The 72,089-nt window shown below is 46.1% G+C and overlaps 1 protein-coding gene and 1 pseudogene across 1 annotated transcript; both read left to right on the plus strand.

The window, feature by feature from the left end:
• Positions 1 to 28,426: 28,426 nt before the first annotated feature.
• On the plus strand, positions 28,427 to 34,072 carry LOC123955561 (spermatogenesis-associated protein 31E1-like). The gene is made up of 5 exons (XM_046027741.1): positions 28,427 to 28,612; positions 28,993 to 29,050; positions 29,595 to 29,655; positions 29,902 to 31,126; positions 31,520 to 34,072. Exons 1-5 carry the CDS (start codon positions 28,427 to 28,429, stop codon positions 34,070 to 34,072), a joined length of 4,083 nt encoding a protein of 1,360 aa, XP_045883697.1.
• A 29,539-nt stretch (positions 34,073 to 63,611) lies between these two features.
• On the plus strand, positions 63,612 to 65,031 carry LOC123955468 (annotated as a pseudogene).
• The last annotated feature ends 7,058 nt before the right edge of the window (positions 65,032 to 72,089 follow it).

Raw genomic sequence — 72,089 nt, forward strand, 5'->3', positions numbered from 1 at the left:
TCATTGTCCACATATTTATAGGAATATTATTAAAGAGACTTTAAACCATCCCATTTATCTAGAATCCTTTTGCACTGTGATGTGTATTTTCCTAAATCATGCTCCCAGGTGTCCCCCTTGGCCCAACAGTCCTTCCCCAAGTCCTGCAAGTCTTGCAAATTATCATGGTGAGTTGGGAGACTTTTATCCAAAGGGACCTCTGGCCCATGGTACTATGTCTCTTGCTCTGCCCTTTTGTTTGTTTGTTTTTTTTTTTTTTGCCCTTTTGTTTTGATGGAACACATCTTTGGGGACCCTCCAGGGTCAGGAACAGGGGCTTCACTGCACTGCATCCCATTCCAGAAGGCCAGTCATTTATCACAGCCATTGAGCCCTTTACTGATGCAGGACTTTGATGTGATCTCCTTCTGTCACCAACACACAGTACTGCATCCTACATCCTCCGTGCCCTAATATTCTAAACCCTCTCACCTAAAACATCTCTGTGTTCTCGGCTCAAGAATGGGATATGTTATCAGAAATCACAGGATCCATGCCATTCATGCAGGGAGGTGCTATCAATACTCAGCTCACAAACATCATTTCCTTCCATTGTTTTTATAGATGCCAAGAACATTTTTTTTCTTTTTCCTTAAAGGTTTACTAATTGATTGGTTGATTGACGGATTTGAGAGAGAGGCAGGGGGAGAGTGGGGAGAAGCAGAGGGAGAGACAAAATCCTCAAGCAGACACTGCCCCATGTACACAGCCATATGAGGAGCTCAGTCTCAGGACACTGAGACCATGACCTGAACCAAAACCAAGAGCCTTATGTTTAACCCAATGAAGCACTGAGTCACCTTATTCTTTTTAGGACTGTGGGCCCTCTTGTCCCACCTCTTGCCACAAGTCACAGAGATATGGGGGTTCAGTCTTCCCTCCAATCCCCAGCTCTCCTGGTGGCTATAGCACTGACTCATGTCTCTTCTCATTCACCTCAGGGTAAAAATGGATCAAACAGGAAGAGGAATGAGACCTCCGTGCTATGGACCAACCGGGCCAACACGCTGGAGACAGAAATAAAACACCTGGTTCCTGCCTTTCTAAGAAGAGGTCTTAAGTATGTCTGCATGTTCCTGGGTACATACCGAGCCTTTGCTACCCCCCAAGAGATGCTGGACCTCCTATTTGCAAGATGAGCACCCTGCCCCTAACTGCCAAGTGCGATTTGGCCAATGCTTGGTTGTGATACTTTGGCATGTCCCCAAACTTCACAAAGCCTCAATTTGCTCCTACCTGGGGCAGAGTTATTATCGGGACTCAGTGGGGTCTTGTAGGGAAAGCACACCTGGGTGTCTGCTCCTGTGGAAAAGTCTGCTAGAGGGCCTGTGGTCAGGCGATTTTAGCATTCTCCTGCTACTCGGGATGAAGCCTCTGCCTCATCCTTCACTATCACTATGGTCTTGCACTGGGCTGTTTTTCCATTCAAAGGGATATCTAAGACTCCATCTGGGGATCCTGGGTGTGAGTAAGGGACCAGGACCACTCACATATCTGTGATGGGCTGGTTGGGGCCCTTTCATTCATCATTCAGGAAGCCCCACTCAGTAGAGGCATTTATCTTGGAGCTGAATGGGATCCCTACAGAGAACAGGCAGCACCCCAGGTCTGCAGACTAGTTGGGGCTCAGATGATGAGATGTAGCATCCACAGGACATTTCATGTGGTGTCCCCTGGCCTCCTCTAGATATGGGTGCATTTTCTCCAGCTCTGATGAGGTTGGCAGAGCCCAGGAGAAGCGGAACATGTGAGTGATCTTTAGCTGATAAAGGAGGGCCTTCCCTCTCCACCAGGCAAGCGAGGTACTGTAAATTAGAGGGGCTGTTGGGCCTTCAACCACACATCTGTTAGGAGTGCTTTAGGGTAAAGGTCTGAGAGCTTCTTTTGGAAAATGGGAAGTTGTCCTGGGGAGATGTGGTTGGTGTGTGAGCACTGTGGGAGAGCATAAGGGAATGGAGGACATCTTGAACCCCTAAGAGGGTCATTCTCCATCCCTGCTCCCTCCCAACCCTATCTCTACCCCAATTCTGGGACCCTGAACTGAGGATTTAGGAACCATCGCACAGCATTCTGTTGGAACCTGGACACTGGGTTCTCAGATGGCTCTCAGGAGACCCAGTGAGAGCTAAGGGAGCAGACATCCCACACTCTGGGGGATATTAGTGTCAGTGGAAGGAGACCCACTCATGGCCCCTAGTGAATAAGGCAGCACATGCGTACAGGAGGTAACGTCTGAGGCATTGGGAGGGTCCTGGGAAGGCCTGGCTAGAGTCAAAGTCCCTTAGTTCCCTCCTTGATTGCATCTTCACCGAACAGTGGCATGTGCAGTGAGGGTAATTAGGAGGCCAGACACCACCCCTCCTTGGCACATGCAGTTGAATGTGGCAAGTGAGCAAGGAGACAGACCGAGGAATGTGTCCAGCTCCCCTGATAAGGACAGAAATGGTCGCCATTAATCAAGGACTCCCACTCACAGTGCCTTTTTGCCAGCCTGCTGTCTGTGACCAGGCCTGTCTCAGGCAGGACTGCCAGATCACAGGTGGACCAGGACTAGGACTGGACTCTGACAGGAGCTGGAAACCCACGGGCCCAGTTTCCCACAGGGGTTCCCTGGAATATTGGCTAGGACGGGTGCCCTGTCCTCTGACTTCTCTGCCTACCTGTCTGTCCCTAGGGCAATCTATTCCATCTTGAGCACATGGCTAGAACAATATCCGAGGGATTTTTTCCAGCCCCCAGAATTTCCCAGCCTGAATATGCTGCGGGCATACCTGGGGCTCAGTATGCCAGACTCAGACCTGGAGGACCGTGCCCAGCTTCTGCTCTCACAGCTGCAACAGCTTGAGCCCACGGAGCCAGAGCCCGGCGGTGAGGAGGACTGAGGGTGGCTCATGTGAGCCCGAGGAATAGACAGTGTGGGCCACAGGTTGGGCCGAGTGGAGTGAGTAGTCTCAGATCCGAGTCACCATGGGCTTCGGTTGGGGAGACCTTCCAGGGATTGGGTCTTGAACGCAGACCACACTGAGTGGTGGGAAAACTTTCTTTTATTTATAAGGCAAAAGGGAAGTCAGTCATGCTGATGATACTTTCTCTTCTTAGAGCTACAGCGCCAGCCCCAGAGCAAGGTCCTGATCCGCCTCGGGAACTCGTCCCAGCACCCACTCTGGCACCTGCGGCATCTTTGGAGCCTGAGCTGGCCCACCCCATCCCTGCTGCTGTGGCTCACCCGCCAGGAAAAGCAGCGACACCACTTGCCCTGTTGGGGCCAGGGCAGGTGGTAGTCAGGGCTCTAATTCACTCTTCTGAGATGGAAGAGCCATCGGCCCTTTTGCCTGACCTGGAGGTCCAGCAGGGTCCTGCCCCTGCTCCTGGGGTTCCCGAAGAGCCTAAACCACCACCTGCCTCAGTGGAGGAACCAGGCTTAGACCCTGAGCATTAGCTGGTGCAGGCTGCAGCCCCAAACAATGCCTCCCCCTCCCCTGTCATTGCCTTCTTTATAGTATTTGTGTTTTGTATACACCTGTGTAATGCCTTAATAGATTTTGCTCATTAAGTAAAGTAGAATTTGAGTTTACATAAAATTTTACTCAGATCCTTTTCAATGGTATATCGAGGTCTCATTAGGTGCATTCAGAGTTTGGCACAACCATTTACTTCTACAACATTTTTTATCACAGAGACACCTGTGCTACCAATCACTCACTGCTCATCCCCTCACCCCAGTCCCTGAAACCACTGCCCTTCTGTCTGTCTCTGGTACTTTACCTCGTCTTGGATTTTCATGTGCCTGGAATCCTACAATATGGGCATCTGTGTCTGTCTGCAGATCATAAGAGTGATTCACATTTTTTAAATTTTTTATACAAATAACATTTTATTACATAGAAATGTTCCTGAAAGAACAAAGATCACGGGAAGCCCCCAAATGAAGTATTTTCATTATCCGTGATAGGGTTCCCTTTTACAAGGATGCCTTGAAAAGCAGAAAGCACAAGAGAAATGTCTGGGTCCATGAGCCACTTTCAATTCTTTCATTTTCCTGGATAGTCTACATTTAAACTATTCTAATGGGCATATTATAAAATATTAAAATCATATCTTAAATATTCTCATAATAAGTTATAACAAGTATAATATAATATACATTATATATATAATATATAATAAATAATAATAAGCTAGGTAATAAGGTAAATAGTTCTTTAGGTTTTATCCAGACTATTTAGTAAATAATGATTAAATATGAAAAAAAGGAGGCACGTTCCTTCTACCAGGAAATAACCGCCCATAAGACACAGTGTCCTTCTTCTCTGCCTTTCCCTCTAAGTGTAGTGTGTGTGTGTGTGTGTGTGTGTGTGGCAGAGTGGGTCAGGGAAGCTTCCAGAGCTGAGCTCTTGTTCTACCGTATGTCCCCACAGTGGACAGGCACTGTCGCTGCTGTCCCCTTGGGCATTCTCAGTGACAGCACTCAGCAGCCCCATCACTGAATGACTAAGCCATTTCCAATTATTTGGCTCTCATAATGTAAGTGAGAAGCATGTCTGTGCCATAAATCTCTGTTTCTTTAGGAATGATTCCTATAAACACCAATACTGGAACACACTTTAACCACATTTTGGGGGGGACTGGCTGCTGGCTCCTCTATGCCCTCTTTATTAAGGAGAAGCCTTGTTTTGGAAAGGAAGGATCCCAGTTCTATAAATGAAAACTGAAATCATGAGGAGGACAAGCCACCAGTGATGCTATCGGGGTATTGGGAGTGACCATAGAGCATGGACGAGCCTGCGCACAACACCCCTCATATGTCTTCTCCCACAAGCTTCCTTGCCTTGTGTCCTGGAACACACCTCACCCATGCCCTGCCTGGTGACATGCTCCAGCCACTCCAGACCCTCGTGCTTCATAACTCAGATTCTAACTAGAGCAAACAGACCCTGATCCAGGCCAGCAGAGGTGTGCAGGCCAGGCCACTCCTCTCAGCTTGCTCTCTGTCCTTCCTGGATGAACCCTATCCTCTCAGGGAGGAACTTTTAAGGACAGTGCAGGTCAGTGGGTTACAGACAAGTGTTCATCCAGATGTAGTTTTAGTGGCAACAGCAAGAACCACTTGAACTTGCGTGAGCAAGAGAGACCTCTACAAAACACACTGGCTGCTCATGGAAGCTGCAGGATGGACAGAGGCTTAACGAGGGGCTTTGGCACTGGACATAGTGCGTCAACACCCCTCAGGATCCTCTAGCTGTGACCCCCAACCCTTCCAACCCCAAACTTGGCATCCCTCAAGTTGAGCTTGTCTGAGAGAGGGGGCTGTGCTTCCTGCTGCGACCCCTTTCCTCCCACAAAATCGGGTAAAGGGGAGTCCACTTGATCTGATGCTGTAATAGAGACCATCGTCAGTAATTCCTGTCTTCTCTGCCATAACATAGGGCTAACCAGGCACAGAAGGTACATCTTCAGAGAGAGGACATTTGGGGCTCTCTCTGCAGGAAGAGAGAGAAACACCAGTGAGTGGGACTCAGTGAGAAAGGAGAGCTCTGAGCACTAGGGGAAGGGCTGCCATGGGCTGGGCACTGCCATATTGGTCCGTGGCACAGGCTTTGTGTTGGCTGTTAGGAAGTGGCCAGGCTTCATCCTACTAATAGGTCTAACAAAAACCAAAATGACGTCCATAAAATACTTTCAACTCCAACTACAAAAAAGCTCTGGGACCCAGGCAGCCAAGGAGGCCCAAGATGCTATGTACCAATGATTACACAGTGGGGGGAAAGTGGGACAGTCATGATAGACTGAGGGCAGCTCATTTCCCTGCTTTGGGGAGAAAGAGCCCCATCACGAGGCACCCCAATATTCCAAAAACAGGTGACAGCTCAGGGGGCTCCTGCCTGCCAGTCTCCACAATGAGGATTGTCCATGCTCTGGACACAAGCTCTGGGTGACATCCGGTCCCAGGGCTAGCCTGGGTCTGATGGATGAACAGCAGTGTAGTGGGATCCCATACTGGAGGGGATGAAGGCTTTCTGGAAGGACAACTGAGTCAGGGGAGCCTGGATTGGCAGGCTGAAGGGACACAGTAAGGCAGAAGCCCAGAGCCCGTGACAGCAATGTGCTCCCAGTGGGCTAATTTTAACAGGTAAAGCTAAGGATTACTGAGAATCTTTTGAAAGAATGAATCATGTCAGTCAATCCCCCTAACAATTCCATGAGGAAGGTAGAAATGCTGTCTCTGTTTGATGAAGAAGGAAACCAAGATTTTAAGAAACTGCCCCTTTCCATGCTCCACATTGAGTCACAGGCAGGATTTGAACCCAGGGCTTGCCAGCGTTGTGGGCCTGACCACTCACAAGAAGGTTGCATCCAGATGCTTCAGAAGGGACTTCTCAACTCTGAGGTTACATGAGCCTTTGTACCCAGAGAGAAACCTCCTCCTACCCAGACAAAGGCTGGCTGGTACTGGGAGAGTCCTCAATGCCAAGGCACAGCATTGTCAGACAACAGAACCAGGACAAGCCCAAGTCAGAGGTGGCACCATTGCCCCCTTGAATTCAGTAAGGACTCCAGGCCTGTGGATCTTTCTGCACCTCTGAGTTCCAGGACTGAGTTGTGGATGAAACACAGAGTCCAATGGCAGAGAGACAGCAGTTCTAGCCCCCCACTCAGCCTCTTTGTCACTGGATGACCCGAAGCAGGGCTCAGAAGCTACAGACCCCATCCCTAAATTGGAGAATGTAATGGGTACTGCTAAGTGAGATGTAGAAAGAAATGATTTCTACGGTTCCTGCCTGGTGCCTGGGAGCACGTGTGGAGCCCAGAGGGAAGGCATTCGTGTCAGTGACCAATTTACCCATGCACCTGTTCTTCCACTTGCTGATTCTGGTGTCGTCGTAAGAAACAGATGCCAAAGCTAAGGTCAGGACGATTTCTTCTTAGGCGTTCTTCTCTGAGGTTTATAGTTTTAGCTCTTAAATTTAGATTGTGACCCATTTGGGGTTTCATTTTGTGTCTCCTCTGAGGACAGGGTCCATGGATCTTCATTCAGTCATTTATAATTTTATGTATTTGTATGTGTAATAAGGGACTGGTCAATAGATCCACAAGAATTGGTAGAATAATATTTATTCTATCTTTGAAAAAATTCACTGAGACTTCACCTGTCACCTGTCAGAATGTCTAGTATCCAGAAGACAAAACAAGAAGGTTTGCCAAAATGTGGAGGAAAGGGACCTGTGCTCTTTTGGTGGGACTGTAAACAGGCTCTGTTGGTAGGACTGTAAGTGGGTGCAGCCACTATGGAAAACAGTATCAATTTTTCTAAAAAAAAAAAAAATTCAAAATAGGGGCACCTGGCTGACATAGTCAGAAGAGTGAGAGACTCTTTTTTTTTCATTCATTTATTTATTTTTTCAGCGTAACAGTATTCATTGTTTTTGCACAACACCCAGTGCTCCATGCAATACGTGCCCTCCCCATTACCCACCACCTGGTTCCCCCAACATCCCACCCCCGCCCCTTCAAAACCCTCAGGTTGTTTTTCAGAGTCCATAGTCTCTCATGGTTCATCTCCCCTTCCAGTTTCCCTCAACTCCCTTCTCCTCTCCATCTCCCCATGTCCTCCATGCTATTCCTTATGCTCCACAAGTAAGTGAGACCATATGACACTTGACTCTCTCTGCTTGACTTAGTTCACTCAACATAATCTCTTCCAGTCCCGTCCATGTTGCTACAAAAGTTGGGTATTCATACTTTCTTTCTTTTTTTTTTATAAACATATAATGTATTTTTATCCCCAGGGGTACAGGTCTGTGAATCACCAGGTTTACACACTTCACAGCAGAGTGAGAGACTCTTGATGTCAGGGTCATGAGGTTGAGTTCCACATTGGGATAGAGAATACTTTAAAAATGGATATAGAACAACCATATCATCCAGCAATTTTCTTACATATTAGAATGAATCCAAGTCTTCTCTCCTCTAAAATGAAAATGTATACGGGTGCCTGGGTGGCTCAGTTGTTAAGCGTCTGCCCTCAGCCCAATTTATAATCCTAGGGTCCTAGGATCAAGTCCAACATCGGGCTCCCTCCTCAGTGGAGAGTCGGCTTCTCCCTCTCCCACTCACCCTGCTTGTGCGCCCGCTCTCTCTCTCTCTCTCGCTGTGTCTCTCTCTCTCTGTCAAATAAATAAATAAAATCTTTAAAAAAATAAATATAAAATATAAATAAAAATATAAATATAAAATATAAAATATAAAAATATAAAATATAAAAAATAAATATAAAATATAAAAAAAATAAAATAAAATGAAGGCATTTTATTATATATATATTATATTATATATATGTATATATATATTATATATATATATATTATATATATTATTATATATAGTTTTATGTGCTCTGCTGTTTCATTCCAGCACTGAGAGTCTCTGTTCCTTTGAAATAGACTGTGAAGGGCCCTGGCCACCAAGGCTCAGGTAAACTGCCCTCCAGAGCTCTACTCAAATCCTGAGAAGTTAGCTCTCAGTCTATTCCCCTTGGACCCACAGCTCTGTCCTCCCCAGTCTTTCAAGACCTAGCCCACCACCCCCTGGGAACTTGACATAGGTTTGTGGTTTGGCTGACCCAGGACTTCCTGAGTTAGTACTGCCCCAAAACTATGTCCTGAGCTGCCCCCTACAAACATGCCTGGGTCACAGGAACTTACTAACTACTTAGCAGAATGCTCTCACAAGCACAGGTCCCCAACCTGTATACTTGCTGATCAGGGAGCATGTCCCGGCGATTGCTGTCCCACTGTATCCAACGAGTCATCAAGTGTTCTGTGAACATTCCTTCCACACTTGTCCCTCAAGCAGCCGAGTCAATGCACATGATCACCAAAATCTTGCTGGCTTTAAGTCTTCTGCTACTCATGCAGATATTTCTTTCCCACCTCAGCAGTATCTGGAAGTGAGGACACTCTACCAAGTCTTCTGATCTTGAAACCTTAGATCCTTCATCTGTCTCATGGTCTGATGTGCCTGGTGTCTTCCTTCTGCTCTCAGGAATCTTTTTCTTCATAAGGTCCAGCCCTTGGCTCTGAGTGCTGCATTCAGCCATGGAGTCCACCAGGTAACCTTCTTGATCCTTAGAGTCTCCCCGTTGGTGGCTTGGGAGCAATAATCTGGAGTTTATAGATTTCTAGGAGTTTCTGGAGTGAATAAGTGAAATATATCAGTCCAGCTGTCTCAGATTTTGTTTTGTGGAGGGAAACATTGATGCTGACAGGGCAAACAAAGTGCATTCAAATGCAACATATTTCATACATATACAGGATCAAAAAGGAAAATTCAAACCATAATTTGTCTCATTTTATATTTATATTTATTCAAAAATGATGGCCTCATTTTCTTTCCTTTAAAAGGTCCACATAAGACAGCAAGAGCCTATTTTAAGTGGTCACTTTGACAGAAATCTAGGTGCTGTTTTTCCTCTCCCATCGCTGAGCTTTTCTTCCTCCAACTTGCAACACATAACCTATTCTTTCTTCCTCTTTGGAAGGAAGCCAGGTGCCCACCTTAATGCTCAATCCCTGAAGAATATATATATATATATATATATATATATATATATATATATATATGAATATATGATAGGGTCTTCTGATAATCACACAGAAACAATGGCTGGCCCAGGTAAAGAAGACAGATTACCCACAAGGGAACTGCATTTCCACTTTTGGCAACATTATCTGAGGTGAAATGCTAGATCCCAATTGGGGAAATTTGGAGTGAATTTTCCTCAAGTCCTTCCAGAGGTGAATGTGGGATATGCCTGCCCAGGGCCTGACTGCTACAGCAAGGAACACTGCTCCAGAACTCCAAACTTTGAATACTATAGGAGGATTAACTCTGAAATTGCCTGTAATCAAAAGAGTTTGTGAGTGAGGGAAGGAGAAACAGTGAAGCATCAGTGTGGGAAATACCCACTGGATGCTAAAAGTACTTGAATGTTGAGCAAGGACTGGACCTGATGTCTTGCACCTGGCATGTGTCCCCACAGGAGGCTCTCTCGAGCAAGGACTAAAGCCACAGTTGATGCCAAACTCAGAGTAGAAATTTACAGTCCCTTCAGGCAGTGGAGATGTGAGAGAAAGTGCTTGGGCTTTGGAACCAAGGCACCAAATCTTCAGTGCCCAGTTTTTCATATCCCGGCTGTGGGCCTACATAGTCCTCAAGTCTCTGTTCCCTCACACAGCACACAAAAGACCATAATGGTGCCTTTTCTTTTCTCATGCTTGATCAAATGCCATGAGGGAAATCTAAAGCCTGCTCAGAGGTGAGGTTTATTGTTAGATGAAGTTATTACTGACTCATTAACAGAGATTCTGAAGTGTGGTTTTTGTTCATATACAACCCTGTGAACATGTTTTTCAGTGGTGATGACATTTCTCCCCAGGTTTATTGAGGTGCTACTTGGTGTACAATAGACTGAGGCCCAAGCATCAGCAGACTTCCCTCAAGAGAAGGCAGAGGGTCCAAGTGGATGCTCATTACTCACAATCCTTGCCTTGACTTCTGGGCATTACCTGTAAGACTGGCCATTGGGGAAGTACAGTCAACATGAGTTAAAAATTTGCCACACTAGCATTTGTAGGAACTTTCACATGATGACCCTGTGCCAGTGCTTAAGTGGTTCTTTAGATAAACAGAAAACAGAATGAAAATAAATAGAAGAAGAGAGAAATATAAAGAGAATGAAAACTTCCCATCTCTGTCTATAAAGCCAGCATTAACCTGGTCCTCAAACTAGGCAAAGATCCCATGACAAAGAAGAATTTCAGACCAATATCCCAATGAATATGGACACCAAGATTCTCAACAAGATCCTAGCTAATAGGATCCAACAGTACATTAAAAGGATTATCCTCCATGACCAGGTGGGTTTGATCTCTGGGATGCAAGGGTGGTTCAATATTTGCAAATCAATCAACATGATAGAACAAATTAATAAGAGAAGAGAGAACCACATGGTCCTCTCAATTGAAGCAAAAAAAACACACCACATTTGACAAAATATAGCATCTGTTCCTGATTAAAATGCTTCAAAGTATAGGGATAGAGGGAACATTCCTCAACTTCATCAAATCTATCTATGCAAAACTCACAGCAAATATCATCCTCAATGGGAAAAACCTGACAGCCTTCCCTTTGAGATCAGGAACACGACAAGGATGTCCACTCTCACCACTCCTGTTCAACATAGTACTAGAAGTCCTAGAAACAGCAGATAGCAAAAAGAAATAAAATGTACTCAATTCGGGAAAGAAGTCAAACTCTCTCTCTCTGCAGATGACATGATACTTTATACCCAAAAGACTCCACCCCCAAACTACTAGAACTCACATAACAATTCAGTAATGTGGCAAGATAAAAAAAATCAATGCACAGAAATAACTTGCTTTCTTATTCACTAACCATGAAAATACAGAAAGGGAAATTAGAGAATTTATTCCATTTACTATAGCACCAAGAACCACAAAATACCTTGGAATAAACCTAACTAAAGAGGTAAAGCATCCGTACTTGAGGAACTAAAGAATACTCATGAAAGAGATTGAAAAAGACACAAAAAGTTGGAAAAGCATTCCATGCTCGTGGAATGGAAAAATAAACATTGTTAAAATGTCTATACTGCACAGAACTTTGAATTCCATCCCGGTTCCATGGAACTTTCAATTCCATCCTGGTCAAAATTCCACCAGCATTGTTCCAAGTGCTGGAACAAACAATCCTAAAATTTGTATGGAACCAGAAAAGACCCCAAATTGCTAAGGAAATGTTCAAAAAGAAAAACAAAACCAGCACCATTATGTTGCCCGATTTCAAGCTTTACTACAAAGCTGTGATCACCAAGACAGCATGGTACTGGCACAAAAACAGACACATAGACCAGTGGAACAGAGGAGAGAGCCCAGATATGGATGTAAAACTCTATCGTCAAATAATCTTTGACAAAACATGAAAAAATATCTAAGTCTCTTGGAAGACTGAAGATAGTCTCTTCAATAAATGGTACTGGGAAAATTGGACAGCTATATATAGAAGAATGAAGCTTGACCATCCTCTTACACCATTTACAAAGATAAACTCAAAATGGATAAAAGACCTCAGTGTGAGGCAGGAATCTATCAGAATCCTAGAGGAGAACATAGGCAGTAACCTCTTCGACATCATCCACAGCAACATCTTTCAAGATATGTCTCCAAAGGCAAAGGAAATGAAAGCAAAAATGAACTTTTGGGACTTCATCAAGATCAAAAGCTTCTGCACAGCAAAGGAAACAGTCAACACAACAAAGAGGTAACCCACGGAATGGGAGAAGATATTTGCAAATGACAGTAACAAAGGGCTGTTATCCAAGATCTATAAAGAACTCCTCAAACTCAACACCAAAAAAGCAGATAATCTCATCAAAAAATGAGCAGTAGACAGGAACAGATACTTCTCCAAAGAAGACTTACAAATGGCTAACAGACACATGAAAAAATGTTCATCATCATTACCATCAGGAAGATTCAAATCAAAACCACTTTGAGAACCTTATACCAGTTAGAATGGCCAAAATTAACATCACAGGAAATAAGTGTTGGAGAGGATATGGAGAAAGGGGAATCATTTTCCAGGGTCCTGTCCCTCGAGCTCTCCAACTGGGGAACCCTGAGTCACACCCCACAAGTCCACTTGCCACCCAGGTGGAAACGGTGCCTTTAGGAGCTGCAGAAAGCCCCAGAGTGAGAGAAACCTTTGTGACCCAACAGGGCAATATCCAAACTTTGGCACCACAGTGGGTCAAAAGTTGGAGGCTGATGCCTGGCCACAACCCCTCCCTCAACTCTGCTCTGGGAAAGCTCCCTTGCGCCAGGTCCCCTGGGTGGGACCCGTTGTCTCTGTGTGTTTTCTAGATGGCGAGACTGCCCCGAGCAAGAAAGCACTCTAGGCCACAGGGGACAGGGAAGTCTGAAGGGCCGCCCAATGTTGGCCAATTCTCAGGACCTTTCTGCCCAAATCGATATCAATTTGGGCAGAAAGGTCCTGAGAATTGGCCAGAAAATCCCCGGCAAACTCGCTTCTTGCAACGCATGTCTGCCTGGCCTGGGATCCCGAGTTATCCCAGCTCAAATCCTGCCAGAAAGCCCTCAGTGAGTCAGATGCAGGTGAGGCCAATGCCTCCAGCTCCTCAGCCTCCATGGGTCCCCTCCCTGGTGCTGGCAGATGGGGCATGCCATGCCCCTAGGCCCTAGGCTGAACACTCACCTGCTTTTTCAGTCTTCCTTTTCCAGGGTCCTGTCCCTCAAGCCCTCCAATTGGGGATCCCCGAGTCCCATGCCATGAGTCCACCTGCCACCGAGGGAGAAATGGTGACTTTCAGAGCTGTGGAAAACCCTCAGAGAAGAGAAGACTTTTTGCCCCCACAAAGGCCATCACCAAACTACAGTGCCACAGCGGACTAAAAAGTTGGAGGCTGACACCCTGCCAAAACCCCTCTGACAACTCTACTGGGAAAGCTCCACTGCACCAGGGTTCCCAGGTGGACCACATTTTCTCAGTGCATTTTCCCAATGGCTGAGACATGCACTGAGTGAGAAAGCACTCTGGGCCACAGGGAACAGGGCGGTCCAAAAGGCCACCCAACCGGCCAATGCTCACGAGCTTTCTGCCCAAATTAATTGGGCAGAACTGGGCAGAAAGCTCGTGAGGATTGGCCAGCATTGGGCGGCCCTTTGGACCGCCTTGTCCTCCACTGATCTGGGCAGAAAGCTCGTGAGAACTGGCTGGTGTTAGGCGGCCATTGGGACTGCACTGTCCCCCATGGCCTAGAGCGATTTCTCACTTGGTGCATGTCACAGCCATCTGGAAAATGCGCTGAGATGATCCTGCCCACCCGAGGGCCCCTATGCAGGGGAGCTTTCTAGGAGCAGAGTTAAGGGAGGGTTTGGGGCCAGGCATCAGCTTCCAACTTTTCGTTGCGGTTTGGCATCAGGTTTTCCAGCCAATTCTCATGAGCTTTCTGCCCAAATTGATATCAATTTGGGCAGAAAGCTCATGAGAATTAGCCGGCATTGGGCGACTATTCAAACCACACTTTCATGGCCTAGAGCACTTTCTCCCTCGGTGCATGTTGTGGCCATCTGGAAAACTCGCCAAGAACACGCTGCCCACCCCAGGTCCCCTGCACAGGGGAGCTTTCTGGGAGCACAGTTGAGGGAAGGAGTGTGGCCGGGCGTCAGCCTCTGACTTTTCAGCCCAGTGTGGCGCCGATGGTTGGGGATGGCCTCAGTGGGAACATGAAAGTTTCTGAGGGTATTCCCGAGATCTGAAAGGAACCATTTCCTTCTGGTTGACATGTGGACCCATGGGGTGTGACTCAGGGTTCCTCAATTGGAGGGCTCGATGGAGAGGACCCTGGAAAAAGGCTGAAGGCTGAAAATCTAAGTGAGGGTGAGGGTCCAGGCCCCATCTGCCTGCATCAGGGAGGGGACCCCAAGAGGCTGAGTAGCAGGAGGCATTGGCCTCACCTGCATCTGACTCACTGAGGGCTTTCTGGCAGGGTTTGAGCTGCTGGAACTCGGGCCCCCGGGGCCAGGCCCAGGGGGTGGCGCTGTAGACTTGCGGCACATGGAGCATGTTTGCCGGGTGTTTTCTGGCCAATTCACAGGAGCCTTCTGCCCAAATCCTTATCTCTTCCCAGATGACATGATGAGAGGTAAGGTGTTTAACGATCCTGACTGTGCAGAAAAATTAGACTGTTAATCCACTGTGGAGGAAATGGAGGGCATGTCTGTAGTATAAGAGATTCCTTTGAACCAGCAAGCCCTGGTAGGTAAGTCAGTGAAAAATGACAACTGCCCAGTCCAGGCAGAACTACTGGTAGTCCAGAAAGCTCAGGAATGAAGGGTTGGGTCACTCCACCAGATAAAGAATCATGACCAGCTGAGGGGCTTGTTCACAGCAAATGTAATGTAGAACGAGCAGCCGAAGTAGCAGGTAGAATACCAGCTATGACCATGTGACCAGTTACAGAAATAAGGACTCTAATTCTTTTTTTCATAAGATTTTGTTCATTTGTTTCTTTGTTCAGAGTGCAAATGGGGGGCGGGACAGAGGCAGATGGAGAGAGAATCTCCAGCGATTCCATGCTGAGCACGAGCCCCATGTGGGGCTCAATCTCATGACCTGGGCCAAAACCAAGAGTTGGATGCTTAACCAACTCAGCCACCCGGGCATTCCACGACTCTAATTCTTATGAGTATTTCTTCCTTATTTTGTTATGAGTATTTTTGTGTTGATCCATCTGTTTTCTTCCTTCTCTTGGTCCCTTATCAGAGAACATACGATGCATAGAGTTTGCACTATATCAAAGTTACAGGTTATAAGGGAGAAGAGGACTTTGTATCCTCTGCTAGGGAATGTATTAGTGCATTTTAAGTTGTATGTAAGATAGTTGCGTCATGATAGACAGAAGTATAACCTTGTCATTGTTTTTATTTTGAGATTAAGCATGACTTGAACAGCCGTGTATAGGTCCTAAATTGACAAGGGTTAATTGTGATGGTTAATTCTATGTGACAACTTGTGTAAGCCAGAGGATCCAGATAGTTGATCAAATACATGTCTGGATGTAACTGCAAAGGTATTTTTTTATATGTGATTTTCACTGAAATTTTGAAAAAAGCAGATTATGCTCCATAATGAGGGTGGGCCTCATCTAGTCAGTTGAAGGTCTTAAAAGGAAAGATTGGGGTCCCCAAGTGTGAAGGAGTTCTGCCTCCAGGCAGGAATCAGACTCAAATTGGCACATCAGCTTGGTCTGCCACCAATCTGCAGAATTCAAACATGCCAGCTTTCACAGTCAGCAAATTCTTTAAAATAAATCTCTTTCTCTGTCTGTGATCTCTCTCTGTCAAATAAATAAATAAAATCTTTTTTTTTAAAAAAAGGAATGGAAGATAGGCATCATATTTACTCAGAAATTATTGGCATGTGCCTTGGTTATTAATTATAAAAATTCTAACAGAAGTTTCTAGTAAATTCTCAACAAGCACCTTCAAAGAAAGTATAGAAAGGACTAAGCTATTTACCAAAACCCAGAAAAAAAACAAAAAACAAAATGAAAATCCAGTAACTGCATGAAGTAGGCAAAGTGATCGTAAGAATAAAATTAATCAAATAAGAAACATACACAACTGCAACTAAAAAGGGACATATAACCAGATATCAATGAAACATGAGCATGGGATTTGCTTCTCCTGGAGGCAATGGAGCCAGGATGCTGGGTTTCTCCAAACTCTGAGCAGGCGAGTCTGGGTTTGATCCTCTGGCAGAGAGCTCCCGGCTGAAGAACTCAGCCATGTTTTTTTTCCTTCGGGGAATTGCTGATAGACCATCTGTCACACACTCAGCCTGAGCCTGAGCATAAAGAATAGCAGCATCAGCCACAATTGTGATTCTTAAGAATGACTCTCACCCCCAAGCTAGTGCAGTATTCTCTCACAGAGAAGAGCCTGGTTAGGAAGCTCAGAAGCTTCACACTGGGCCAGGGTGCATGGCTCTGGGGTCAGCTGTCCCCAGGACGGATTGGGAGATCTGACTAGCTCCCTGATCGGTATTAAGAAGTGGGTTAGATTGAGCAGGGTGGAGATGCATAACAAAGAAATAAGCGTGGACACCCATGGCTGGCTGATACTCAACCTGGATGGCTCAGAGGGTTAAGGGCCTGACTCCTGATATCAGCTCAGGTCAGGATCTCAGGGTTAGCTTGGCTAACCAGCACTTCGCAGGGAGTCGGCTGGAGATTCTCTCTCTCTCTCTCTGCTCCTCCCCCTGTTGTGCTATCACTCTCTCCCAAATAAATATATAAATCTTTTTTTAAAATTTCTTTTCAGCATAACAGTGTTCATTGTTTTTGCACCACACCCAGTGCTCCATGCAATACATGCCCTCACTAATATCCACCACCTGGTTCCCCCAACCTCCCACCCCCCACCCCTTCTAAACCCTCAGGTTCTTTTTCAGGGTCCATAGTCTCTCATGGTTCATCTCCCCTTCCAGTTTCCCTCAACTCCCTTCTCCTCTCCATCTCCCCATGTCCTCCATGTTCTTTGTTATGCTCCACAAATAAGTGAGACCATATGATACTTGACTGTCTCTGCTTGACTTATTTCACTCAGCATAATCTCTTCCAGTCCCTTCCATGTTGCTACAAAAGTTGGGTATTCATCCTTTCTGATGGAGGCATAATACTCCATCGTGTATATGGACCACATCTTCCTTATCCATTCGTCCGTTGAAGGGCATCTTGGTTCATTCCACAGTGTGGCGAGCATGGCCATTGGTGCTATAAACATTGGGGTACAGATGGCCCTTCTTTTCACTACATCTGTATCTTTGGGGTAAATACCCAGTAGTGCAATTGCAGGGTCAGACGGAAGCTCTATTTTTAATTTCTTGAAGAATCTCCACACTGTTCTCCAAAGTGGCTGCACCAACTTGTATTCCAACCAACAGTGTAAGAGGGTTCCCCTTTCTCCACATCCTCTCCAACACACGTTGTTTCCTGTCTTGCTAATTTTGGCCATTCTAACTGGTGTAAGGTGATATCTCAATGTGGTTTTAATTTGAATCTCCCTGATGGCTAGTGATGATGAACATTTTTTCATGTGTCTGAAAGCCATTTGTATGTCTTCATTGAAAAAATGCCCGCTCTCACCACTCTTGTTCAACATAATACTAGAAGTCAAAGGCCCGTATTTTGTTCTTTTAGGTTTGGGAACCATCAGAAAGTGATCTTAGTTGGATTCAGCTTGTCATAAACAGGGCAGTGGGGAGGTTTCAAAACTGAAGTCACACTAGGATCTTTAAGGTCTTGGCAACAAAGACCCCTGCAGGGCACAAAGCACCTTACAATCGGTTTTTCTCCTCCCTTCCTGTTGGCTGTTTAATTTTTGCTATGTCTAATTTTATTTCCAAAGAGGTTGTTTCATTATAGTGTATCTTAGTGTTTAAAAGCTACAAGCTGACATTTATGAATTTATAGAAGATACAAGGAATAAGGAAAAGAAACCCATATACATCCCAACCGTTCTAAGAAAAGCGGTATAATCCACATATTTGTAGTTGTCTGTACAACCCTCCCCCTGTCCATCAGTCCTGTTCACTATTCTGTGTGTTTTCTTTATAATTTTACCAAAGTAAATGCATTGCTTTTTTTTGATTTTGTATTTGATTTTGTATAGTTTTGAAACTAGAACAAATGCAAGCATCCTGCACAATTTTTCTGCAAGTCGCTTTTATCTCTTCCTCGGTAGCATGTCTAAGTAATTTACACTTACGATGTTGCACTGTAGTTCACTGTAACTTGAGCGTGATACTGCAGAGCACATACCTGTAGGGGCGGGCCAGGCCAGCTAGAGGAGACGGCCAATCAGTGGGGCAGGCATAAATTTACTGAGGTGAGTTGCAATCTCATTGGCCACCTGTGTGTGGGCCGGGCTCAACCACCTCTATAAAGGCTGGTCTGTGAGGCTGCAAGGGGTGGGGGATGGTAGTAGCAGGAGGAGTTAGGGTAGCTAGTAGCAGGAGCCATTGGGAGTAGTGGTAGTGTCAGGGTTGTGGAGAGTGACAGCGCCCTTTTCATCCCCGGTAGCAGCTTTGCCGCCCGCCCGAGCAGCGGTGCTGTCACTAGATGGCTGGGGAGCGGCCTCGTCGCCGGAGCCGGGAGCGGCTTTGACAGGAGCGGTATTGCTGGGGGCCTCGCCACCCGGAGCAGTGGTGCCACCGGGAGCGGACCCGTTGCGAGCGGCCTCATCACCAGCGGCCTCACCTGCAGCGGTGCCGCTGCGAGCGGCCTCCTCAGGAGCGGCCTCATCTGCAGTGGTGCCACCTTGAGCAGCGGCGCCGCTGGAGCAGCCTCGTCAGGAGCCGGCAGCGCAGCCTTGTCTGGAGCGGCATTGCTGGGAGCCTCATCGGCAGCGGCCTCGCCACCCCGAGCAGTGGCGCCGCTGGGAGTGGCCTCATTGGGAGCGGCCTGTGGTACAGCGAGGGTGAGGCAGGGAGCCTCCAGGAGGGACCCCAGAGCAAGGAAGTGGTGGCCCCCAGCAAGACTCAGGCACCTACCGGTCAGTTTGATTTCTAGTGCATGGAGCTCGGGCACCTACCGGTCAGTTTCGTTTCTGATGCATGGTGCGAAATAACGCTTTGCTTGATTTTCGCTTTGTGTCAGTCTCATTCCTTTGATCACGGACCCTAACACTGGGGGCTTGATCCAGGATCAAACAACGAGAACTGAGCCAGCATCCGAATTTCTGGAAAAAACCTCTATTGAGATCTTGTCTGTCTGTCTGGTTGTGGAGCTCCAGGGTATAGCCCACCGGGGAGAAGCTGGACGTGGCCATGCTCCCCAGGGCTGGAGTGGATGCGGGGATCTCCCATTCCTCTGCTGGTAGGTCGACAAGGGGTTCTAGTCCCCCTCGGCTGTCGGGGGATTCGAGTCCCCCTAGGTGTATGGGGGTTTCGAGTCCCCCTAGACAGTTGGGGGGTTTGAGTCCCCCTAGATGGTCAGGGGGTTTGAGTCCCCCTAGACGGTTGGGGGGTAAAGAAATCCCCCACCAGTGGCAGGTTCTGGGTAAGAATCTTTGGGCCTGCAGTTGTCTTTGCCTGGTTCTTTTGTTGTCTGTAGCGTGGTTTGTTGTGTTTGCAGGGGACCAAGAAAATCCCCACCAGCAGCAGGATCTGGATGGGGATCGCTGGGCCTGTGGTTGTCTCTGCCTTGTTTTTTTATTGTCTGTTGTGTTGTTTGTTGTATTTGGAGAAATGGGACAAGCAGGGAGTAAGGAACCTGTGACACCCCTAGGTCTTGTTCTCGAACATTTCAAGGATTTCCAAGGTAAAGCCACTCAGTCAGGTGACAAGGTTGACCTGGGAAAACTAAAAACACTCTGTCAATTAGAGTGGCCCACTTTCTCCACAGGGTGGCCGCTGGAAGGAACATTTGCCTTGGCTCAGATCTATTCTACGCTGAGTGAGATCTTTGATCTACATCGAGACCAAATACCATACATTGTGGCCTGGTGATATCTGATAGAAGAGCCACCATCATGGCTCAAGTCCCACCTTCCCCCTGCTAATGAAACCATCTCTCTCCCTCTAAGGCAGGTCCGAGCACCAAAACCAGAACAGACAGATGAGGGGGATCCAGGGAAGAAGACTGTCCTACCTCCATCGGATGTGGAATTTCCCCCCCTTTATCTGTCCCCTAAATCTGACTCTCGGTTCCGAGATGTCTTTACCAGTCCATCTCATACGCGGTCGGGGTCCACCTATGGGACCACCAAGCAGAGAGACCGCCCTGATCCTTCCCTTTTCCTTTATCCCCCTCATCCTCCCTTTACCTCACCGGTACTGTCGGCACCAATGCTGCCTCTCTGTGGGGTTGCTCTACTGGATGGGAGAGGGCGCCCCCACCTAAGCTATATCCCTTTCTCCTCTTCCGACATCTATAACTGGAAGATCCAACACAAATCCTTTTCTGTCTACCCTCAGGATTTAATTAGTCTCTTGGAGACTGTTTTTCTTACCCACCATCATACCTGGGTGGATATTCAACAGCTCCTTATGGCTCTCTTTAATGTGGAAGAGAGGGATATCATCATGCGAGAAACCCATATGGTGATAAGCAAGAGACTTGGCAGGGACCTCGATCCCTGCTGAATGGAAGACTACTGCCCAAGGGAACCCCCTGACTGGGATCCAAATTCCGATGAAGGTAGGAGAACTTATGTTTCTACCGCCAGGCTCTACGCTGCAAGGAGACCCATAAATTTATCCAAAATTAGTATGGTGACTCAAGGTAAGAATGAGTCTCCAGGAGCTTTCCTAGAAAAGCTAATTGAAGCCTATAAAATGTATACCCCGATCGACCCTGAGGCACCCGAAAATCAGAGGGCCATGAATCTTGCATTTGTTAGTCAGTCAGCCCCAGATATAAGGAGGAAACCAGAAAATCGAAGAATTTGAGGGGAAGAATCTGACTGAGTTAGTGGGAATAGCAGAAAAGGTGTTTAACAACAGGGATGTACAAGAGGATGAAAAACAGACAAAAAAACTGGTTAAGGTTTTGGCATTACATGAGGTGGGAAGGAAACAGGTTGGGGATTGTAAATGGAAGGAAAAGCCTAAGCGCAGAGAAGGCAGGCAGGAAGACTTCGATTCAGATCAGTGCGCTTACTGTAAGGGAAAAGGACATTGGGCCAGGGAGTGCCCCAAAAGGAAGACAGCAATGCTTGCCACCAGAGACTGAAGGGACCATGGTTCGGAGCCCCTCCCCGAACCTCGGGTAAAAATTGAAGTGGAGGGGAAATCAGTTGATTTTTTGGTGGACACGGGAGCCCAAACTTCATCATTACTTAAACCTATGGGAAAACTATCTGGAGAAGAAGTCTGGGTACAAGGAGCTAATGGCACAGAGAGACATAAATGGACAACAGAAAGGACTTTAAATTTGGCCTCAGGAGTAGTGAAACATCGATTTTTGGTCCTCTCTAATGCCCCATATAACTTGATGGGAAGAGATCTCCTCCATAAGTTACGAGCTGGCATTCAGTTCTCGGAAGGAGACATGACTGTAACCTTGAGACAACCCACCGTACAGGTGCTTATGGCAGCAGTAGATGAATACCTCCTTTACGAGCCAGTCTCAAATCCAGAGGAGACAAAAGGGGGGAACCTTCTCCAAATGCTACATGTCGTGTTTCCCGAGGTCTGGGCAGAAGGGAAGCCTCCTGGCTTGGCCAAGGAACAACCTCCTGTGGTGGTACAATTAAAGGCGACAGCTATGGCTATTCGTGTTCAGCACACCCCCTTCCCCAAGAAGCAAAGGAAGGATCAGAAAACACATTAACCGCCTCTGAGGAGATGGGATCCTAGTTCCTTGCAAATCTCCATGGAACACACCTTTGCTGCCCATCAAAAAGGCCGAGACAGGGGAGTACCAACCTGTTCAGGACTTGTGGGAAGTTAATAAACGGGTTGAAGATATCCACCCGACAGTGCCTAATCCCTATATCCTACTCTCCCTCCTGGGCCCCAAAAGAACTGTGTATACCATCTTAGATCTCAAGGATGCATTTTTCTGCATATCTTTAGCAAAGGAATCTTAGCCCCTTTTTGCTTTTGAGTGGTCTGACCCACTGAAAGGGTTTCGAGGCCAACTCACCTGGACAAGACTTCCCCAAAGAATCAAGAATTCACCCACCATTTTTGACGAGGCCCTACATGAGGACTTGCGTGAGTACAGAACCTCCAACCCAGGAGTCACTCTGTTACAGTATGTTGATGACTTGCTGATGGCCGCTGAGGACTATGAGTCATGCTTGCGGGGGACAAGAACTCTCCTACAGACTCTGCAGGAAAAAAGGTATCGGGTGTCAGCAAAGAAAGCACAGCTCTGTCAGAGCCACACCACTTTTCTAGGCTTTGATCTCCACGAGGGAGTGGGTCCACTGTCTGAGTCCAGGAAACAGGTGATCACCCGATACCCCCACCCCACCATGCCCCGACAAGTGAGGGAGTTTCTTGGGACAGTGGGCTACTGTAGGCTGTGGATACCGCGGTTTGCAGAGATTGCCTGACCTCTCTACAAACTGGCAAAAGAGGGGGAGTCACTATGATAGAGTGGACAGCTGAGGCCGAAGTAGCCTTTCGGGAATTACAAGCAGCCTTACTGTGTGCCCCAGCATTGGCCATCCCAGATGTTACCAAGCCCTTCCACTTGTATGTGGATGAAAAAGCAGGGGTGGCCAAAGGAGTTTTAACTCAGACCCTGGGGCCTTGGCAAAGGCCAGTAGCTAATCTTAGCAAGAAACTAGATCCAGTAGCAGCTGGGTTCCCCCGCTTGCCTCCGCATAATTGCTGCCACGGCCCTCCTGGTCAAGAATGCAAGTAAATTGACCTTGGGTCAAAATCTCATCTTGACCACCACACACGCTATCGAGGGCCTTCTCCGGACTCCACCAGGCCGATGGATGCCAAATGCCCGAGTGACAGGGTATCAGGCCCTCCTCTTCAATGAACCAAGAGTGACATTCCAGCCCCCGGTGGTGCTAAATCCAGTCACGCTGCTGTCAGAGGAGCTGGCTGACCACCCACATGACTGTGGGGAGGTCCTAACACAAGTTGCAGGAATAAGGCCAGATCTCAGAGACATTCCCCTCCCGGATGCCAAGATGACTCTGTTCACAGATGGGAGTAGCTACATGATCAATGGAAAGAGGTATGCGGGGGCTGTGGTGGTTTCTCCTGAGCAGAAACTCTAGACAGCAGCCCTGCCACATGAAACTTCGGCACAAAAAGCGGAACTGATTGCACTCACCAAGGCACTGCAGATGGCCAAAGGTAAAACCGCCAACATCTATACGGACAGCAGGTACGCCTTTGCTACTCTCCATATACATGGGGCTATTTATAAAGAAAGGGGCCTATTAACAGCAGAAGGAAAAGGAATTAAAAACAGAGGAGAAATATTGGCTCTCCTCCAGGCTATTTGGGACCCAAAATTGGTGGCCGTTATGCATTGCCTGGGACACCAAAAGGGGACTGATCTGATTTCAAAAGGAAACCAATTAGCAGATCAAGCCACAAAGCAAGCAGCCCGAGAAACAGTGCAAGAACTGGTTTCACTCCCGGCTCCAGCCCTACCAGAAAAACCGAACTCTTCAGAAGAAGATTTAAAGTATTTACAGGAATGGGTTAAATTGGACTATGAAGGGGACTGGGCTAAGACTGAAGCAGGAAAAATAATTCTTCCTCGAAGACTGGGCAAAAAGTTAGTAGACCAAATACATCAGGGTACTCATTTGGGGATACGCGAACTCAAGGAGCTTATAGGCAAGCAGTTCCAGGTTTCTAAATTAGGGCATATGGTTCAGGATGTAGTTGATAGATGTGCTCAAAGCCAGGCAGTTAATGTGGGAAGACCTAAAATGGGAAGAGGGAAAAGAGAAAGAGGTAAGGAACCAGGAATTTGTTGGGAAATAGATTTTACAGAAATGAAACCTGGAAAATAGGGGCACAAGTACATGTTAGATTTTGTAGATACCTTTTCAGGCTGGGTAGAGGCTTTTCCCACCAAACATGAAATGGCAGGAGTGGTAGCCAAAAAGCTACTAGAAGAAATAATTCCTAGGTTTGGGTTGCCTCTCCCAATTGGGTCAGACAATGGCCCTGCATTTGTGAGTTCAGTCTCACAGGCATTGGCCAAGGCCATGGGCACTAATTGGAAACTACATTGTGCCTACTGGCCCCAGAGTTCCGGGCAAGTAGAGAGAATGAACCGGACTCTTAAAGAGACCTTGACAAAACTAATTTTGGAGACTGGCGGTGGATGGGTGGATCTCCTTCCTTTTGCCCTCCTCAGGGCACGATGTACACTCTATTTAAGCAAGGAGACCCCATTTGAAATAAAGTTTGGGACACACACCCCCACCCATCCTCGACTACAAGAGGTTGCCCTAGCAGAAATGACTGATCAGTCTGTACTCCTGTCACTGCAGGCATTACAGTCTGTCTTAAAAAAAGCCCACTCAGGGATCCGGACTGTCCACACTGGGACAGAGATGGAGGTGGAACCACATCCTTACCAACCCGGGGACTTGGTTTGGATACGTTGCTATCAAGTGGGAAACTTGGAGCCTCACTGGAAGGGACCATTTACTGTTATCTTGACCACCCCCATGGCAGTAAAAGTAGAAGGCATTAGGGCCTGGATTCATGCGGGTCATGTCAAACGAGCTGAGGACAAGGACGCCCCCCAGAGATGGAAGCTGCAGCCGACAAACCACGCTGACCATGGACTAAAGCTACGACTAAAAAAACTGTGAGTTTATTGTTGCTCTTATTGTTACCTGTTTATGAAAAGTATAGGTGGGAAATTAGATGAACGGAATTAGGACAAAATGGAACAGGTTATACAGTGTTGAATGGCTAAATCATCAGCTGACTGTGCACTACTGTTACTTTTTGGCCCCAGTAGTACATGCTCAATGTAGCCCCCTAACAACAGGAGAGCACAGAACTGGCTGAAAGGTCAAGGATTTGACTAATTTCCAAAGAAAAGGGGGGAATGTAGGGGCGGGCCAGGCCAGCTAGAGGAGACGGCCAATCAGTGGGGCAGGCATAAATTTACTGAGGTGAGTTGCAATCCCATTGGCCACCTGTGTGTGGGCCGGGCTCAACCACCTCTATAAAGGCTGGTCTGTGAGGCTGCAAGGGGTGGGGGATAGTAGTAGCAGGAGGAGTTAGGGTAGCTAGTAGCAGGAGCCATTGGGAGTAGTGGTAGTGTCAGGGTTGTGGAGAGTGACAGCGCCCTTTTCATCGCGGTACCTGCTTCGCCTCAGGAGCAGCGGTGCTGTCACTAGACGCCTGGGCCTCGCTGCCCAAGCCAGGAGCGGCTTTGACAGGAGCGGCATTGCTAGGGGCCTCGCCGACCTGAGCAGCGGTGCCGCCGGGAGCGGCCCCGACGCAAGCGGCCTCATCACCAGCGGCCTCACCTGCAGCAGCGCCGCTGCGAGCAGCCTCGCCGCCGGGGAGTGGCTTTGTCAGAAGCGGCATTGCTGGGGGCCTCGCCGCCCCAAGCAGCAGTGCCCCTGTGAGCGGCCTCTTCAGGAGCGGCCTCATCTGCCGCGGGGCCACCGCGAGCAGCAGCGCGCCGCTGGAGCAGCCTCGTCAGGAGCCGGCAGCGCAGCCTTGTCTGGAGCGGCATTGCTGGGAGCCTCATCGGCAGCGGCCTCGCCACCCCGAGCAGTGGCGCCGCTGGGAGTGGTCTCATCGGAGAGGCCTGTGGTACAGCGAGGGTGAGGCAGGGAGCCTCCAGGAGGGACCCCAGGGCAAGGAGGCGGTGGCCCCCAGCAAGGCTCAGGCACCTACCGGTCAGTTTGATTTCTAGTGCATGGGGCTCGGGCACCTACCGGTCAGTTTCATTTCTGATGCATGGTGCGAAATGAAGCTTTGCTTGATTTTCGCTTTGTGTCAGTCTCATTCCTTTGATCACTGACCCTAACAATACCTTCCACTTGATGGGACTGGGTTGGTCCCCGTTTTCTATTACTACAAAATGGCGGCTTTTCTCTAGCTCTAGCAGCAGAATCACTCTTTCAAAAGGCCTGTTCTCTTCAGCCTGGCCCAGGTCATGGTGAAGCGTTTTCAAAAGAGATCACTAGCCATCAGGGAGATTCAAATTAAAATCACATTGACTCTGAAAAACAACCAGAGGGTTTTGAAGGGCCGGGGGTGGGGGGGGTGGGGGGTGGGAGGTTGAGGAACCAGGTGGTGGGTAATAGGGAGGGCGGATACTGCATGGAGCACTGGGTGTGATGCCAAAACAATGAACACTGTTATGCTGTAAATAAACAAATAAAAAAAATCACATTGAGATACCACCTTACACCAGTTAGAACGGCCAAAATTAGCAAGACAGGAAACAACATGTGTTGGAGAGGATGTGGAGAAAGGGGAACCCTCTTACACTGTTGGTGGGAATGCAAGTTGGTGCAGACGCTTTGGAGAACAGTGTGGAGATTCCTGAAGAAATTAAGAATAGAGCTTCCCTATGACCCTGCAATTGCCCTGCTGGGTATTCACCCCAAAGATACAGATGTAGTGAAAAGAAGGGCCATCTGTACCCCAATGTTTATTGCAGCAATGGCCACGGTCGCCAAACTGTGGAAAGAACCAAGATGCCCTTCAACGGATGAATGGATAAGGAAGATGTGGTCCATATACACGATGGAGTATTATGCCTCCATCAGAAAGGATGAATACCCAACGTTTGTAGCAACATGGACGGGACTGGAAGAGATTATGCTGAGCGAAATAAGTCAAGCAGAGAGAGTCAAGTATCCTATGGTTTCACTTATTTGTGGAGCATAACAAAGAACACGGAGGACATGGGGAGATGGAGAGGAGAAGGGAGTTGAGGGAAACTGGAAGGGGAGATGAACCATGAGAGACTATGGACCCTGAAAAAGAACCTGACGGTTTTAAAGGGGTGGGGGGTGGGAGGTTGGGGGAACAGGTGGTGGGTAATAGGGAGGGCACGTACTGCATGGAGCACTGGGTGTGATGCCAAAACAATGAACACTGTTACCCTGAAAAGAAATTAAAAAAAAATTAAAAAAAAGCGATGGCTCTAACAACCCCACCATAGTCAGAGCCCATGGACACAGGCGTGACATCATCATAATCATACATCATACATCCATGTATGTATGACATCCACGGATGCCATGGTCCATGGATGACCATGACATCCATGAGGTCAGTAAAACACTCAATACCCAAAATATTCTCAGAACTGAGACTACTTTCTAGACACCAACGGAAATGTTGAGAAACTTGGGTTCTCAGGTAGCAATTCGCTGCAAGCCTGGGAGAAAAGTGGACTCATTTGGAAGTCCTTACCTATTTCCTTAGCTTTGTAAATTTTGAATAATCATCAATTTTCTAGGTCCTTCTAACTGAAGTTGGTGGATATTAATTGAAATAAAACATTTTAAGATGTTTTGAAAATGCACATGGCTAAAGAATCACAAAATAAATTTGAGTTTCTTTTGTACTAGGGTGATGCAAGGCAAGAACATATTATGTGGGGAGACTGGAGCTGCAGACAGAGGACAAAAGTTCCTGGGAATTAACCAAAATTCCAAGGACAACTCCAGATTTATTTATTTATTTATTTATTTATTTTTAAAAGCTTTTATTTTTTATTTTTTATTTGTTTATTTGACAGAGAGAGATCACAAGTAGAGAGGCAGACAGAGAGAGAGAGAGAGGGAAGCAGGCTCCCTGCTGAGCAGAGAGCCCGATGCGGGACTCAATCCCAGGACTCCGAGATCATGACCTGAGCCGAAGGCAGCAGCCCAACCCACTGAGCCACCCAGGTGCCCCGCCAACTCCAGATTTTAAAAGCCATGAAACTAATGGAGCACAACTGAAGATCTCAAGGGGAACAGGTATTCTCTGAGCTCCATGCAGGATGAAAGGCAAAATGACAATGGTCTGCCTCTAGCACGGTGAGTGGGTAGGAGTGTCAGGCCTGGGAGGGTGGAGGGATGACGGAGCTACAGGGTAGCGGTGGAGAGGGTATGTGGTCCAGCTACTTGTGTCACTTACCTGACATCAAGGGCCCTTTGTGACCAGACCACAGCTCTGTGATGTGGGTGTGGGGCTTGTGTCTGCATGTACATACCCAGGGCTCAGTTGCCTGAGGGCAGCAGTGCGATCGGTCACTAACTCTCAGGGCTCAGTTACCTGAGGGCAGCAGTGCGATCGGACACTTTCCAGTTTTCAGAGGAAAGAGATGGAGAATTCTCTCTTCCCTCAAGAGTTCTTTATTGATGGTTGGCTGAGCTCCAGTCCCACAATCTGGGCAGTTAATGCCTTCCTTGCCTTTGTGTGTGGACTGGGGCTCTGCATCTTCTTACTTTCCTATTTCCAGTCTGATCCATCCTCACCACCAGACAAGAAACAAAGGAAGAGCAGGAAGGTAAGGAACCCTCGGCCCAGACCCAGCAGAGTGTGATTCTGTCATCTTTTCTATTATTCTTTCCACTTTCCCGAGTCACTGGAGAGACTGCTGAAATGGGAAAGAATAGAACGGGTATTCTCAGGAGAGAGTAGACCACTATCCATCCAGGACAAGCCAGACCAGACAAGGGTTAGAGGGACATGAGGATTTCTCCCCAAAGATATCGGGCCGGAGTCCAGGTGTGGTGGAGGCGTCCAGGACAGTGTCCCAAACACAGTGACCAGTGGCTGAGGACCAGAGGTTAAGAGCTGCCTCTCTAGCAGAGGTTAGGACCCTGAGCACTGGGTCACCTGCTGCTGGGGCGGGGGTCTCAGTCTCCCCGTGTTCTCTTATCTCAGTACAAAGTGGAGCCACGGAGAAGGAGCAATGGAAGCAAGAAACAACAAACTCTGAAAGGTAAGTGTCCTCCAGGGGTCTGCATGTCCCAGTTACACTGTGGCCCCCTCTGTGAGGGCCCAGCCCCCAGTCTCCAGGACACCAGGGCCTGAGCCCATCCCTCAGGAAACAGAGCCCTGGGTGAGGGTTTGGGGGCTCCGAGGAGGGAGAGCGGAACCCGGAGGCTTCCCAGATTCTGCGCCAGAACGAAGCCCTGAGGGGCTGGAAACCGGTGTCGCCCAGCAGGGGCCCCGGAGCCTGGACGGGGGGCAGGACCTCCCGCTCCCGCTGTGGACAGGCTGTTCAACTCCGTTCAGAGTCCTCTGGAGGCCATGCGGTCCTTCCTCCCCCAGCAAGGTCATGAACGAGGAAGCACTTTGGAAAAGACAAAGCGATCCCCATCATGAATCCTGTAATCGCCGTGTGGGCACATGGCATTGGACAGTGCTGTTTGGGGCTCCCAAGTCCAATCCCCCAAAGGTCTCCCCTAAAGGGACATTGTACCCATCCTCCCGTAAGATCCCTGGACCCCACCTTCTGCTGTGACCTGGTCTCCTGTTTCCAGGTTACAGAGAATTTCTGAACAATCTGGAAGAGTTCCAGGACCTGTTCTCCCTTCTGCAAAGGTAAAGAATCTGCCCCCTTCTCCCCTGGCCTCCCCGAGTCTATGGTGTGACCCCTGGGCTGAAGGGAAGAGCCTCTGGGGCTGTTTGGCGGGAGCTGGGAGGAGCTGTGGGGACACACTGTGACCAAAGGCCCGGGCTGAGGGACAGCAGGAGCATTGTGATGTGGGTGTGGGGCGTGGAGGGCCATGGGGACTGCTCCCGGCCCCAACTGCTACAGCGGCAGCTCACGCCTCCTGTCTCCCACAGCCACCTGGCGAGGCTCTCTTACCAGGGGGGCTTTCACCAGTTCTTACGTCAAGCAGCCCCTGGGCAGGTGCACCATGGGGTGCCATCTGGAGGTCGTCAGCCATGCAGGGAGACTATGGAAGACGCTGCTCCCGCCATGGCCTCTTCACCTGCCCTAACTCCACTGATGGGCTCCCCTCGGCCTCTGGCCTCCACCCTGCCAGCAGGACCAACGACCTCCTCAATTTATGTCAGTTCACACTCCTCCCTGAGTGTTTCCTGGCTAGCAGAGCCTTTCCGCCCCCCGGATGGCTTTTCACACCAGCCCCTTGCTCTTCCCCCTTCCCCGCCATGTCTCCCTCCTTCAGAGGCCTCTCCTGGGCCTCTGACTGCCTCCTTGGCCCCAGAGCGGCTGGACTCCCCTTTGACTCTCCCTCAGTGTGACTCAAGGGCACCCCCGCCGTGCCCCATCCCACAGAGCTCACACATGCCTTGGTCAGCTGACAGGTCAACTTCTCCTGTCCCAGTCATCTCTGGCCTGGGCCGCTCACACTGCCCCATTTCGGCCCTGTCCTGGTGGCAGGCGGCTGCCAATGCCTGGAACCTATCCACCTCAACACGCTTGGAGTCTCATCAAGCACCTCTGTCCCATGGCCCACCAGAGGCCTTGTTCTGGGGAGACCCCACACAAAGACAGGGAGAGACTAGGATCCCCCCTTCCAACAACCCGGACGTCCAGAAGCTTCTGGAGCTACTCATTGCCAAGAGAAAAGAACTGAAGTTTTGGAGGGAGAAGGAAAAGAAGGAAAGGTCAAAATACCAGCTGACCTCTTTTGGGAGAATGTTCAAGTCTCCAGGTGACGGGCAGGACACCATGGGCTGCCCGTCCTCCTGGAGAATGAGGGGCAAAACAAAACAGGTGCTCGGACCTGAGAAGCCCCCACATCCCAAGATTCCAAGGGACGATTTGGAGCAGAAATGCAGCCAGCTCTTCTGGGGTCTCCCCTTTCTGCACAGCGAGTCCCTGGTGGCCACTGTCAGGGTGACTGATCCCCCACTGGAGTTCCCGTCTGTCATATTCAATGAGCTCTCTCATGCCTTGCCACTCCAGATTCAAGGCAATGTGGCTCCACGCCTCTCCCTGATCCAGGACTTTCGTGACCCTTCAGCCCTGCCCCAAACCTTGGCCCTGAGATTGTCCCAGTCCCTGCTCCAGCCTCTGGCTCAGCCCCAGCCCCTGCCTCTGGCTCCGCCCCCGCCCCTCCCCGCTCTGACTGAGCCCAACCACCTCCCTCTGACTCAGCCCCAGCCCCTCCCTCTAGATCAGCCCCTCCCTCTGACTCAGCCCAAGCACCTCCCTCTGACTCAGCCCCAGCCCCTCCCTCTAGATCAGCCCCTCCCTCTGACTCAGCCCAAGCACCTCCCTCTGACTCAGCCCCAGCCCCTCCCTCTGGATGAACCCCTGCCCCAGCCCCTCCCTCTGACTCAGCCCCAGCCCCTGCCTCTGGCTCAGCCCCTGCCCCTCCCTCTGACTCAGCCCAAGCACCTCCCTCTGACTCAGCCCCAGCCCCTCCCTTTGGATCAGCCCCTGCCCCAGCCCCTCCCTCTGACTCCGCCCCAGCCCCTCCCTCTAACTCAGGATAAGCCCCAGCTCCCACATCTAACTCAGCCCCAGACCCAGGCAGGCCTTGCACCCTCTGTCCCAGTGGGACCCCCTACTCTGCCACCCAAGATGGGGAGCTGCGAGGCATCTTGTCCTGTAGCCAAGAAGACACCGTCTTACATGTCAACTGCTGTTCAAAACCTGGAATGTCACTTTCTGGAGAAGCAACTACAAAGGGGCAAGGTACCCGCTGTGGTGAAAAGATCTCAGGAAGTCTTTAGCCAAGGTCCTCCTGACCTCCTGCAGGGTGGCCAGGCCCCCGAGGGCCATGGGTCAGTCTCTGTCCTTCCTGGAAAACTGATCGACTCTGAGCTCTGGGAGCAACCGGATTGGCACCTTTGGAAGAGGCTCATGAAGGAAGGAAGGGGTTCAGACTTGAAGCCCTCCACAAGCAGCACAGACGAAAAGCACCCAGAGAAGGACCTGAGAGCCCATTTCAGGAAGTTGGGGCAGTTCAGAGAGGGTCAGATGCCTTTGGATATTCATCCTTCCAGGCTCGCTGCCCACCATGCCTCGGACCTTCCCGAAAAGTCAAGCCCTCATGGGAAACCTGGAAAGCCAGTGCTTTCCAAGTGTTGGGAACCCTGCATGACCACCTCCCACAATTTTTCCATCCTCAGTCCGTACGCTCAGCGGATGCTAGAAGAACATATCACAAGGCTCAGGGTGAAGCACCGGTGGGGCCTCCCCCTCAAGGTTCTCAAGCCTATAAACCTCTTCAGGTTGAAGAAGGGCTTCCTCCTCTCCCAGTCCTTCCCTCCCTGCTCAGCCACCTGCATATCCAATGCCAGCTCGGGCACCAAGTTCGTGGGAAATCCTCCTCAGCCCTATGAAGAAGGAGAGGTGATGAAAGAGTCTTACCCGACCTGGGGGGCTTCCCTCGGTGCTCCCCAGCCTACGTGTGAGGAAATCCAGCAGGCTCTGGAAGGGACCTCACCTGGGGGTGGCTCTCCGGCTGGACAGGGGGCCAAGCCACCTTCTCGGACCTTCACATACAGCTTTGTGGGCAACATCTGGCACAATGAGACTGCCTCGAGGACTCTTATGAACAGCAACTTGGAATCAAGTCCAAGTCCAGCAATGGTCACGAAGGAGCCAAGGAGGGTGAATGGGGGTCGGGCCTCACGGGACATGACCATGCTAGAGCTCAACTTAGAGCTCCAGGGTTTGAGGTCCAAAGAGCCTGGGGATGTGAGGGAGGTCAAGGAGGCCCCTGCCTGGAGAGTCACCTTAGAACCCCGTGTACTGGCCAACAACCAAGGCCTCTGTGGCGAGCTGAGAAGAACAGGGTCTTCAGGGAAAAGCGACAGCCCCCTGCAACCTACAAAGTTGATCGCCCAAGACCCAGAAGAGCTACTTCTTGAGGCACGGTGCAGGGGATCGGAACCCCGGAAGTTGATGGAGTCAAAGAAGCGGCCTCGGGCCGCCACCCACACTGTGCTCCTTCGAGACTGTGAAACTGGGGCCCTCCTTCAAAACTGTGCGACTGAGAGTCTCCTTCAAGACTGTCAGTCCAACATGTTCCTCGCTGCTGACATCTTGGCTTCTCAGGGATCTCTGTCTGGCTTCCAGAGCAGGTCCAGTGAAGACACATTCACTTCCCAGGTGCTGCATGGCCAAAGATCCCGTGGCCAGAGCCCCCACAGGCAGCCAGGACCCCTGGGACTGTGGCACCAATGTAAGAGCCTGGGCAAGTCATGTGTGCCCCCCAAGGAGAGGGAGAGCTCCAGGGGGTCCCCCTCGAGAGAGCCTGCCAAAGAGTTGTCAGAACTGAAGCTCCTCCATAGCAGTGAGGGGAGACGTCCAGTCCACAGCCAGGAGTCAGCAGAGGACTCAAGAAGGAAGGCCTGTGAGATCTCGCTGAAGAAGGAGGAGGCGCCTCCTGAAAACTACAGGAGAAGGAAGACCCACTTGCTCCAGTGGTTCTTTCCCAGTAGAGGCAAAGGAAAGGAAGATTCCCTTCAAAAGGGCAAGGCTTCATCATCCCAGGGCCGGGGAGAAGTCATGGGCAGGTCAGCCATGGACAGGGCTTCTGCCGAGGCTCAGGTGGTCGTGACGGCTGTGGGGCGGATCCTAGAGGAGAAAATGGTGCCTCAGGGACTCAGGGTCCCGGAGGTCAGCCGGTGCCAAAAGGATCTCCAGGCTTCGGCAGACCCCAATGTCTGCTACCACAGGGTTCTCTCCTACCAAGAGCAGAGGAGAGTGATGAGGGAGACAGCCAGCCCACAGGGCATCCCCAGGGGCCACAACTATGCCAAGACTGAGTGGATCGGGTGGCCCTTCCCCACCAGGGTGCCAGAGTCCACAAGCAGACCCTGCCAGTACCGGTCCCTGGTGCCGGGCCCTTCAGGCCGCACCCTGCAGCCCCACTGCACCAGGCACTACCTCTTTCAAACAGACATCTCACCCGGCCAGCAACTGTGTGCTTCTGATGCCTTTCCTGGGAGTATAACTTTCCTCCAAGAAAAAAACAAATGGTGCAGAGGAAAAAATTTTTTTTCTCACATTAGCCCATCTTCTATGGGCTAATGGCTTCTCCGTGCCACAGTTTTTTTGCTTCCCCAAAATAAATGTGTTTTTTTTTTTTTTTTCCCTCATGAGTGGTGCTGGTCTCTGCGTGTGCCCTGCTGTGGTGGGAGGGAAGGATCAGGGTCCGTTCTCCCCGAGGACCTGCTTTGGCTTCCAGAATGAATGGGGCCTTGGAGGACGCGTGACCACGGGGTCCGCCCCTGCCCCCTTCCTCGCTCTCCTTCAGTTTCCATGACAAGGTGAACAAGACCCAGACCGGGATCTCGCTCTTCCCAACCTCTCCTGCTTTCCCTGAGCCTGGAGCTTGTGTGGCTAGGGAGGGTTTGCCGAGGCAGAAATCCTACTCAGCCTTCAGGAAGATGGAATCCTAGGTCAGAGTGGGGCCCACAGTTGGGAGACACAAGGCTGGCCTTGAGGGCAGAGGTGAGAAACCCTGCCTCCCCACCCCATGCAGTCTCCTGCGGGGAGTAGAGGACGGCCACCCCAGGAGCCTTCTCACCCCAGGGAATCCCATCTTAGCTCCATCACCCCTCTTCTCACACTCAGAGCTGCAAGGGACGAGCTCGCTCCAGGCGCTGAGGGTGTATGGGGGGGTGCCACAGATATCCCCAAGGACCCACCTGCCAAGGCCCAGGGCACTGAAGGGGCCTGCCCACCAGCGTCCCCTTCCCCTTTTGGGGGATAGAGGGGGTGTGGCTGTGGGTGGGGGGACCCTGCACTTAGGGTGGGATGCCAGGAAGGAGGCCAAGTGACAGAGTGTGCTCATGCCTGGTGAGTGAGGACTGCAGACCCTTGGTGTCCCACTGCCACCTACGGGCCCAGCGGAGAGAAGTTAGAGGCCCTGGGGCTGTCCCCGCAGGGTCTGCGCCCCATTCCAGCTGCCAATTCCAGGGGTGGGGTTTGGAGGGTGTGGGGTGGGGGTTGTACAGAAGCCACCTGAGCTCCTACACATATGGCCAGATGCCCAGAGGCAGCAAGGCCTTCAGGCAGAGAAGTTAATTTCTGCACAATTTGATAAGCTTGTAGGACGGGGCCCCAGACGGACTTGTGGTCTGTGACCTTTATATACACGTGTGGCCCAAGGATGGCTCCCAGGGTACTGGTGGGGACTCGGAGGCCAAGAGACTGGCCTGGCTCCTGGTCTCAGTTACCCCAGAGCCCGGAGGGGCAGGAGGCCCTCAGATGGGGCTTCTCCCACCCCTGGCTAGAAGGGATGTGTCCAGAAGGAGGGTGGAGTCTAGGAGGGCCCCCCTGCGTGTCCCGCTCCCAGCCCAACATTGTCCTCCGGGACCCCCACACATCACTCTGATGGAGACCCACACAAAGACACCACACGTAGACCTCCGACAGAGACCACCTGCAGAGACCTCTGATAGAGACCCACACAGAGACAGTACACAGAGAAATCTAACAGAGACCTCTGACAGAGACCCACACAGAGACTCCACAGAGACCTCTCCGCATGACCCTACACAGACATCTCTGCCAGAGACTCACAGGGCAGGGGCTAAGTTTCTGCTTATCATGTTACCATTATTATTATCATCCACGTTGCAGACAGCAAGGCCTTCTCAGAAACATCCAGAGACCAAGCCCATCCCGTACTGAGAGACGCCCTGCAGCTGTTGCTGTTGGGCTGTGCCAAACACCATGGCAGGGGTATGAACGCTCCGGTGTGAACAGGGGAGTGGGGAGGGCGCCCTGAGGGCAGGCATCCTGCACTGCCAACTATCAGAAGGATCACCTCTGGCAGCTTGTGTACACACCACCAGGACCACGCCTCCCCCCAGGACAGAGGAGCTTTGCTCCACATCCTCGTAATCCATTTCTGATGGTGTTTGGCCACTATTGTAACGGAAGACCATCAGTTTCCTAAATTCCGTGAAATTTACATGAACTAAAAATTTAGCTTTTTTAGACTCTGTCTATTGGGGGGGAGGGGCAGAAGGGGAGGATCAAAGGAGAGAGGGAGAAGGACAAGCAGACTCCCCACTGAGTGGAGAGCCGGGGCCCACTGGTTCTCATGACCTGAGTTGAAACCGAGAGTTGGTGCCTTACTTGACTGAGCCAGCCGGGTGCTCCTGAGATTTTTGAACTTTCAAAGTACACAGGAGAGGAGAAAATACATTTCCAAAGTATTCACAAAATGGTAATGACGGTGATGTTCTGTGCTTATGGAGGGTTTCCTCCTCATGAAGCCCTGAGTCAGGACCATGGCTTAGAGCACCTGGCTCACAACCCTAACCCCCTCCTCTCACCCCTCCCCTAACTGCTGCTCTAACCACTCCAACTAACCCCTCCCCTAACCCCTCTTCTAGCCACTCCCGTAACCCCTCCCAACTTCCGAGGAATCAGTCCCTGTAACTGATGAAGAGCAGGAATGTTTGTTGCTGTTGTCTGCTTTGTAAAGCAAGGTTGCTTGTTGCCACCTCTCCTCTGGATTATTTCACAGACATTAGACAAAGCCTTAGAAGAAAGTTCTCCCTCATCTAGGAGAGTGGATCTTCCCACGTTTTATCACAAAACTTTCCTACAAACATTTCAGAAATGCCAATGTAATACATAATATTTTCGACAAATGAATAAAAACAAAGATTTATCTCATTCATGTAAATGCTAAGAAAGCAAGACAGCGAATTAGTGATTGAAGCCTCACACCTGAGGCTTACGCAGAGGAGCAGAGACCTGCAATGGATCAGCTACAGAGAAGGACGAGACACGTAAGCGACGTCGACTTTGCAATCACGGGGAAAACTATGATGTGGGATTTGAAAAGTCCTAGAAATGGTCAATGCCTTTCAAAACATCCCTCCTATTCTTCCCCACAGAGTCCGAGGGGTTGGCAAGGCCTCAAACTTTTGATTTACCATGAGCCATAAAAGCTTTTCAAACTGGAGAAGACCCTTTCTGAAGTGGAACCACCCTTTTGTGGCATTCTTTTAAGTCAGGTTCTCTCCTTCGTTTCTTCATTCAATTTGTCGAACAGCCGGGGTCGGCATGGAGCCTGGAAGAGGACCCCCCATCAGCCTCTTTGCTGGCTTGAACCACACAGACAGACATCTGAAGAAAAGGGCTCACACGTGCTGAGATCTGACTGTTTCCAGGGCACTAAATGTGATTTTTTTCATAAGCAGGATCTCAATACATCCGTGCTGTGTGTTAAGGTTAACCACGCTGTTTTTTATGGAAAGAAAGAAAAACGGAGGTTGAGGTCGGGGAAGTTTCTTGGCCAAGGGTCATCCCCTGAGAGACCTGCCCCTGAGACTGAGGGTGGGAGGTTTCTGGAATAACGTCCCCCACACTAGGGCACGTGCTGGGAGGAATCCACTTACTAACAGGAGGTATTATCTACACATACTCCTCGGTTTTCCTACCAAATAGGACTGCTGAGTCATGGAAACACTAAGTGGGAATTCTCAGGGGAAACGACAAGAAAGAAACATCCAGACTAGGGTGCTGAGTGATTGTCTGTCCTACGTCAATCCTTCATCTGTCTCATGCCTTCAACTACCCCCTCAGGACGTGCAGCGTTCGCATGGATGGGCTCAGAGGACCTACAAACTCTGACTAAAACAAAGACCCATGACAAGACTTCACCATCGCCCAGGTATTTTTTTTTTCCCTTTTTATTTATTTATTTTTTTTTTCAGCGTAACAGTATTCATTCTTTTTGCACAACACCCAGTGCTCCATGCAAAACGTGCCCTCCCCATCACCCACCACCTGTTCCCCCAACCTCCCACCCCTGACCCTTCAAAACCCTCAGGTTGTTTTTCAGAGTCCATAGTCTCTTATGGTTCGCCTCCCCTCCCCAATGTCCATAGCCCGCTCCCCCTCTCCCAATCCCACCTCCCCCCAGCAACCCCCAGTTTGTTTTGTGAGATTAAGAGTCATTTATGGTTTGTCTCCCTCCCAATCCCATCTTGTTTCATTTATTCTTCTCCTATCCCCCTACCCCCCCCATGTTGCTTCTCCATGTCCTCATATCAGGGAGATCATATGATAGTTGTCTTTCTCCGATTGACTTATTTCACTAAGCATGATACGCTCTAGTTCCATCCACGTCGTCGCAAATGGCAAGATTTCATTTCTTTTGATGGCTGCATAGTATTCCATTGTGTATATATACCACGTCTTCTTTATCCATTCATCTGTTGATGGACATCTAGGTTCTTTCCATAGTCTGGCTATTGTAGACATTGCTGCTATAAACATTCGGGTACACGTGCCCCTTCGGATCACTATGTTTGTATCTTTAGGGTAAATACCCAGTAGTGCAATTGCTGGGTCATAGGGTAGTTCTATTTTCAACATTTTGAGGAACCTCCATGCTGTTTTCCAGAGTGGTTGGACCAGCTTGCATTCCCACCAACAGTGGAGGAGGGTTCCCCTTTCTCCACATCCTCTCCAGCATCTGTCATTTCCTGACTTGTTAATTTTAGCCATTCTGACTGGTGTGAGGTGGTATCTCATTGTGGTTTTGATTTGTATTTCCCTGATGCCGAGTGACGTGGAGCACTTTTTCATGTGTCTGTTGGCCATCTGGATGTCTTCTTTGCAGAAATGTCTGTTCATGTCCTCTGCCCATTTCTTGATTGGATTGTTTGTTCTTTGGGTGTTGAGTTTGCTAAGTTCCTTATAGATTTTGGATACTAGCCCTTTATCTGATATGTCGTTTGCAAATATCTTCTCCCATTCTGTCAGCTGTCTTTTGGTTTTGTTAACTGTTTCCTTTGCTGTGCAAAAGCTTTTGATCTTGATGAAATCCCAATAGTTCATTTTCACCCTTGCTTCCCTTGCCTTTGCCGTTGTTCCTAGGAAAATGTTGCTGCGGCTGAGGTCGAAGAGGTTGCTGCCTGCGTTCTCCTCAAGGATTTTGATGGATTCCTTTCTCACATTGAGGTCCTTCATCCATTTGGAGTCTATTTTCGTGTGTGGTGTAAGGAAGTGGTCCAATTTCATTTTTCTGCATGTGGCTGTCCAATTTTCCCAGCACCATTTATTGAAGAGGCTGTCTTTTTTCCATTGGACATTCTTTCCTGCTTTGTCGAAGATGAGTTGGCCATAGAGTTGAGGGTCGATTTCTGGGCTCTCTATTCTGTTCCACTGGTCTATGTGTCTGTTTTTGTGCCAGTACCATGCTGTCTTGATGATGACAGCTTTGTAATAGAGCTTGAAGTCCGGAATTGTGATGCCACCAACTTTGACTTTGTTCTTCAATATTCCTTTGGCTATTCGAGGTCTTTTCTGGTTCCATATAAATTTTAGGATTATTTGTTCCATTTCTTTGAAAAAAATGGATGGTATTTTGATAGGGATTGCATTAAATGTGTAGATTGCTTTAGGTAGCATAGACATTTTCACAATATTTATTCTTCCAATCCAGGAGCATGGAACATTTTTCCATTTTTTTGTGTCTTCCTCAATTTCTTTCATGAGTACTTTATAATTTTCTGTGTATAGATTCTTAGTCTCTTTGGTTAGGTTTATTCCTAGGTATCTTATAGTTTTGGGTACAATTGTGAATGGGATTGACTCCTTAATTTCTCTTTCTTCAGTCTTGTTGTTGGTGTACAGAAATGCAACTGATTTCTGTGCATTGATTTTATATCCTGACACTTTACTGAATTCCTGTACAAGTTCTAGCAGTTTTGGAGTGGAGTCTTTTGGGTTTTCCACATATAGTATCATATCATCTGCGAAGAGTGATAGTTTGACTTCTTCTTTACCAATTTGGATGCCTTTAATTTCTTTTTGTTGTCTCATTGCTGAGGCTAGGACTTCTAGTACTATGTTGAATAGCAGTGGTGATAATGGACATCCCTGCCGTGTTCCTGACCTTAATGGAAAAGCTTTCAGTTTTTCTCCATTGAGAATGATATTTGCGGTGGGTTTTTCATAGATGGCTTTGATAATATTGAGGTATGTGCCCTCTATCCCTACACTTTGAAGAGTTTTGATCAGGAAGGGATGCTGTACTTTGTCAAATGCTTTTTCAGCATCTATGGAGAGTATCATATGGTTCTTGTTCTTTCTTTTATTAATGTGTTCTATCACACTGATTGATTTGCGGATGTTGAACCAACCCTGCAGCCCTGGAATAAATCCCACTTGATCGTGGTGAATAATCCTTTTAATGTACTGTTGAATCCTATTGGCTAGTATTTTGGCGAGAATTTTTGCGTCTGTGTTCATCAAGGATATTGGTCTGTAGTTCTCTTTTTTGGTGGGATCCTTGTCTGGTTTTGGGATCAAGGTCTTGCTGGCCTCATAGAATGAGTTTGGAAGTTTTCCTTCCACTTCTATTTTTTGGAACAGTTTCAGGAGAATAGGAATGAGTTCTTCTTTAAATGTTTGGTAGAATTCCCCTGGGAAGCCGTCTGGCCCTGGGCTTTTGTTTGTTTGGAGATTTTGGATGACTGTTTCAATCTCCTTACTGGTTATGGGCCTGTTCAGGTTTTCTATTTCTTCCTGGTTCAGTTGTGGTAGTTTATATGTCTCTAGGAATGCATCCATTTCTTCCAGATTGGCCAATTTGTTGGCGTAGAGTTGCTCATAGTATGTTCTTATAATTGTCTGTATTTCTTTGGTGTTAGTTGTGATCTCTCCTCTTTCATTCATGATTTTATTGATTTGGGTCCTTTCTCTTTTCTTTTTGATGAGTCTGGCCAGGGGTTTATCAATACTATTGATTCTTTCAAAGAACCAGCTCCTAGTTTCATTGATTTTTTATTGTTTTTTTGGTTTCTATTTCATTGATTTCTGCTCTGATCTTTATGATTTCTCTTCTCCTGCTGGGTTTAGGGTTTCTTTCTTGTTCTTTCTCCAGCTCCTTTATGCGTAGGGTTAGGTTGTATACTTGAGACCTTTCTTGTTTCTTGAGAAAGGCTTGTACCGCTATATATTTTCCTCTCAGGACTGCCTTTGCTGTGTCCCACAGATTTTGAACTGTTGTGTTTTCATTATCATTTGTTTCCATGAATTTTTTCAATTCTTCTTTAATTTCCTGGTTGACCCATTCATTCTTTAGAAGGATGCTGTTTAGTCTCCATGTATTTGGGTTCTTTCCAGCTTTCGTCTTGTGATTGAGTTCTAGCTTCAGAGCATTGTGGTCTGAAAATATGCAGGGAATAATCCTAATCTTTTGATACCGGTTGAGACCTGATTTGTGACCCAGGATGTGATCTATTCTGGAGAAGGTTCCATGTGCACTAGAGAAGAATGTGTATTCTGTTGCTTTGGGATGAAATGTTCTGAATAGATCTGTGATGTCCATCTGGTCCAGTGTGTCATTTAAGGCCTTTATTTCCTTGTTGATCTTTTGCTTGGATGATCTGTCCATTTCAGTGAGGGGAGTGTTAAAGTCCCCTACTATTATTGTATTATTATTGATGTGTTTCTTTGATTTTGTTATTAATTGGTTGATATAGTTGGCTGCTCCCACGTTAGGGGCATAGATATTGAAAATTGTTAGATCTTCTTGTTGGACAGACCCTTTGAGTAGGATATAGTGTCCTTCCTCATCTCTTATTATAGTCTTTGGCTTAAAATCTAATTGATCTGATATAAGGATTGCCACCCCAGCTTTCTTCTGACGCCCATTAGCATGGTAAATTGTTTTCCACCCCCTCACTTTAAATCTGGAGGTGTCTTCGCGTCTAAAATGAGTTTCTTGTAGGCAACATACTGATGGGTTTTGTTTTTTTATCCATTCTGATACCCTGTGTCTTTTGATTGGGGCATTTAGCCCATTAACATTCAGGGTAACTATTGAGAGATATGAATTTAGTGCCATTATTAGCCTGTAAGGTGACTGTTACTGTATATTGTCTCTGTACCTTTCTGATCTACTACTTTTAGGCTCTCTCTTTGCTTAGAGGACCCCTTTCAATATTTCCTGGAGAGCTGGTTTGGTGTTTGCAAATTCTTTCAGTTTTTGTTTGTCCTGGAAGCTTTTGATCTCTCCTTCTATTTTCAATGATAGCCTAGCTGGATAGAGTATTCTTGGCTGCATGTTTTTCTCGTTGAGTGCTCTGAATATATCATGCCAGCTCTTTCTGGCCTGCCAGGTCTCTGTGGATAAGTCTGCCGCCAATCTAATATTTTTACCATTGTATGTTACTGATTTCTTTTCTCGGGCTGCTTTCAGGATTTTCTCTTTGTCACTAAGACTTGTAAATTTTACTATTAGGTGACGGGGTGTGGACCTATTCTTGTTGACTTTGAGGGGGGTTCTCTGCATCTCCTGGATTTTAATGCTTGTTCCCTTTGCCATATTAGGGAAATTCTTTCCAATGATTCTCTCCAATAGACCCTCTGCTCCCCTCTCTGTTTCTTCTTCTTCTGGAATCCCAATTATTCTAATGTTGGTTCGTCTTATGGTGTCACTTATCTCTCGAATTCTCCCCTCATGGTCCAGTAGCTGTTTGTCCCTCTTTTGCTCGGCTTCCTTATTCTCTGTCATTTGGTCTTCTATATCACTAATTCTTTCTTCTGCCTCATTGATCCTAGCAGTGAGAGCCTCCATTTTTGATTGCACCTCATTAATAGCTTTTTTGATTTCAACTTGGTTAGACTTTAGTTCTTTAATTTCTCCAGAAAGGGCTTTAATATCTCCAGAGAGGGTTTCTCTAATATCTTCCATGCCTTTTTCGAGCCCGGCTAGAATGTTCAGAATCGTCATTCTGAACTCTTGATCTGACATAGTACCAATGTCTGTGTTGATTAGGTCCCTAGCCTTCGGTACTGTCTCTTGTTCTTTTGTTTGTGGTGATTTTTTCCGCCTTGTCATTTTGTCCAGATAAGAGGATATGAAGGAGCAAATAAACTACTAATAGGGTGGCAAAGACCCCGGAAAAATGCGCTGTAACCAAATCAGAAGAGACCCCAAATTGTGCATCGCCCAGGAATTTAAAAGACAACAGAGAGAGGCAAGATTCCACATCAGAAGAAGCCAGGGACATCTGGAGGAGAAAGGTACAGATTAGCCTCTCACAGGCCTGCTTCCCATGGAAAGGAAAGCAGAATATTCTGGCACTCCTTCCCTTAAGCATCGACAGACCATCCTTCCTTCATTCAAAACTTACCACCCCCCCAAAAACAAACGACCAAACAAACAAACGTAACATGTGGAAAGGCTGAGCCAGGGGCAGTGATTTCTACCCCAACTATTCCTGAGTTAGTATTGTGGTCTTACAATACCTCACTTTTATTGTTTAACTGTCTCTGCTCTGAATACATTTCGGAGAAAATTCTTAAATGAGTATTCAAGTGAAGCCATAAAAATGTTCTGTACTGTGATCAAGTGGGCATTTTAACGACTTATAATTACACTTCTACCATAGGAAATGCTCCATACCTCCCAAGCTAAGCTTGTTAGGGGTCAGACAGATTCATGAATGTGTGCAGTCTCTACTATATTTCCGTCCTGGGTTGTTTTTCTTCTAAATGTTTATAGCTGCTTAAGCAGTGATTTAGAAAAAAATACTTCGACTACATTTTTTTCACTCTACAAACCCACTTCGAATATTGTGGAAATATTAAAAGATATAATTCTCTCATTCCGTTCTCATGCCTCGAAGCCTTTTAGTTTGTGTTTTTGAGAACGCTGTGCACTGAAAGTGATGTAAGTGTGCTGGGTGTCCTGATACAACGGTGGTGTTTTCCATTCGATGCCTACTTCAGCCAGAGGAGACCCTGACATCTTCTGCTGCTTCTGTGTGGGCTCTGCCTGTCCCATCACTGGGCTTACTTACCCTGCTCTTTGCTGCCAACTGATTACCAGACTGTTGGGGGTCCATGTTCTGGGATCCTGGCTTCTCAGCTGGACCCCCTGGGAGAGCCCTGGAGACCACATGATCTGCCCACAGAGTCCTACCACGGCCCAGGGTAGTAACAGGGAAGTTCAAGGGCCGTGAGAACACTTAGCACTGCTTCCCCTGAGCTCCCTGCCCCACTCACCAGGGCAGCGCCCTAACTCAGCTCCTGGCCACCTGCCAGCTCCTGGCAGCCGTGGTGGCTGCTACAAACTAGGGTTATAAGAGCCTTCTGCCCACATGTGACATACATGTAATCTTAGTGAGGCAGTGATGAACCAGGGAAGAAAACAGTATCTGTTAAGTAGCTCTAATGAAGACTTCGACTGTCCTGCAGCGTCTGTGCCTAAATCTTTGACTCATCACGGACTTCCACTCTTTCCATGCAAAACTGAGGTACAGTGATGCCCTGGCTGCCCCCTCCATGGAGGAGGGAAGGGTTGATTGCGATTTATAGACTGAGAAGAAAGCACAGGAATCCCATGGTCAATGATTTGTGGAACCAGGCCAGGTACGAAAAAAGAAGTAAAAGAAGGAATGAAAACAGAAAGGTGCAGTGTCCTTTTCTTTCAGAGAGTAACAGATGCACAGAGTCTGAAAGGTGGCCAGGTGCAGGGGTCCAGGGCCCTGCAGACACCACGGACCCCTGAGCCTCAGCAGAATTCACAAATCTCAGTGCCATGTCACCATTAATGAACTGAAATGTTTCCTCTCTGTCAGTTTCAGGAGACAAAAGACTGTTTATATATTTTGGAACTGTCCCGGGCAGTACCAGAGTCTTGGTTCTCTTACCTGAGAAGGAAAATAAAGTTGAAAATGAGAATAAAGGGTGAAGACTGATCATAAATTGTTAGCATTTCCTCTCTCCCTGATGACTCAACATCACAAGGCAGAGACAGGGAGCCCCCTCCTGGGCCAACCAGGGTGGTCAGGTTGGCTCCTGTCACAAGGTCCCCATCTCACCTTCCCCTGTCTGTGACCCAGGGACTCCAAACATAACAGTGAAATCCCCTCAAGGCTTTGTGGTCATCCCAACTTGAAATACAGGGAGATGCACAGGGGTTCTCCGGGGTTCAGGTCTGCACCTGCTGGATACGGTCACCTCCTGGGCCCACCTGCCGTGTGGCCACCAGCAAGGAGTGCCGGTTGTGCCTCCTGCCCTAGCACATGGGAGCATAACAAGTCCGGTCATTTCTTAGCTTTCCTGCACTGTGAGGGGTACTGAGTGTCCGAGTCAGGAAGGGCGACAACGGTCCCCAGGCAAGGGGCACCGAGGAAGGCTTTGGGGTGCAAGCCGGCACCTGCTCCAGTGGGATGACCCTGCAGGGCCTGGAGTGGGGGAGGGGAGTGGGCTGCTGTGAATCTGGGCTGGGAATCTATCTTTACAGACTATCTGAAATGGAGCTAATTAGTGATTAGGACTGAGTGAAATGGAGTGAGACCAGTTCTTGAAAAGTTGCAAGGTGGAAAGTTTGCCTCCTGGTGTCCAGCCTGGCTTTTGTTGTTGTTGGGTTTCCCTTCTGTTCCAACCAGCTGCCATGAAGTCAGCGTCCAGCAGAGTTCCAGTGACTAGCTGGGCGTGGGTGGGGGCCACAGGATGCATGGTCCCCATCTTCTCATGTGGATGGGGCTCACCCAGGGCTCCCCAGGGGGAGGGCCAGGCCCTGAGAGACTCATGTGGATCCCTAGTCCTTGACTCTCTGCAGCCTGAGGTCAGAAAGAGGACTGTCCCTCCTTCCTCTGAAGGGGGTGCCCTGGAGAGGACCCTGAGAGGGGGCCTGCGGACCTGTCCCTTTTTTGCCAGTGGCCTCCCTGCTGCACTTGTTGGGGTCCCTGGGCTGTGAGGATGTGCCCTGCAGAAGTGGTCATTTAGTGAGTCCCGGAGATGGCAGTGCTTCCCACCCTGGGTGACGGTCACATCCAGCTGGCCCTCAGGAAACATCTGATAGGAAACGGGAAGTGGGGGTGCCTGAAAATGGGCTGGAGGAGGGAAGGGCGGAGGGGCTTTACAGAGCCAGCGATAGAGGCACACAGGATATGGTTGGAGGTCGGCAGGGACATGTGAGCAGGCAGTGTGAGTACTGCGTCCCAGGTTGGGTTCCAGCTCTCCGTCAGTGTCACCCGTTGCCCACAATCCTCCCCTGAGGATTCCCTCCTCCTCCAGGATCCTTCCTGGACGGAAGGCTGCTTTGGTCGCTGGTATGGTATTACAGTACCTGTCATGGCCTGAGCACCAGTGGGACGGTCCCTGGTACCCAGGAGCCTTGGCAGTGCCCTTTCATGCCATGAGTGTCCAGACACGTGGTGTTTCCAGCAGCATCTGGAGACGGATACCAGCCCTCAGTGCAGGAGGCATATCTATGTGCAAGGAGGAGCCTCTCCACCGACACACGGTCACTCGGTTTAAAGGTCCTCTTAGGCATCACACATATCAGGCTGGTGGGATAGAGACTTCTTCCAGCAGTGACTGGAACCCACTCACACTGTGTTTTCATTTTAAAAATATGGAAACTGGGAGACGAAAATAACAGAACACAAACATGTATGCACCAACACATTCTGAAATAGACTGGATATTTTAAAAACTTACTTAAAAATTCAGGAGAGTGGGCACCTGGATGGCTCAGTGGGTTAAGCCTCTGCCTTCGGCTCAGGTCATGATCTCAGGGTCCTGGGATGGAGTCCTACATCGGGCTCTCTGCTTGTCAGGGATCCTGCTTCCCCTTCTCTCTGTCTCTCTACCTACTTGTGATCTCTGTCTGTCAAATAGATGGATAACCCGGACCCAGGACATCCTCCCCTGTTGCTGAGCCAGAAAGAGTGCAGTGGAGAAACTAGATCTTGGTCCCTTAGCTGCCAGCGTGCAAGAGAACTCGTGGGGTCCAGCTCTTGGAGGGGATGGAGCCTCGCCAGATGGCAGAAAGCCAGGCCCTGCCATCAGAGCCTTGGACTTGCGAGCCCCACACCCTCCCTTGAGAGAGGTGCAGGCAGGCACCACCAGCCCCGCGCTCGCTCTTAGACCTGTGCCATGCCATCAGAGCCTGAGAAGCGTGCGCCCCACACCCTCCCCTGGGCGAGTGCGCACAGGTGCCAGCCGGGAGCTCTTGGACCCAGAAAGACCAGGAACTCCCAGCCCGGGCCAGTGAGAAAAATCTCAGTGTGCAATCACTGCTTGGAACCTCTCTGACAGTCTAGAGCTGCCCTGACAGCCACCGCTGCCGTGGTTTTGGATACAAGCTGGAGACCCTGCGTCCCCAGGTACCACAACTCAGAACCCACTCTGCCAGTGGCCAAGGGGAATTTATCACTCTCAAACACCCACAGGGGAGCAGACTGAGGCTTCTCTCTGAGAGGGAGGTCGGGGTGCAGTTTGCTTTCCTCTAAACCTCCAAAAACCATCAAAAGCTGTCAAGGCGAGAGAAAACAGATGAACAAACATAAAAACCTCCAGAGAACAAGAACCTGAAAAAACCGGTCTCCTTGGAGCCCACTCCCTTGAGGGGGGTGGGAGGACTGAACTTAGGGAACATCATTGACTGAAAACCCACGTGTCAGGCCCCTCCCCCAGAAAACCAACCAGGAAAGGGGGAAAAAAAAAGACGACAAGAGAACAACCGCCACTACTTCATAGATACAACTTTTATTTTTAAATCGTTCCCACTATTCTGGTTCACTTTTTTTTATATAGATAATTTTTTAACCTATTTACCATCACAGTGAGATGTCCAGTACATCAAATTCCATAATAACCTTCTAACCTAAACTTTTTGATTCATGCACCCATGTATTTCTTTTGCTTTTCTAATTTTTTAAAAAATTTTAGTTCAGTTTAGTCTAGTTTACTCTTTTTTAATTTTTTTTTCTAATATTCATATAGAGGTAGAGTTCAAGGTAAACCCCTTTCCCCAATCAATGTTACCCCTATAAGTAAACCAATTTTTAATCCCCCTTAATCTTAGGAAAGTAGAGTCATTTAACAAAGATATCAAGATACTTCCAGGAAGAGGATTGGAAGAATAAATATTGTGAAAATGTCTATGCTACCTAAAGCAATCTACACATTTAATGCAATCCCTATCAAAATACCATCCATTTTTTTCAAAGAAATGGAACAAATAATCCTAAAATTTATATGGAACCAGAAAAGACCTCGAATAGCCAAAGGAATATTGAAGAACAAAGCCAAAGTTGGTGGCATCACAATTCCGGACTTCAAGCTCTATTACAAAGCTGTCATCATCAAGACAACATGGTACTGGCACAAAAACAGACACATAGATCAATGGAACAGAATAGAGAGCCCAGAAATCGACCCTCAACTCTATGGTCAACTCATCTTCGACAAAGCAGGAAAGAATGTCCAATGGAAAAAAGACAGCCTCTTCAATAAATGGTGCTGGGAAAATTGGACAGCCACATGCAGAAAAATGAAATTGGACCACTTCCTTACACCACACACGAAAATAGACTCCAAATGGATGAAGGACCTCAATGTGAGAAAGGAATCCATCAAAATCCTTGAGGAGAACGCAGGCAGCAACCTCTTCGACCTCAGCCGCAGCAACATCTTCCTAGGAACAACGGCAAAGGCAAGGGAAGCAAGGGCGAAAATGAACTATTGGGATTTCATCAAGATCAAAAGCTTTTGCACAGCAAAGGAAACAGTTAACAAAACCAAAAGACAGCTGACAGAATGGGAGAAGATATTTGCAAACGACATATCAGATAAAGGGCTAGTATCCAAAATCTATAAGGAACTTAGCAAACTCAACACCCAAAGAACAAACAATCCAATCAAGAAATGGGCAGAGGACATGAACAGACATTTCTGCAAAGAAGACATCCAGATGGCCAACAGACACATGAAAAAGTGCTCCACGTCACTCGGCATCAGGGAAATACAAATCAAAACCACAATGAGATACCACCTCACACCAGTCAGAATGGCTAAAATTAACAAGTCAGGAAATGACAGATGCTGGAGAGGATGTGGAGAAAGGGGAACCCTCCTCCACTGTTGGTGGGAATGCAAGCTGGTCCAACCACTCTGGAAAACAGCATGGAGGTTCCTCAAAATGTTGAAAATAGAACTACCCTATGACCCAGCAATTGCACTACTGGGTATTTACCCTAAAGATACAAACATAGTGATCCGAAGGGGCACGTGTACCCGAATGTTTATAGCAGCAATGTCTACAATAGCCAGACTATGGAAAGAACCTAGATGTCCATCAACAGATGAATGGATAAAGAAGACGTGGTATATATACACAATGGAATACTATGCAGCCATCAAAAGAAATGAAATCTTGCCATTTGCGACGACGTGGATGGAACTAGAGCGTATCATGCTTAGTGAAATAAGTCAATCGGAGAAAGACAACTATCATATGATCTCCCTGATATGAGGACATGGAGAAGCAACATGGGGGGGTAGGGGGATAGGAGAAGAATAAATGAAACAAGATGGGATTGGGAGGGAGACAAACCATAAATGACTCTTAATCTCACAAAACAAACTGGGGGTTGCTGGGGGGAGGTGGGATTGGGAGAGGGGGAGCGGGCTATGGACATTGGGGAGGGGAGGCGAACCATAAGAGACTATGGACTCTGAAAAACAACCTGAGGGTTTTGAAGGGTCAGGGGTGGGAGGTTGGGGGAACAGGTGGTGGGTGATGGGGAGGGCACGTTTTGCATGGAGCACTGGGTGTTGTGCAAAAAGAATGAATACTGGTACGCTGAAAAAATAAATAAATAAAAAAAAATACTACATAGCAGAAAACAAAAAAAAAAAAAAAAAAAAAAAAAAGATACTTCCAGGAAGAATCAAAATAAACTTCCTCACCCACACTGAGAATTTATAACCACTCTCCCATCTTTTTCTTCCGCCAGTGTTTTTGTGTATTTGTGTTTCTCCTGATAGTATATAAATCTTATACTTAGGGTTCTTTTTGACGAGGTTCTTCCTTTTTTTTTTTTTTTTTTGCTTTTATATATATACATTTTTTTTCCTCTTGGCATATACTTTTATCAGTTTTTTTGTTTCTCTCTTTTTGTTTGTGCACTTCATAAATCTTACCTTGGGGCCCATTTGCGCTGAGCCTTCTCTTTTATCTTCCTGTTTTTCATGTCTCTCTCTCTCTCTTTTCTTTTTCTCTTCTTTTTTCTCTCATCTGGGTGGGGAATTCTGATTGCTCAGAAGCATTCCAGGGTGCACCTTGACTGCGCCATGGTGGATACGTACAGCTACATCTGATCAGTCATCTCTCACCAAAATGACTAGGAGGAGAAATGCCCAACAGAAGAAAAATCCAGAAGATGGGCCTTCTATAACAGAGCTAATGGCCATCGACATAGACAATATGTTGGAAAGGGAATTCCAGCTAACAATTATCCAGGCAATAGCTAGGTTGGAGAAAGCCATGGATGACCAAACGGAATTGATTAGGGCAGAACTGAAAGCCACCAGGGATGATGTTCACAATGTTAGGGCAGAACTGAAAGCCACCAGGGATGATTTTCAAAATGCTCTCAATGGGTTCCAATCTAATCTAAATTCTCTAGAAGATATGGTAAATGAGACAGAAGATAGAATTAGTGATCTGGAGGACAAACAGATACAGAGAAAGGATCAGGAGGAAGCCTGGAACAAACAGTTCAGAAGCCATGAAAACAGAATCAGGGAAATAAATGATGCTTTGAAACGTTCCAATGTCAGAATTATTGGAATCCCTGAAGGGGAGGAGAAAGAAAGAAGTCTAGAAGATATAGTGAAACACGTTGTCTATGAAAATTTTCCCAATCTCATTAATGGAACCTGCGTTCGTGTACTAGAGGCAGAACGGTTCCCCGCCAAGATAATAGATTCTTGAAAGTCCTCGAGACACCTGCTAGTAAGAATGAAGAATTATAACTGTAGGCAGACCCTCTTGAAAGCAGCTAGGAAAGAGAAGCTCCTTTACATACAGAGGAAAGCCCATTAGAATAACGTCAAGCCTGTCCACAGAGACCTGGCAAACCAGAAAGGGCTGGCAAAATATATTCAGGGCACTAACTGAGAAGAACATGCAGCCAAGAATACTTTATCCAGCAAGACTGACATTCAAAATGGATGGAGAGATAAAGAGTTTCCAAGACCGACAAGGCTTAAAAGACTATGCACCCACCAAGCCGACACTGCAGGAAATATTAAGGGGGGTTCTATAAAAGAGAAAAAATCCTACGAATATCATTGAATAGAAATATATAGACAATCTACAGACAGAAAGACTTCAAAGGTAACACGATGTCAATAAAAACGTAACTATCAATAATCACTCTCAATGTGAGTGGCCTAAATGCGCCCATAAAATGACACAGGGTTGCAGTTTGGATAAAACGACAGGACCCATCCATCTATTGTCTACAAGAGACCCATTTTGAACCTAAAGATACACCCAGACTGAAAGTGAAGGGATGGAGAAGTATTTTTCATGCCCATGGACCTCAAAAGAAGGCCAGAGTAGTGATTCTCATATCAGATAAATTAGATTTTAAATTAAAGACTATAGTCTTAGATACAGAAGGACACTACATAATTCTTGAAGGGACTATCCACCAAGATAATCTAACAATTGTAAATATCTATGCCCCCAATATGGGAGCAGCCAATTACATAAGAAAACTATTTTTTTCCTAGTTGCAACTTTTTTTAAATTTATTTTTTCAGCGTAACAGTATTCATTGTTTTTGCACAACACCCAGTGCTCCATGCAAAACGTGCCCTCCCTATTACCCACCACCTGTTCCCCCAACCTCCCACCCCTGACCCTTCAAAATCCTCAGGTTGTTTTTCAGAGTCCATAGTCTCTTATGGTTCGCCTCCCCCTCCAATTTTTTTTTATAAACATATAATGTATTTTAATCCCCAGGGGTACAGGTCTGTGAATCACCAGGTTTACACACGTCACAGCACTTACGATAGCACATACCCTCCCCAATGTCCATAACCCCCTCCCCCTCTCCCAACCCCACCTCCCCCCAGCAACCCCAGTTTGTTTTGTGAGATTAAGAGTCATTTATGGTTTGTCTCCCTCCCAATCCCACCTTGTTTCATTTATTCTTCTCCTATCCCCCTACCCCCCCATGTTGCTTCTCCATGTCCTCATATCAGGGAGATCATATGATAGTTGTCTTTCTCCGATTGACTTATTTCACTAAGCATGATACCCTCTAGTTCCATCCACGTCGTCGCAAATGGCAAGATTTCATTTCTTTTGATGGCTGCATAGTATTCCATTGTGTATATATACCACGTCTTCTTTATCCATTCATCTGTTGATGGACATCTAGGCTCTTTCCATAGTTTGGCTATTGTAGACATTGCTGCTATAAACATTCGGGTGCACGTGCCCCTTCGGATCACTGCATTTGTATCTTTAGGGTAAATACCCAGTAGTGCAATTGCTGGGTCATAGGGTAGTTCTATTTTCAACATTTTGAGGAACCTCCATGCTGTTTTCCAGAGTGGTTGCACCAGCTTGCATTCCCACCAACAGTGGAGGAGGGTTCCCCTTTCTCCGCATTCTCGCCAGCATCTGTCATTTCCTGACTTGTTAATTTTAGCCATTCTGACTGGTGTGAGGTGGTATCTCATTGTGGTTTTGATTTGTATTTCCCTGATGCCGAGTGACGTGGAGCACTTTTTCATGTGTCTGTTGGCCATCTGGATGTCTTCTTTGCAGAAATGTCTGTTCATGTCCTCTGTCCATTTCTTGATTGGATTGTTTGTTCTTTGGGTGTTGAGTTTGCTAAGTTCCTTATAGATTTTGGATACTAGCCCTTTATCTGGTATGTCGTTTGCAAATATCTTCTCCCATTCTGTCAGTTGTCTTTTGGTTTTGTTAACTGTTTCCTTTGCTGTGCAGAAGCTTTTGATCTTGATGAAATCCCAATAGTTCATTTTTGCCCTTGCTTCCCTTGCCTTTGCCGTTGTTCCTAGGAAGATGTTGCTGCGGCTGAGGTCGAAGAGGTTGCTGCCTGCGTTCTCCTCAAGGATTTTGATGCAGTCCTTTCTCACGTTGAAGTCCTTCATCCATTTTGAGTCTATTTTCGTTTGTGGTGTAAGGAAGTGGTCCAATTTCATTTTTCTGTATGTGGCTGTCCAATTTTCCCAGCACCATTTATTGAAGAGGCTGTCTTTTTTCCATTGGACATTCTTTCCTGCTTTGTCGAAGATGAGTTGACCATAGAGTTGAGGTTCTATTTCTGGGCTCTCTATTCTGTTCCATTGATCTATGTGTCTGTTTTTGTGCCAGTACCATGCTGTCTTAATGATGGCAGCTTTGTAATAGAGCTTGAAGTCCGGAATTGCGATGTCACCAACTTTGGCTTTCTTTTTCAATATTCTTTTGGCTATTCGAGGTCTTTTCTGGTTCCGTATAAATTTTAGGATTATTTGTTCCATTTCTTTGAAAAAATGGATGGCATTTTGATAGGGATTGCATTAAATGTGTAGATTGCTTTAGGTAGCACAGACATTTTCACAATATTTATTCTTCCAATCCAGGAGCATGGAACATTTTTCCATTTCTTTGTGTCTTCTTCAATTTCTTTCATGAGTACTTTATAATTTTCTGCATATAGATTCTTAGCCTCTTTGGTTAGGTTTATTCCTAGGTATCTTATAGTTTTGGGTGCAATTGTAAATGGGATTGACTCCTTAATTTATCTTTCTTCTGTCTTGTTGTTGGTGTACAGAAATGCAACTGATTTCTGTGCATTGTTTTTATATCCTGACAGTTTACTGAATTCCTGGACAAGTTCTAGCAGTTTTGGAGTGGAGTCTTTTGGGTTTTCCACATATAGTATCATATCATCTGCGAAGAGTGATAGTTTGACTTCTTCTTTGCCAATTTGGATGCCTTTAATTTCTTTTTGTTGTCTGATTGCTGAGGCTAGGACTTCTAGTACTATGTTGAATAGCAGTGGTGATAATGGACATCCCTGCCATGTTCCTGACCTTAGCGGAAAAGCTTTCAGTTTTTCTCCATTGAGAATGATATTTGCGGTGGGTTTTTCATAGATGGCCTTGATAATATTGAGGTATGTGCCCTCTATCCCTACACTTTGAAGAGTTTTGATCAGGAAGGGATGCTGTACTTTGTCAAATGCTTTTTCAGCATCTATTGAGAGTATCATATGGTTCTTGTTCTTTCTTTTAGTAATGTGTTCTATCACATTGATTGATTTGTGGATGTTGAACCAACCCTGCAGCCCTGGAATAAAACCCACTTGATCGTGGTGAATAATTCTTTTAATGTAATGTTGAATCCTATTGGCTAGTATTTTGGCGAGAATTTTTGCATCTGTGTTCATCAAGGATATTGGTCTGTAGTTCTCTTTTTTGGTGGGATCCTTGTCTGGTTTTGGGATCAAGGTGATGCTGGCCTCATAAAATGAGGAAGTTTTCCTTCCATTTCTATTTTTTGGAACAGTTTCAGGAGAATAGGAATGAGTTCTTCTTTAAATGTTTGGTAGAATTCCCCTGGGAAGCCGTCTGGCCCTGGGCTTTTGTTTGATATGAATACAATAATAGTAGGAGATCTTAACACACCTCTCTCAATAATAGACAGATAATCCAAGCAGAAAATAAGTAAAGAAACAAGAGCATTGAATGAAACACTGGACCAGATGGACCTCATGGATATATACCGAACATTCCATGCTAAAACAACAGAATACTCATTCTTCTCAAGTGTACATGGAATCTTCTCCAGAATGGACCACATACTGGGTCAAAAATCAGGACTCAATGGATACCAAAAGACTGACATTATTCCCTGCATATTCTCAGATCACAATGCTTTGAAACTGGAGCCCTATCACAAGGAAATGTTTGGAAGGAACTCAAACACCTGGAAGCTAAAGACCACCTTGCTTAAGGCTGCTTGGATCAACCAGGAGATCAAAAAAGAACTTAAACAATTCATGGAAACCAATGAGAATGAAGATACTTCAGTCCAAATGCTATGGGATACAGCAAAGTCGGTCCTAAGGGGGAAATACATAGCCATAAAAGCCTCCCTCAAAAAAATTGAAAAATCCAGAATACACCTGCTGTCCCAACACCTTAAAGAACTGGAGAATCAACAACAAATCAAACCAACTCCACACATAAGAAGGGAAATTATCAAGATTGGAGCACAGATCAATGAGGTAGAAACCAGAGATACAGTAGAACGTATCCATGAAACTAAAAGCTGGCTTATTGAAAGAATCAATAAGATTGATAAACCACTGGCCACACTAATCCAAAAGAAAAGAGAGAAAGCCCAAATTAATAAAATTATGAATGAAAAGGGAGAGATCACGACTAACACCAAGGAAGTAGAAACAATCATCATAAATTATTACCAACAGTTATATGTCAATAAGCTAAGCAACCTTGATGAAATGGATGCATTCCTGGAAAACTACAAACTCCTAAAATTGAACCAGGAAGAAACTGACAACCTGAATAGACCGATATCCACTAACGAGATTGAAGCAGTGATCAAAACCTCCCAAAAAATAAGAGCCCAGGACCTGATGGATTCCCTGGGGAATTCTACCAAAGTTTCAAAGAAGAAATAACACCTATTCTTCTGAAGCTGTTTCAAAAAATTGAAGCAGAAGGGAAACTTCCAGACTCTTTTTATGAAGCCAGCATTACCCTGATCCCCAAACCAGGCAAAGACCCTACCAAAAAGGAGAATTCCAGACCAATATCACTGATGAATATGGATGCTAAGATTCTCAACAAGATCCTAGCAAACAGGATCCAACAACACATTAAAACGATTATCCACCATGACCAGGTGGGATTCATCCCTGGGTTGCAAGGTTGGTTCAACATTCGCAAATCAATCAATGTGATAGAACCAATCAATAAGAGAAGAGAGAAGAACCACATGGTCCTCTCAATTGATGCAGAAAAAGCATTTGACAAAATCCAGCATCCATTCCTGATTAAAACGCTTCAAGGTATTGGGATAGAGGGAACATTCCTGAACTCCATAAAATCTATCTATGAAAGACCCACAGCAAATATCATCCTCAATGGGAAAAAGCTTGCAGCCTTCCTGTTGAGATCAGGAACACGACAAGGATGCCCACTCTCACCACTCTTGTTCAATATAGTATTAGAAGTCCCAGCAATGGCAATCAGACAACAAAGAGAAATAAAAGGTATCCAAATTGGCAATGAAGAAGTCAAACTCTCTCTCTTTGCAGATGACATGATTCTTTATATGGAAACCCCCAAAAACTCCACCCCCAAAATACTAGAACTCATACAGCAATTCAGTAACATTTCAGGATACAAAGTCAATGAATAGAAATCAGTGGCCTTCTTATACACTAACAATGAAAACACAGAAAGGGAAATTAGAGAATCAATTCCATTTACTATAGTACCAAGAACCATAAGATACCTGGGAATAAACCTAACCAAAGAGGTAAAGGATCTGTACTCGAGGAACTACAGAACACTCATGAAAGAAATTGAAGAAGACACAAAAAGATGGAAGACCATTCCATGCTCTTGGATCAGAAGAACAAACATTGTTAAAATGTCTATACTGCCTAGAGCAATCTATACATTTAAAGCTATTCCGATCATAATTCCACTGGTATTTTCCAAGAGCGGGAGCAAATAATCCTAAAATTTGTATGGAATCATAAAAGACCCAGAATTGCTAAGGAAATGTTGAAAAACAAAATCAAAACTGGCGGCATCACTTTACCTGATTTCAAGCTTTACTACAAGCTGTGATCACCAAGACAGCATGGTACTGGCATAAAAACAGACACACAGACCAGTAGAACAGAGTAGAGAGCCCAGATATGGACCCTCAACTCTATGGTCAAATAATCTTCGACAAAACAGGAAAAAATATACAGTGGAAAAAAGGCAGTCTCTTCAATAAATGGTGCTGGGAAAACTGGACATCTATATGTAGAAGAATGAAACTCGACCATTCTCTTACACCGTACACAAAGATTAACTCGAAATGGATAACATTTGTCTCAACATGAGACAGGAATCCATCAGAATCCTAGAGGAGAACATAGGTAGTAACCTCTTCAATATTAGCCACAACAACTTCCTTCAAGATATGTCTCCAAAGGCAAAGGAAACAAAAGCGAAAATGAACTTTTGGGACTTCATCAAGATCAAAAGCTTCTGCACAATAAAGGAAACAGTAAACAAAACAAAGAGGCAACCCAAGGAATGGGAGAAGATATTTGCAAATGACAATACAGACAAAAGGTTGATATCCAGGATCTATAAAGAACCCTCCAAACTCACCACACAGAAAACAGATAATCATATCAATAAATGGGAAGAAGTTATGAACAGACACTTTTCAATGAAGATGTACAAATGGCTATCAGACACATGAAAAAATGTTCATCATCACTAGCCATCAGGGAGATTCAAATTAAAACCACATTGAGATACCATCTTACACCAGTTAGAATGGCCAACATTAGCAAGACAGGAAACAACATGTGTTGGAGAGAATGTGGAGAAAGGGGAACCCTCTTACACTGTTGGTGGGAATGCAAGTTGGTGCAGCCACTTTAGAGAACAACGTGGAGATTCCTCAAGAAATTAAAAATAGAGCTTCCCTAAGACCCTGCGATTGCACTACTGGGTATTTACCCCAAAGATACAGATGTAGTGAAAGTAAGGGTCATCTGTACCTCAATGTTTATAGCACCAATGGCCACAGTCGCCACACTGTGGAAAGAACCAAGATGCCCTTCAGTGGACGAATGGGTAAGGAAGATGTGGTCCATATACATGAGGGAGTATTATGCCTCCATCAGAAAGGATGAATACCCAACTTTTGTAGCAACATGGATGGGACTGGAAGAGATTATGCTGAGTGAAATAAGTCAAGCAGAGAGAGTCAATTATCATATGGTTTCACTTATTTGTGGAGCATAACAAAGAACATGGAGGACATTGGGAGATGGAGAGGAGAAGGGAGTTGAGGGAAATTGGAAGGGGAGATGAACCATGAGAGACTATGGACTCTGAAAAACAACCTGAGTGTTTTGAAGGGGCAGGGGGTGGGAAGTTGGGGGAACCAGGTGATGGGTAATATGGAGGGCACATATTACATGGAGCACTGGGTGAGGTGCAAAAACAATGAATAGTGTTATGCTGAAAAGAAATAAAAAAAAGAAATTAAAAATAGCTGTATAATGAAAAAAAAATTCAGGAGAGTGATGTCAGCAAGATGACACACAAGAAAACTCCAGGCCTGTTCCCTCCCCAGAAACACCAAATACACAACTAGAGACTGACCAAAATAACCTTTGGGAACTATGGGAATGGCCAAAGAGTCACAGCAATCAAGTGACTGCTTGGTCAAGAATGAGCCACATGTGACAGGGCAGGAAGTTCCATGACCGTGCTGGGCAGAACAGTTTGAGCAGAGTAGTCGCCACAAGCAAGTCCCCTTTGCAAAGCAGAGAGAGCAGAGTGGACGAATCTGTGACCCTTTGATTTCTAACCTGTCTAGGGGATACCTGAGGGACTGGTCCTGGGACATCCAACACAGAGTTCAGACAACCAAAAGTGGCTCACAGTTCAGACGGGGGTGTGGGGGGGAAATCACTGGAACAGCAGGTACGACTTGTGAAAACCGTCCTAAAGGTAATTACAGACACAAACATCTGGGGCAAGTGATTACTGATTTAGGAATACAATAGAACTGCTAACGTCCCTAAAATGAGCAAGGGTGTGAGCCTTACAGAGTGGAAGACATTAAAAGCAGCCATACCAATGGGAGACCTGGGAAGAGAGCACCTGAGCAGATGTAGGGAAAACACAGGCATGAGAAAAGTGCATGCCAGGCAGGTTAGCGAGGGTCTCCCCTGCATGAAGCCAGCAAGCAAAGCCTGGGAGAGTGGGCTGTTTTTAAAAATATCCAGTTTTCAATAAAAGATAACAAGCTATACAAAGAAGAAGTAAAATGTGGCTCATTCAAAGGAACAAAATACATCTCCAGAAACCATCCCTAAAGAAACACTGGCTTTGGACTTACTAGAGAAAGGGTGTTAAACAATTGCCTTAAATATGCTCTGAAGGCTAAAGAAAAACATGGACAAAAGAAATAAAGGAAATCAAGAAAATATATGAGCAAAATGAGAATATCTACAGAGAATTTGGAATTATTAGAAACAATCAAATGGAGGGGTGCCTGGGTGGCTCAGTGGGTTAAAGCCTCTGCCTTCGGCTCAGGTCATGATCCCAGGGTCCTGGGATGGAGCCTTGCATCCAGCTCTCTCCTCAGCAGGGTGCCTGCTTCTCCCCCCCCCCCCCCCCGGCCACCTGCCTCTCTGCCTACTTATGATCTCGGTCTGTCAAATAAATAAGAAAAATCTTTTAAAAAAGAAACAATGAAATAGAAATTTGGAGATGAAAAATACAAAACTGAATTAAAAAAATCATTTGAGGGGCTCAATAGTAGAGGCAAACAGAAAGAAAGGCTCAGCGAACATGAATGCAGGTCCTATGAGACTATTGAGACTGAAGAGTAAAATGAGAAAAAAAGGAAGAACAGTGAACAGAGCCTGAGAGACTTATGATGGGAGAACATCAATCTGACCAATATAGACATCATGGGACATTCAGGGGAGAAATGACAGAGACAAAGGCAGATAAGTAATGGCCATGCATCTCACAAGTCTGAAGAAAGTGATGGATATAGCAATAGAAGCTTAACAAATGCCAAGTAGGATAAACACAAACAGACCCACACCAAAAGAAGAGTGGCTCATCATATACAGGGCAGCCTCTGTGAAACTATCAGTGGGTTCATGAGGCAAAAAGGCAGGTCAGGGAGAATTCAACATTAGGCAAATGTCCTGCAAAAATGAGTGAGAAGGAAAGACATTCCCAGATCAACAACAGAAACTGAGAATGTCCATAACCACTAGACCTGCCATACAAGAAATGCTAAAGAGAGTCTATAAAGTTGGAATTCAGGATGCTAGATGGCCACTCAAAGCCATATGAAAATATCAGATTCTCCAGGAGAGACAAACACATGAATATCAGATTCTCCAGGAGAGACAAATACATGGACACATACAAAAACTAGCAAAATATTATTGTAATTTTTAATTGTTACTCCTTTCCACTTTTATTGAGAAATTACTGACATACATATACATAAACCCACTTTTTATTCTTCTACAAGATTTACAACAATTAGCCAAGAATATATGTTTAAGTATTTATAAATTATAAATCTATGTTACTAAGTACAAAATATATAAAGATGTAACTTGTGACATCAATAAGGTAAAGTGTAGGTGAATAAATAAATAAATAATAAGATGTGGGTAGAAGGGTGAAAAGAAGGGGTGTTGTATGCAATAAAGTTAAATATCAGGTAAAAACAGGTTATTATAACTTTAAGATATTCTATGCAATCCCCATAGACATCACAAAGAAAATGTTTATAGAATTTACAGAAAAGGAAATGAAAATTAAATCAAAATGTATAAATAAAAATGAGTAAAAAACTTAAATTCAAAAGAAGACAATAAAGGCGGAACAAAACATTTAAGACAAAAAGACAACAAATAAGAAAATGCTAATAGTAGGCCATCCTACCAGTAACCACTTTAAATGTAAGTGAATTATGTTCCCCAATCAAAAGGCCTCTATTGGCAGAATGATACCAAAAAACTAAAACAAAAAACGAAACAAAAAACCCCCAGTATCCAACGTTATTCTATCTATAACATACTCATTTTAGATGTAAGGACACAAACATAGATTTGAAAGCAAAAAGGATAGAACAAGATATTCCATGCAATTAGTAACCAAATGACCAGGGTTGGGTATACTAATGTCAGATAAAACACACTAAGGCAAGAAGTGTTTCAAGCAATGAAGAAGAACATTATATAATGATAAGAGGTCAATTCACCAAGAGGATATAAGAATTACACATAAATGAGCAAACAACATCAGAGCACCTACATATCAAACTGACAGAACTGAAGGGAGAAATCGATTGATCTAGAGTAAAAGAAGGAGGGGCGCCTGGATGGCTCAGTGGGTTAAAGCCTCTGCCTTTGGCTCAGGTCATGATCTCAGGGTCCTGGGATCGAGCCCCACATCAGACTCTCTGCTCGGCGGGGAGCCTGCTTCCTTTCCTCTCTCTCTGCCTGCCTCTCTGCCTACTTGTGATCTCTGTCAAATAAATAAATAAAATCTTTAAAAAAAAAGAATAAAAGAAGGAGACTTTAACCACATTTTCAATAACAAACAGAATAACCAGACAGAAGATCAGTAAAAATTAGGGGATCTGAATAAGACTATAAGCTAATTAGTCACAACAGAGATTTACAAAATACTCCATCCCAACAAGAGTAGAATACACATCTTTCTCGAAAAGACATGGAACATTCTCCAGTATAGACCAGATGTTAGCCGATCAAACAAGTCTTAAAAAAATTTAGAAAATGGGGATCATGAAAAGTATCTTTTCTGATCAAAATGAAATGAAACCGGAAAGGTTTCAGAAGGAAAACTGGAAAATCTACAAATATGTGGAACTTGAACAACATTACATTAAACAACAAATGAGTCAAGGAATAAATCACAGAGGAAATGTGAAAATTTATTGAGACAAATGGGAATGAAACCACAACCTAGCAAAACTTATGGGATGTAGCAAAAGAAGTGCTAATAGGGAAATTTGTAACTATCAATGCTTACATTGAAAAAAAAGAAATATCTCAAAGTCAGCAACCTAACTTTACACCATAAGGAACTAGAAAAAAAAAGAAGAACAAATGAAATCAAAAGCTAGCAGAAAGGGGCGCCTGGGTGGCTCAATGGGTTAAAGCCTCTGCCTTCAGTTCAGGTCATGATGCCAGGGTCCTGGGATCGAGCCCCTCATCGGGCTCTCTGCTCAGCAGGGAGCCTGCTTCCCTTCCTCTCTCTCTGGCTGCCTCTCTGCCTACCTGTGATTTCTGTCTGTCAAATAAATAAATAAAATCTTTAAAAAAAAAAAAGCTAGCAGAAGGAAAACAATAATAAAGATTAGCAAAATAGAGATAGCAAAATAGAGAATAAAAATAAGATAAACAAAACAAGATAAACAAAATAGAGAATAGAAACAGAAAATCCACAAAATCAAGACTTGAGTCTTCAAAAATCAAAAATTGACAAGCCGTTAGTGACACCGACTAATTAAAAAAAGAGAGAATACTCAAACAGCTAAAGGCAGCAATGAAAGTTGGTCATTATGACAGATTTTATAGATAGGGAAGGGTTATAAGAGAATACTGTGAACACTGTATAGTCACAAATTGAATAACTGAGATGAAATGGATTAATTCCTAGAAATATGAAATTTCACCAAGACTAACCCAAAAAGAAATAGAAAATATGAACAGATCCATAACAAGTAAGGCTACTGAATCAGTCATCAGGTCTCCTTAGAAACATTGGACTTGATGGCCTCATTAGTGATTTCTACCAAATATCTAAAGAAGAGCCAACCCCAATCCTCTTAAACATTTCCAGAAATATGAAGAGGAGAGAGAACTCCCTGACTCATTCAATGAGGCCAGCATTACTCCATAATCCAGAGATACTACAAGAAAAAAACGACTACTGACCAACATCCCTGATTAAGACCAGTGCGAGAATTGTCAACAAAATACTAGCAAACTGAATTTGGTAGCATATGAAAAGGATTATGCACCATTACCGAGTGCGATTAATTCCTGGAATGCAAGAATGAGTTAATATACAAGAAACAATCAATGTCATAGTCACATTACGAAAGGAAGGGTAAGTCACATGATCATCTCAACTGATGCAGAAAAAGCACTTGACAACATTCAGCACCTTTGGAATGATAAAAGCACTCAACAGACTAGGAATAGAAGAAACTATGTCAACATAATAAGAGCCAAATATGAAAAACCCACAGTGAGCATCATACCCCACAGGGAAAGTTTACAAGCTTTTCCTCTAAGATCAGGAACATTTCAGGGATGCCAGATCTTGTCACTTCTACTAAAGATAATATGGAAGTACAAGCCAGAACCATTAGGCATGAAAGCGATCCAAATTGGAAAGAAATAAGTAAAATTATCTCTGTTTGCTGATAGCATGATCTTATATGTAGAAAACCCTAAAGATTGCAGGAAAACAACAACACTTTTAGAACTAATCAATGAGCATTGATCAAAATCAACATACAAAAATCTGCTGCAATTCAATACCCCAGCAATGAATAATTTAAAAAAGAAACTAAGAAAACAATTTCATTTATAACAGCATCAAAAAGAATAAAATACATTGGAATAATCTTAACCCCCAAGAGGTAGTAGAGTTGTACACTGGAAACCATGACATGCTGCTGAAAGAAATGAAAGAATACACTTATAACTGGAAGGCTATACCAGGTTCATGTATTGGAAAACTTGATATTTTTAAGATGTTAAGGCTTCGCAAAGTGATCTACAAATAATTTTCAACATGGTTTCCAGGATTATTCAACAGGGAAAGGACAGTTTTTCAACAACCAAGGCTAGGAAAATTGGATAATAGTATGCAAAGGAATAAAAATGGACCTTCACCTTATACCGTATACAAAAATTAACTCAAAAATGAATCAAAGTCGGCCTCTCATCTGCCACCATCTTGCTTTCCTTCCAGCCGGCCATGACTGTGGATTAGAGCGAGCTTGAGCCATGAAGCTACTAAGCAGAGCCAGGTACCTCTCGAGATTTTACTCCCTGAAAGTTGCTCTCAAAGTGAAAGCCACGGCCGCCCCTGCAGGAGTGCCTTCACAGCCTCAGGACTTTGAGTTTACCAAATGCCCAATGGTTTAGTGATGACTTCTCTGGAAAACTATGCTCCTGCATCAAGAATCGGTTTGTTCATTAAAGCCAGCAGCAGATATGAGGACTCCAACAACTTAGGAGCCTCTCATTTGCTTCGTCTTGCATCCAGTTTGACTACTAAAGGAGTTGCGTCTTTCAAGATAACCCGTGGAATCGAAGCAGTTGGTGGTAAATTAAGTGTGACTTCAACCAGGGAAAGCATGGCCTACACTGTGGAATGCCTGCGGGACCATGTTGATATTCTAATGGAGTTCCTGCTCAATGTCACCACATCACCAGAATTTCGTCATTGGGAAGTGGCTGCCCTTCAGTCTCAGCTAAGGACTGACAAAGCTGTAGCTTTTCAGAATCCATAGGTTCATGTCCTTGAAAATCTGCATGCTGCAGCTTACCGAAATGCCTTGGCCAATTCCCTGTATTGTCCTGATTATAGGATTGGAAAAGTGACACCAGATGAGTTGCATTACTTTGTTCAGAACCATTTCACAAGTGCGAGAATGGCTTTGATTGGACTTGGTGTGAGTCACCCTGTTCTACAGCAAGTTGCAGAACAACAGTTTCTCAACATGAGGTGTGGGCTTGGTTTACCTGGTGTGAAGGCCAAATACCGTGGAGGTGAAATCCGAGAGCAGAATGGAGACAGTCTTGTTCATGCTGCTCTTGTAGCTGAAAGTGCTGCCATAGGAAGTGCAGAAGCAAGTGCATTTAGTGTTCTCCAGTATGTTCTTGGTGCTGGACCACATGTCAAGAGGGGCAGCAATCCCACCAGCTCTCTGTACCAGGCTGTTGCCAGGGAGTTCACCAGCCATTTGATGTTTCCACTTTTAATGCCAGTTTCTCAGATTCTGGACTCTTTGGGATTTACACCATCTCACAGGCTGCCGCAGTTGGAGATGTTATCAAGGCTGCCTATAACCAAGTAAAAACGATTGCTCAAGGAACCCTTTCCAATGCAGATGTCCAAGCTGCCAAGAACAAGATGAAAGCTGGCTACCTAATGTCAGTGGAGTCTTCTGAGGGGGTTCCTGGATGAAGTTAGGTCCCAGGCGCTGGGTGTGGGATCGTACATGCCACCAGCCACAGTCCTTCAGCAGATAGACTCCGTAGCTGACGCTGATGTTGTAAATGCTGCAAAGAAGTTTGTTTCTGGCTGGAAGTCAATGGCGGCAAGTGGAAATCTGGGCCATACACCTTTTGTTGATGAGTTGTAATACTGAAACACACCTTGCAGGGGAAGAGCTGAACATGTTCTCAACCCAGAGCAGCAAACACATGAAAGTCAAAGATCTCTAATATAACATTTATCTTTTTTTTTTCAATGAGGTGAAATGTCTTAACATATAAATATAGGTAATTATCCCCAGCTGACTTAAGTCAGTTTTAAGTCAATAAAACATTCTGTTTAAATGTTTTTCTTGCATCTTTGCTATTGGTAATCAAGTATTTACTATATGTTGAGATCTTTGTTTTAGATGCTGTAAAGGAGAACAGGAACATAATAATAGAGTCCAGAAGCATCAGAAACTATTAAAATTAAGATGATTATTGATGGCTTTTAGAGATAAAACCAGTTTAAAAATCTGTCCTCTTGGGTCAGAATAATTATTTGGGTTTTACCCACTTTCTGTCTTTTTTGGAATAGAGTTATTTCCTAAAAATATAAGTTCCCTATAGTCATAAAAAAATGAATCAAAGTCCTCAGCACAAGACCTAGGGCTATAAAAACTCTTAGGGAAGAAAAACAGGACAAAAGCTTTATCACATTAAATTTGGTGATGATTTCTTGGATAGGACACTAAAAGTACAGACAACATAAGGTAAAATAGATAAATTCAAATACATCAAAATTTAAAACTTTTGTGCATCAAAGAATGCCATCAGCAGAGTGAAATGGTAACCCATGGATGAAAGAAAATATCTGCAAATTCTCTATCTGATTAGGGGCTTATATCCGGAATACACAAAGAACTTTGTACATCCCAACAACCAAAAAATCAAACGCCTTGATTTTAAAATGCACAAAGTACTTCAATAGACATTTATCCAGAGAAAATATACAAATGCCCAATGAGCACATGAAAAGATGCGCAACATCAGAAGTCATCAGGGAAGTGCAAATCAAAACTACAGTGAGCCACCACTTCACACCATTTGGCTGTTTTTTTAATGGGAAATAAGATGTGTTGATGAGCATGAGTTGGAGCCATGGTGCACTGGTGGGAATGTAATGCAGCAAAGCAGACAGCGCCCAACAACTTAAAAATAGAATTACCACAGAATCCAGGAATTGCACTTGTTGGTATACACCCAAAAGAACTGAAAGCAAGGTCTCAAAGAGATATTTGTTCACCCAAATTCACAGCAACTTTATTCACTACAGCCAAAAGGTGGAAAAGTCCATGGATCCCTCAGGAGATGAGCAGAACTGGCAATATACATGCCGTAGAACATTGTTCAGAATTCGACACACGCCCCAGCGAGGATGGACCTCGAGGACATTATGCTACATGAGATCCACCCGTCATGGAAGGACAAAAATGGTTAAGATGCCACTTAGATGAAGTACCCGGATAAGTCAAATTCATGGAGACAGAAAGTGGAAGGGAGGTTGCTGGTGTCTGGAGAAAGGGAGGGATGGGGAATTTGTATCTAGAGGGCAGTGAGTTTCAGTTCAGAAATATGGCAAGGATTCTGGAGAGACCACAATGTGAATATGCTAATGCCATCAACCCGTCTACTTAAAAATAGTTACAAAGTTAACTTCTATGTTATGTTTGTTTTACCACAATAAGAAATATTTAAACAAAAAGTGTGCTTTCATTAATGTGAATGAGACCCAGCCTGATTTGTGATGCAGTGAGAAACCAAATTCCTGCACATACACTCCCTGGGGTGATGGGGACCCCCACCCACCCCCAGCCCCCAGAACAGATCTCCTGGTCACCCTGTGCATCAGTCCCCAACATCACGGCAGTGACATGAGACCCACCTGCCATCATGCCTCTTTTGGAGTCACAGAGTGGCAGGATGCTTGGCACAATTTCTCACCTGTCCTCACACAGTGGGAATATACCCACCACCAACTCCACACGGTGAGGGCCCCAATATGCCCACTCTAGTGTTTCTTTTCTTTTTTTTTTAAGATTTTATTAATTTATTTGAGAGAGAGAGAATGCATGTGTATACACTGAGATAGAGCACATGAGCCGGGACAGGAGAGAGTGAGAAGCAGCAACGCCGCTGAGCGGGGAGCCTGAGGTGGGCTCGATCCTAGGACCCCAGGATCATGACCTGAGCTGAAGGCAGATGCTTCACCACCTGAGCCCCACAGGCACTCAGAATCCCCAGTCTCTTAACCTAGATGTAGCCACCACTAAAGCCTTTTGTCTTCAGAGTAATGAAATCTGACTCATTAATCCAAACAGAGCAGTGAAGTTACAATCTTCCTGTAACAGAAAGTTACAATCCATGACTCCATCGGGATAAAAGCAGAGGCTTCTCCTCCCACCCCCTTATGATTTGCACGGGGGCAGGGCGGACAGCTGAGCAGCCAGGTCTGACTGAAACTGCCCCCCGCCCCGAGAATGGGTAGCAGCCTCTCCCAGAAAGCTGTCTGTGAGCCTGTCCCCACTGGGCTGCAAAGCAGGAGCGGGATCATCTCCAGAGGCTGCCCGATAAGCTAAGCAGGCCCGAGGTAACAAAATCTGCCTTCCACAAACAACATAAGTCTAATAAAAAAAACAAAAACGTATAATTTGGAAGTCGCAATGCCAACATCAGGAGTAAGAAACAGAAAGCAAAACCGAAGCACATTGAGCCACAAAGTGTGAAGGAGAAACGTGAAGGAGAAACTAAAATGAGAGTTGAAAATGACATGGAATTGCTGAATGGAGAGCCTTGGCTCTGGGGTGCTGCCAGCCCCCTGCCTGGGGAGCTGTGGGGAGACTGTCAGTCAAGTGGCAGGCGTCTGAGGCTCTGCACTTGGTGATGGAGCCAGAAACTTCCAGCTGCCTCTCCCCTACATCCCCTTTCCTAATCTCTCGATTCTTCTGATTCATGCTTGGCTCACAGTTCTTCCTCAGGATCAGTCTCCAGGATTGGAGTGATCCAGAGAACAAGAGGGATAAGGGTTGGAGAGGAAGATCTCCTATGACACTGATTTCAGAGAAAAAGGATATGAAAGCCAGTAAGGCAGAGAGAATTGAGCTCAGAGACACTGTGTCCAGACAAAGGCCACAGTAAGCCAGAGGCAAGTCTAGCATGGCCGTCTTCACTGCCTTGTATTTACCTGAACCAAGATGCCCTGAGATGCTGAGTAAGTCCCCAGCCCGGCATGAGGCAGGCAATGTGTTTTCCCAATGCTGAGCAGCTCTCTTTGCTGGCACCCAAAGCTGGAGGAAACTGCCTTGCCTGCTCTGCATCTCACTTCCACCAGAGAGAAATCATCAGCAGAGGCACTTTGGGGGAACTCTGAACAAGATGGCAGAGCTCTAGGAACTGAGGCCCAGGTGGGGCTGGGATGGCAGCCAAACCACATCATTCTGGAATGCCACAGAGGATCCTGAGGGCAGCAAGTGCCCATATATCTCCTGACCACTGTCCTTGGGTGCACCTTCACTGGCAAAACCCAAGCCTTGGGGGACCCAGATCTGCCTCTACTTCACCAACGGCACAGCCATCCTCTCGTGCCTCCTCCCCCTGTTCTGTAAGGCTTTCTTCTGCATGTGCTGGAAATGGATCTCAAATCAGGTAACAAGAACAAGAATGAAAAGGAAAATAAAGGACTATGTTGATCTTATTTAACACTATTCCAGGGCAGCACTGAAACTGACCATTGTGTAACTCGGAGCTTCATTTTCTCGTTCTGCAACATGAAGACACCTGCTGAACGAGACAAAATGACATAAAGCACCTGGAATGCTTGAAACGACACCTGGCTCATAGTAAACACTCACTAAATGTTAGACGCCAGCCCCCGGGCATCACCTTGGCTCATACACCCGCTTCCCTCTCTGGGTTCCACTGCACGTTGCACTTGGGGTGCTCTTTGCTCATCTTCCCACGTTCTTCAAAAGCATTTTTCTTCAATTCCCTATCAATTCCAGATTATTGCTCTTCCTCCCTTATAAAAAAAAAAATGCTCACAACAGACAAAATGAGAAAGTCTCTCTCCTCCTGTCCAATAACTATCATTTGACTACAGCCGCCTTTGTCATTCCTGGCCATTGTCACGTTGGGATGTGTTGGAATCCCAGCTCTGGGACCTGTGAATGTGACCTTGTTTGTTATTTGGTCTGTGCAACAGTCAAGTTAAGGTCACTGGGATGGGCCCTAATCCAGTACGACTGGGCGGTTTATAACAAGAGAGGAGAGTAGAGGAGAGACAACAAGAAGACACATGGAAGATGCCTTTTGATGAAGATGCAGACATCACAGTGATCTATCTACAAGCCAGGGGCCCCAAGAGTCACCACCAACATCAAAGTATTAGAAAGACATGGAAGGTTCTCCCCTAGACCCTCTGGGTGGAGTATGGCCCTGACAACAGATTGAGTTTGTACTTCTAGTCTCCAGAGTCATGCAAGAATAAATTTCTGTTGTTTTATGCCCAAGGTACTTAGTAACAGTACCTAGGAATATCTTACAGGGATAGACTTAATCCCTTCCCACCTTAAGGTGCCCAGGAGTGTCTGAAAGGCAGGTTTTCCAAGAGAGCCAAGAGATCACTGTGTGCCTCCTTAATAATCAATTAATGAATTTATTGAATTTAAGGGTAGAAAATCTTCAACAAGGTGATGAATACATTGAGCATTTCACTTGTTATTATTTGGGGGCATGCAGAAAAAAGCACTACCGCAGTAACTTTGCCTTCCGTTTTGAGACACTTTTCTGCTAACCCTCAAGTTTCCTCCCAGGAAATAGGAGCTTGTGCTGGGTCTGAATCTTCCCTCAGTGGGAACTTCCAATAATAAAGCTCTTGCTGCAGCATGTGCCCAACTCCCCAGGGGGTCTCTTTCCGTGGTCCTGAAAATTTTCTCTTCTTCTTTTAAGAAAGAAGGCTATTGAATTGTTACAGTGATCAAAGCTCTGAAAGGAAGATAACCACTTGGGTTTGAATGATTAAGGACATTAAAAAATACACAATAGAAGACGGGATCAAATCCAAATAAAGTGTCTTTGCCTAATGCACATCAAATGGGAAGGATTTTAAACTTCTCTCTCTTGGTCACAGATGTGACACGAAGCAAAGTTCGGGGACATCTGCTGCCTGCCTTTCTCCTCCTGGAAAAGTGGTCTGACCTTGCATTCTTTTTCAAAACTGGGCTCTTTTGATAGTTTTAACTGATTTCTCCTCAAGGGCATAAGGAAAAAGATTATGCCAATAAGAAAGTAAAAAGAGCTCTGAGCACAGCTCAGCATCACAGGGACTATGACTGGCAGGAGATCTGGTGTCTTGGGTGTGGAGCTCAGCTGGCAGACGGGAATGGGACAGACAGACATGCTCATCTCCATACACACAGGCCTCTGTACCATAATTCTAGAAGCAACTTGTCCTTTTATATGCAAGATGAAAGTAACCTAAAGAAGTTTTCCTTAAATTGGAATAGTATTTATTCTTATCTGTATCATCAAAAAGCCTATATTAGGAATATAGTAACAGTGGAGATGACTTAAGATTCTATTTACATGAAGGACACTCAAGCCTAAATCCTCATTTCAGCTGACAATCTCAAATAAATAGCGAGCAAAATTTTAATTTTTTTGTGTGTAATAAAACAGCACGAATGATATGCCTTGTAGCCATTAGTCTGTAGATCTTAGAATTGACACAATTTATGTCAAGGGTGTAATTTGGGGAGAAATGCTAACACAGAGCACCATGAAAGAGAGAAGTCAGTAACTGGAAGTTTCCAAATGCCATCATGGAGAGACTGGCATCATGGAAGTCATGGTCATCCAGGAAAATAGCCAGGAATGACACCGTTTTGGAAGCCATTCACCCAACAGAGAAGACGTGGCTTCGTGAATATGGGGCAGCTCATCATGCCTTCTTGAGAACCACAGAGATGCAAAGGGTCCTACTGCTTTAGAGTACAAGAGCACAGAGCTTGGGGGGATCCACGTAGAGTGAGCAGAAGCAAACCTGGACTGGGTCTGGGGAGGCAGCCCCTCAGCTCTCAGGGTTGTTATTCTGATACACCCTGAGAATGGCCTCCATTAACCACAGCCAGGGTCTTGCGCTCCTGGCATACCCAGCAAGGACATGTGGGGCCGCACAGGGTCCATGGGGATTGACTGTCTTTACAAAGCTCAAGAGTAAAAAGTCCACTGTGTAGACAAGAAATTAGAACCCCTGTGTTCTGTTGGTGGGAATGCAAAATGGTGCAGCCCTTGAGGAAAAGAGTTTGGAGCTTCCTCAAAAACTTAAAATAGAATCACCATATCCAGCAATTACACTTCTGGGGATATGTCCAAAAAACTTCAAAGCAGGATCTCTAAGAGACTGGTGCATACCCATTTTCAATGCAGTATTATTCACATTAGTCAAGAGGTAGAAGCTCCTCAAGGGGGCATTGATGGATGAAGGGATATCTCAGTCCATTCAAGCTGGTAGAACAAAACACTGTAGACTGAGTGCCTTCTAAACGACAGAAAATTACAGCTCACAGTTCTGGAGGCTGGAAGTATGGGGCTGGTGTGCCAACATGACCAGTGAGGACCCTTTTCTGGGCCACACAGGTTCACTGTGTCCTCACAGGGCAGAAGGGGGTAGGCATGTGTCTGAGCCTCTTTGATAAGGCGCTCTCCATTTCTAGACGATTCCGCTCCCATGACCTAAGCACCTTCCAAAGGTCCCACCCGCTAATACCATCATCACCGTTGGGGGTTTGGGTTAGAACCGTGACTTCAGGTGGGACACAAACATTCAGATCATCACAACAGATAAAGAAAAGATGGTGTATCAAGACAATGGAATATTATGCAGCCATTACAAGGAAAGAGATCCTGTCCCATGTTACAACGTGGATGAACCTCAAAGACCTTATGCTGAGTGAAGTAAGCCAGCCACAGCTAGACTCATACTATAGGATTCCACTTACACAAAGCACCTGAAGCAGTCAAAGCCCTAGAAACAGTTAGTAAAATGTGGTTTCTGAGGGCCGGGGAGAGGAAGAAGGGGAACTTGGTGTTCAGTGTGTTCAGACCTCCTTCCATTTTACATGATGAGAAACTTCTAGAGCTGTGTTGCTTGACTACATGAATATACTTAATATATTAACTTAATA

Source organism: Meles meles, chromosome 13 (assembly GCF_922984935.1).
Source record: "Meles meles chromosome 13, mMelMel3.1 paternal haplotype, whole genome shotgun sequence".
NCBI classification, from domain to species: Eukaryota; Metazoa; Chordata; class Mammalia; order Carnivora; family Mustelidae; genus Meles; species Meles meles.

What these genes read in the sequence shown, in the direction of transcription:
- LOC123955561 (XM_046027741.1), top strand. Translation starts at nt 28,427, where the DNA reads ATGGAGAATTCTCTCTTCCCTCAAGAGTTCTTTATTGATGGTTGGCTG. An exon ending in AACAAAGGAAGAGCAGGAAG is followed by an intron (nt 28,613 to 28,992) that starts GTAAGGAACCCT and finishes CTCTTATCTCAG; the next exon opens with TACAAAGTGGAGCCACGGAG. An exon ending in AGCCCCAGCCCCTGCCTCTG is followed by an intron (nt 31,127 to 31,519) that starts GCTCCGCCCCCG and finishes CCTCTAACTCAG; the next exon opens with GATAAGCCCCAGCTCCCACA.